The sequence below is a fragment of the Brassica napus genome, chromosome C6 (assembly GCF_020379485.1).
Source record: "Brassica napus cultivar Da-Ae chromosome C6, Da-Ae, whole genome shotgun sequence".
Lineage (NCBI taxonomy): Eukaryota > Viridiplantae > Streptophyta > Magnoliopsida > Brassicales > Brassicaceae > Brassica > Brassica napus.
This window is the reverse complement of record NC_063449.1, coordinates 2,425,702-2,495,553: the sequence shown is the minus strand read 5'-3', so window position 1 is coordinate 2,495,553 and position 69,852 is coordinate 2,425,702. Positions and strand designations below refer to the sequence as shown.

At 34.7% G+C, this 69,852-nt stretch overlaps 8 protein-coding genes and 1 long non-coding RNA gene across 13 annotated transcripts; 2 read left to right on the top strand and 7 right to left on the bottom strand.

Moving 5' to 3' along the window:
• Positions 1-2,852: 2,852 nt before the first annotated feature.
• LOC106374320 (peroxidase 9) lies at positions 2,853-4,553 on the bottom strand. The gene is made up of 4 exons (XM_013814378.3): positions 4,257-4,553; positions 3,989-4,180; positions 3,737-3,902; positions 2,853-3,380 (listed from the first exon to the last, which is right to left on the bottom strand). Exons 1-4 carry the CDS (start codon positions 4,527-4,529, stop codon positions 2,968-2,970), a joined length of 1,044 nt encoding a protein of 347 aa, XP_013669832.1. The 5' UTR covers positions 4,530-4,553; the 3' UTR covers positions 2,853-2,967.
• A 494-nt stretch (positions 4,554-5,047) lies between these two features.
• Positions 5,048-6,472, bottom strand: LOC106375619 (TVP38/TMEM64 family membrane protein slr0305). The gene is made up of 2 exons (XM_013815574.3): positions 6,094-6,472; positions 5,048-5,776 (listed from the first exon to the last, which is right to left on the bottom strand). The coding sequence occupies exons 1-2, from the start codon at positions 6,387-6,389 to the stop codon at positions 5,317-5,319; spliced, it is 756 nt and encodes a 251-aa protein (XP_013671028.1). The 5' UTR covers positions 6,390-6,472; the 3' UTR covers positions 5,048-5,316.
• An 8,751-nt stretch (positions 6,473-15,223) lies between these two features.
• Positions 15,224-17,069, top strand: LOC106375620. Of its 2 annotated transcripts, XM_048760540.1 has the most exons (6): positions 15,224-15,587; positions 15,663-15,790; positions 15,853-15,965; positions 16,240-16,293; positions 16,456-16,641; positions 16,816-17,069. In XM_048760540.1, the coding sequence occupies exons 1-6, from the start codon at positions 15,292-15,294 to the stop codon at positions 16,843-16,845; spliced, it is 807 nt and encodes a 268-aa protein (XP_048616497.1). In that variant the 5' UTR covers positions 15,224-15,291; the 3' UTR covers positions 16,846-17,069. The 2 variants fall into 2 exon arrangements, with proteins under 2 accessions (XP_048616497.1, XP_013671029.1); XM_013815575.3 differs by lacking the exon at positions 16,240-16,293.
• Positions 17,070-20,101: 3,032 nt separating this feature from the next.
• On the bottom strand, positions 20,102-20,404 carry LOC125588277. The gene has a single exon (XM_048759545.1). The coding sequence runs from the start codon at positions 20,402-20,404 to the stop codon at positions 20,102-20,104; it is 303 nt and encodes a 100-aa protein (XP_048615502.1).
• A 10,447-nt stretch (positions 20,405-30,851) lies between these two features.
• On the bottom strand, positions 30,852-38,136 carry LOC106375621 (pre-mRNA-processing protein 40A). Of its 3 annotated transcripts, none has more exons than XM_013815582.3 (27): positions 37,959-38,136; positions 37,682-37,837; positions 37,452-37,604; positions 36,944-37,005; positions 36,699-36,768; positions 35,695-35,747; positions 35,554-35,611; positions 35,201-35,469; positions 35,046-35,115; positions 34,727-34,825; positions 34,545-34,613; positions 34,395-34,472; positions 34,137-34,223; positions 34,009-34,043; positions 33,816-33,921; positions 33,379-33,459; positions 33,201-33,293; positions 33,079-33,132; positions 32,879-32,995; positions 32,708-32,806; positions 32,557-32,604; positions 32,392-32,484; positions 31,945-32,052; positions 31,806-31,870; positions 31,608-31,710; positions 31,242-31,526; positions 30,852-31,153 (listed from the first exon to the last, which is right to left on the bottom strand). In XM_013815582.3, exons 1-27 carry the CDS (start codon positions 37,992-37,994, stop codon positions 31,013-31,015), a joined length of 2,688 nt encoding a protein of 895 aa, XP_013671036.2. In that variant the 5' UTR covers positions 37,995-38,136; the 3' UTR covers positions 30,852-31,012. The 3 variants fall into 3 exon arrangements, with proteins under 3 accessions (XP_013671036.2, XP_013671034.2, XP_048616498.1); XM_013815580.3 differs by having other exon boundaries at positions 37,682-37,840; positions 37,959-38,112; XM_048760541.1 differs by having other exon boundaries at positions 33,816-34,043.
• Positions 38,137-49,128: 10,992 nt separating this feature from the next.
• LOC111207133 lies at positions 49,129-51,026 on the top strand. Its single transcript, XR_002659385.2, has 3 exons — positions 49,129-49,355; positions 49,496-49,589; positions 49,711-51,026. It is a non-coding gene; the product is annotated as an uncharacterized LOC111207133 (long non-coding RNA).
• Positions 51,027-51,404: 378 nt separating this feature from the next.
• LOC125588276 lies at positions 51,405-53,544 on the bottom strand. The gene is made up of 5 exons (XM_048759544.1): positions 52,953-53,544; positions 52,899-52,903; positions 52,496-52,783; positions 52,210-52,429; positions 51,405-52,132 (listed from the first exon to the last, which is right to left on the bottom strand). Exons 1-5 carry the CDS (start codon positions 53,542-53,544, stop codon positions 51,405-51,407), a joined length of 1,833 nt encoding a protein of 610 aa, XP_048615501.1.
• Positions 52,082-62,006, bottom strand: LOC106374323. The gene is made up of 2 exons (XM_013814380.3): positions 59,811-62,006; positions 52,082-59,728 (listed from the first exon to the last, which is right to left on the bottom strand). Exon 1 carries the CDS (start codon positions 60,990-60,992, stop codon positions 59,910-59,912), a length of 1,083 nt encoding a protein of 360 aa, XP_013669834.2. The 5' UTR covers positions 60,993-62,006; the 3' UTR covers positions 52,082-59,728; positions 59,811-59,909.
• A 1,197-nt stretch (positions 62,007-63,203) lies between these two features.
• LOC106375624 (DNA replication licensing factor MCM2-like) lies at positions 63,204-69,137 on the bottom strand. 2 transcript variants are annotated; one of them, XR_001275317.3, is made up of 20 exons: positions 68,868-69,137; positions 68,597-68,778; positions 68,388-68,518; positions 68,134-68,317; positions 67,810-68,029; positions 67,514-67,721; positions 67,258-67,392; positions 66,995-67,186; positions 66,742-66,914; positions 66,466-66,654; positions 66,276-66,392; positions 66,117-66,201; positions 65,865-66,008; positions 65,661-65,786; positions 65,380-65,562; positions 65,137-65,298; positions 64,903-65,024; positions 64,071-64,504; positions 63,476-63,783; positions 63,204-63,387 (listed from the first exon to the last, which is right to left on the bottom strand). XR_001275317.3 is itself a non-coding variant. In XM_013815583.3 (17 exons), the coding sequence occupies exons 1-17, from the start codon at positions 69,077-69,079 to the stop codon at positions 64,899-64,901; spliced, it is 2,769 nt and encodes a 922-aa protein (XP_013671037.1). In that variant the 5' UTR covers positions 69,080-69,137; the 3' UTR covers positions 64,789-64,898. The 2 variants fall into 2 exon arrangements, 1 of the variants encoding a protein (XP_013671037.1); XM_013815583.3 differs by lacking the exons at positions 63,204-63,387; positions 63,476-63,783; positions 64,071-64,504 and having other exon boundaries at positions 64,789-65,024.
• Between the last annotated feature and the right edge of the window lie 715 nt (positions 69,138-69,852).

Here is a 69,852-nt window from a genome sequence, read left to right as displayed (position 1 = left end):
TAAGTTCTTCGGATTCATTCAGAAAATCGTTTGGAAACTTTCTCAATCTTTGGAATTCTAATAAAAGTTCTGTATTTTGGTATAGTGAGGATTTAGATCTTTCTTCATTATAGATCTATTACTCCTGAGCTGCGATTTGGTGTTTCAAGAACATTGGATCGATCATAAAGGAGTGATATCCTTTATCAGTTGTATCAGAGCCGTCGTATCCTCGGATTGATTGGAATCAATGGCGGAAATGAGATCTCAGGCGCTGTTGAAGGGTACGGGGAAAAGGAATTGGATGGGGTTATTGCGAACAGATTTTACGCGATTGAGAAGGAGATGAGGGACATGAACGAGTGGAGAGAAGAAGAGTCACGTCAGATAATGATGGCGTTAGCAAAACTAACGAGTCAGTCGAATCATCCATCGACGAGTTATGCGTTTGGAAAAGGAGAAACACAAGGGATCGTGGATAATCAAAACGAGCAGAATCGACCTTATCATCAGTTTCAGAAACCTAATTACTAAGGTATGACGAGATTGATGAAGATCGATTTTCCAAGATTTGATGGGAGTAAATTCATAGAATGGTTGAGTAAAGCTGAACAATTCTTTGCAATTAATAATACTCATGAAGAAAAGAAAGTTTGCATAGCTTCAATGCATTTTGATGATGAAGCATAAATGTTCAAGAAACGAAACCGTACAACAGGCTCTTCTGAAAGCGATATAAACATAGTGTATGCAAAAGGCAGCAAAGCTTCTTAGTTCCGCTAGACTAAATACATAATCCCAAAGTTCCTATGCAAGTCGGAGCTCGTGTGTAAACAATCAAAATTTATATATTCTAAGTTCTAAGTTGCATAGAGTTTATGTAGAGAATTTCTGTTTGTCTTCTTCCCTTTTCCCGGCCTTGTTTATACACTCCTCCAGAGTCGTCCGTCAAGCAAAAGAAAGTTTTCCAGATAATTCTTTTTGGAAAAAATTACTTAATGCCTTTCCAGGAAGAAATATACAAATTTTGTTCTATCGTATCGTTGTTTAATTTCGCATGGCATATGCAGAATTGTTCTCTTAACATTTCCAGCTCATTTTTGTGATTTTGCCATTGACATCGATATGACGGATTTTGCCCCAACAGATGGTGACTTGGATAACGCCTATGAGTTGTGGGCTGAAGATGGTTAGGTTGGTTACGTTGTTAAGCTGAGATTGAGTACATTGAAGTATCTTCTAAAGTTGGTAATTGTTTATGTGGCTTGCAACTGGAAATGGTAAGGTGATGTTCTAAAAGATATGTGAGTTCCCATTTTTCAAATCTTTTCCTTATACTTTAATTGATTTTTCATTTCAGCACGAACAAAAATCTAAGTCCCGAGGAGTAGATAAACGGTGTTTCTGCCAGTTTCTAAACATTTTTGAGTCATTTTTAGCTATAGTATGTGTTTTAGATCTTATGTTAACGCCCCTACTGTCCACAGATAATGGGCCTTCCACATCTGTTCACTTGGCATGTGGGCCCCATTCCGTGCGACGGGAGGTTCATTAATTTTTTGGAAGCTCGAAAATTTTGTTTACCAACCCTGCAATCACCATATGAAAGTGTTTTGTACTTTGGCTTCACTCACATAATATCTCGAATCACTTCCTGATATGTCAGACATCCTTCCACTACTCCAGTTCAAGCACGCTTAACTTTAGAATTCTTTTTGGATGGTTGACCGAAAAAGTAAGTGCACTTTGTTGACATATATAGCCAAATCAATTCTTTTAAGCCTTTCAACATATACCACTTTCGAGTTTTTTCAGGTTTTAGGTCGAATTGGAATAGAAGAAGTCAAATTGGATGCAAATGAGAAAATAAAAATGTGGAATTGTGTAGATGTGCAAAGTTTAGTAATGAATGGAAGACTTCCCTCTGATGTATTGAGCTCAACTTTGGAAACAAGGCAGAAAATTGAGTTATACCTGTTTGAGGTTGATCCACAGGTTGGAGTGAAAGATATGTGCATTTTAATAAGACTAGTATTTCTGCCTGTTAAATATGAGAAGAAAAAAACTTGGTTATCCTTATTTTGAGTTTGGTTTAGCTAAAACATGAATTAGACCTAGATATACCATTTTCAGCCATTGGCAGACTACACTTCTTTTTACTTTGATGTACATTGCTCTAAAGATTTGATCCATCGGGAAGATGATTACATACTCGTTTCTAGAGAAGATATCTGAACATCTTTATTGATTATTTTGGATATTAAGATTTACTCAATGATTTCTTGTGTTTTTTTTTCCATATCTCACTAATCAATTAGTTAGGCTTAGAAGCTATCTTGGACGTGTGAGACTGATTTGTTAGATTATGGAATTATCTAATTTGTTCTACGTCTAAGTTATTTTAATGCTGAAATTAAATTCATGACCTAATCTTCGATCTTGGGTTATTTAACGCACCAAAAGTATTTTACTAAATGCTTGACAAACATAAAATGAGCAGAGTTGATTGTTCAGAATTCTGTGAACTTATTAAACTCAATCGTAATGCATGTTTGGAACCTGAAATTCAGTGGAATTTACTCTCTAGGATTCTAATACGTAGAGTTTAGCATTGCAGCTAATCATAGTGGTTACTTAATGCATTTCCTGTTTAGAAGTTGTGTCATGATATGTGTTCCCTAAGGATAATATATTGCCTAACGCATTTGCTCTATCAGTTTACATCCTTTTTACTTCCTGCTATTTACTTTTTTGCAATTTGGTTACAAAATCAAACACTCTTTTGGTATACCTCTACCCTAAATACTACTATGTATTGATGTGCACTTGCAGTCTCTATTTGGTGGTTAAAACCGGATCACATCATCTACCACTTCACCTCTTCAAACAATAGTCCATATCCATTCAATTACATTACATGTTTAACATAATACGACTTATTCCTCATCTCCCATAATAAAGTATTACTATGCAGACACTGAAGTTTTTTTAGTTAATCACGTGACAGTTTTTCCTGATCTCACCACTGATTCCAGTAAGAGGCTGAATGTTCCCCATGTTTACCATCGACTTCGCAAATTGCTCGAAGAAAAGGCTCTCGTCTTCGGCATAAGCTTTCACCAATTCAACAATATTGCCTGCGTTTCCAGTGAGAAGCACTTGGTCTGATGTCAATAAGCCTTTGCCCCAGAGGATAAGCTTGAAGTATGTGTTGTCGAATCTTGCAGGAGAGGCTAAGTCTAGTGGGGAAATATTGTTATCGCCACCAGTAGGTGGACAGATCGATCTCAGACCATAGTAGTAAGACCTCTCTAGCGTCTCGTCTGGTTGGTTATTACCGTTTTGATTGTAGAGTCTTTGCTTGAACGTTGTACACCTAGCTACTCCAATTGTATGCCCTCCTACAAAAACACACAAACCCATAGTTTTGTTTTTGAACTTCAATAAATTGTGTCAGATTTCGGTTTTGTTTGAACAAAGAATTTTTGATTATTTTTAATTAATAGATGTTGGTTTTATAAGATTCACATTTATTAAGAATTTTTGAGTTCATATTTTTCCCTTACTTAAAAAAACTTATATATTTAGTTAGTCAAATAAACTACTTCAAATAATATGGCTTAAACTCTGCATTGAATATATAAAAGGATACTCTTTATGAAACAAATAAAATCTTACAACACTATCGTTCGGTTTCGATTAATTGGTTTCAAAGTGGAAACACATAAAATGGAAAAATAGATGTTATTAAGCTCACCTGACAGGGAAACAAGGTCTTCTTGGTTCAAACCTTTGCGTTGGAACATGGTTAAAAGATTCTGAATAGTCGAGTTAGGTGCAGGAATGTTCGTGTTTGCTCCATTGAGGCTCGCTGTCGTCGAGTCTCTCCTCCCTAGTGGAAGCTCCCATGATGGTCCACCACTCTGTATTCAACCACACACATTCAGAAAATCATAGCATTTTAGCTTGTAACATATACTATAGTTTTCCCTTGAAGGTCTTTATTTACCAGGATAGTTGAGCCACGAGCGGCAAGAGCTAGAATGTCAGCGCAAGAGACTATTTGAGGGCAAACTTGCTCTAGTTTGGCTTTGATCTCGTCTATTACTTCAAACCCCTTAATAGAGTTCTTGTTTGGTCCAGCATTCTTTTCACTTCTTATGGTAGCACTATCATCCAACAAGATTGATGCATCACAGCCCTGTTTACACAAGAGAAGCTTTATGAGACCTTAATAAAGGGAAAACAAAAACAGGTCAGACGTTTATATACAGAACCTGGACGAAGCAGTCGTGGAAGTGAAGCCTGAGTAAAGATGCTGCCATTCTTGGGTTTCTAGCTATGGCTTTTTCGAGCACTGTCATGACAATTTCATCAGCTTGTGGGCAAGAGAATTGGTAGAATTGTGGGAAAAGACCCGAGGAGAAAGTTCTTCCAATACTGGGGCCATTACTTCCCCATCCGAACCCAAAACCTGGATGAGCAACACCAACATCAAAAGAAAACAACGCAAAGAGCACAAGACAAGGAATAAGCTTAAACACAGCCATTTTTGTAACTTGAGAGTTCTGTAGAAAGTGGTGAAGGTGCTCTTGGGGTTTTATACTTGAAAGAGATTCATCAAAAGTCTAACTGCTCCATGTTTACCAAATCCTAATTTAGAATCTTTAGATAAAGAGAGAGATCTGGTCAACTTGTCCTTTAACCTCCTCTTTGTCTATTTTGAAGTCTTGTACCAACTCCAAGAACGAATCCATGTGCCTACACTCACCCATGATCTCATTGTACAACAGTATTAGGTAACGCGTTCAACCAAAGCTTCTGCACTAGGGAAGAAGCGTTTTCCAGTGTTTTGTATGAGAGTTGGAAGATTGAAAATGGTGAGTGAACTGCTACACTGATTAACCAAATAATTTGTTTTCTGCATATATTATTTACAAAGTAGTAGTGCAGAAACAAGTGTGGCCTTGATCAAGTTTATATCCACTCTGCATCTTTTTTGTCTTTTTTGTCACAAAACAATAAAGCAATGCAAATGTAATACACGCAGGCTTTTGTAGATGCAAAGTTACCAAATTTCAAGGGGTTTTACTTTTATGCCTTGTTAACTTTTAGAGTTGGAACTCAAGAAAGTGTAGAGTTTTGTTCAAAGCTTACAAACAAGAAGAACAAAAACTAACATCCTGTTCCTTTTTAAGATACTGCCTACTTGCCCAAATTAAGCCATGTGTTCAGAATCTGATTGCTGCCAGACAGAAGGGTGTATTGGAAGACAAAAAAAAAAAGAAACATCAAGTTATGTATCATCACCACTCGCTTTTTCTAGGACCCATGGGTTCAATAGGCGGGATTCACAGTTTCAGACGAAGCTAAAGTAGAGCTATTAGGAGACGGAGAGGTATCTGAAGACGCCTCTGTAATTCCAGCGGAGTACTTTTTGACCCTCATTGTAATGAGAACACTAGAGAGTAGCCCAAGTAGAGGGAAGACATATCCCCAGGCTTGAGTTTTTGGTTTACCGGCTACTGAAGCCACAGCCATACCAGCGAGGCTACCCACAGATGCATTCTGCAAGATCATCGGGAGGCAACCAATAAGCGTGGGGAAGAGAAAATCAGCAAGGAACCGGACTTGCGTTGCTGCTAAGGCGTAGTTGATCACGTAAGAAGGGATGGGCGAGAACCTTGCAAGTAGAACAAACTTCCAACCATCTCGCTCCACCCCTCTTGAGAGAATGTTGAAGTACTTGTTATTATGTGCCCACGCTGTTGCTTTGCTTGAACTCTTGAAAACAAACCTGATAAAATAAAAATAAAAAACAACCAAATCACTATCAGCTGGATGGAATGTGTACGAAAGGTGCATTACAGGACACAATCTAAAGCTAACAACCAACAAGAAAGAGATTATTATTCTCTGTCTCCTATCAAAAGCTTAAAACTTGACAATATACAAAGGGGGAGAGTGGTCTTATAGCAATGAATCAGAGACAAAAAATCTGAATCGAGATCAATTACGTAACAAAAAAAAAAAAAAAAAAAAAAAGTCAATTTCGCAAAATTATCAACACATAGCAGAGAGAAATGAATAAAAGCAAAGTTGTGAGATTCAGACCTGCCGATCCAGAAGGAGAAGGAAGCGGCGAGGACTTTAGCGGAGAAGACGCAGAGAAGAGCAGGGAGGAAGCCGAAGAGAATAGAAGCGCCAGCTTCAAAGAAGACCGCGTGAGGGAGGCATAGCGCTAGGGTTACGGTGTGAACCGCTACATACGTCGGAATCGCCCAAATCCCGAGCCGATCCGACCATTCTTTCAAAGCTTCTAACGCTGCTTCCTTGCTCCATCCCGTGCCTTGCCTCGCGATTACGGCGATTATCGCCACCGTCGCAGCGATCAAAATCCATTTCTTCATTCCCGAGCCTAACAACAGAAGAGCGATCTCGGGAGAGAGTTTCTAATAGTCGTTTATGTAAATGCCCCATTTCGAAAGAAAATAAAAACAATTACTTTATTTTTTATTTTTGGGAAATTTTTCTAACAGATGGTTGATTATTAAGCTACCCTTAATGAAAATAAAATATTACATTTAATTACCATTATTAAAGATTATTTTCCTTTCTAGTATAATTCTTATATAACATAAAATATATTTTCAAAGTAATAAACAGAGATACCTTTAGTTAATTAAAAATGTTTTATAATTAGTATTATTGAGATGCTTTATTCATTTTTGTTTAATCTTTAGTTGAATAAAAATATTATATAGTTACAAAAATAAAAATGTTTCTATAAAAATATTTCACTTATATAAATCTTTATTTTAATAAATATTCAATTTTCTTTTTAATTTAATTTTTTATAATCCAGTAAGTTAATAAAATACCTAAGAAAATCTGACTTTGAAGATGATTTAAAATAATTTTAAGTTTAACATTTATAAATCTAAAGTGTAAAATTACTTAGAATTTACAAATATTTTAATTATTGTAAATATTGATATGCATTTATGAACTTTAAAAATTTTGCCGGCTATTTTTATTAATTCAACTTCAAACAAATCATTGCTTTTTCCCTGATATTTTGGAGGAAATCAACATATATCAAATAATTAATAATATTACCTAGGGGTGTTCAATCCGGATATCGGTTCGGTTTAGGTTTGGTTTTTTCGGTTTTCGGTATTTCGGTTAGTAAAATATAACTACCATTCTAAATCCATATTTACTTCGGTTCGGTTCGGTTTATATACCGTCGGTTTTCGGTTTATTCGGTTTTATACCAAAAAACATAATTATTTAGTTTGGATCATATTGTCAACACAGTCATTTATTAAAAATATATTACATGTTCAAATAAATGAACAAAAAAGTAAAAAAACGCTTCTACCATCAAATAAAATAATCAAATCTATAATTAAAATCAGAGCCTGAAATTTTGAAAATAAAAATATGAAACAAAACAGAAACATGAAAGAAAATTTTTTTCACTCTTCCATATTTAGTGTTCATTAAAGTCATGCTTTTTCGATTGAACGTGAAACTCTGTTTGTTTATAGATAAGAAAAAAGTTATGAAAATTTTCCATTAATTATTTTCTATCAAATTTATAATCTTCGTATTAATTTAGTGAATACTAAAATAAAACACAAAGATAAAAAAAACTTAAAAATAAGATGTCTGAATTGCGATGCATTGTTATTTAATTATAGTTCAATTGTTTTACAAATTGTTCTTTATTACTATAACATTACGGTAATAGTTATTAACACAAATTTAACTTATATAACAAATAGATATTCATGTATTGTTATAAAATAGATACGTATTTACATGTTTCTACTTTTAGTCGGTTTTGTTTGGTTTATTCGGTTTAATCGGTTATATACCAAACCATATCCAAATCCTACGGTTTTTATAAAATTATATTCATTCGGTTTATATGGTATATACCAAAACCAAACCATATTGTCTATTTCGGTTCGGTTCGGTTCGGTACGGTTCGGTTTTACCATATTGAACAGCCACCAAAAGACACTTTCACATTTAAGATGAAAAACTGAACTAAAACGACATACAAAACCAATCCAATTTTGGCTTAAAAATAATCAAACATAGCTAAACTTCAATTTGATGGAGTATATGTAACTTTAATATACTCACAAAATGAGTAAATAAACTAATCCAATTTCTTATGTCCAAAAGTAAAGGTTTAATTAAAATAAAACTCTTTTATCTTTATAGTAATAGCTTATTTATTTTGTACATATAAATTACGGGATACCTCAAAACATAATAATAAATAAAAATAAAATAATAACTAATTTTCATGGTTTAGTTCCTTTTTACAATATATATGTGCATAATATTTCAAAATATTATATTTATATTCATTTATGTAATTTTGAATTGATCGACACTTTATCTTATTTTTTATATTTGATTCTAAAAACAAATATTATATACAAAATCACATATCTAACTGAAAATAATATGATATTATTTAAAATTATATTTACACATATAAATTTCAAAAATAATTTAAAATGTAAATAAGATATTAGTTAATTTTATATATTTACTTTATAATATGGAATCAAAATTTGATAGGAAACCCCCACAAATTTCTATTTGTATATATATATATTATGTTATACATAATCTTACTAAAAATTATTTATTTATCTATGAGAACAACCAACCTAAATAAAAATAGCGAAATTAATCAAAATTTAAATCTATTTAGAAAAATAATATTGTAGTTAAATTAGGGGGAACATATGCAATGTAATATACTCAAATGATAACTAAACTGGCTAGATATTATATATCTAAAATCATATGTCTTTTTTTACAACAGCTGCTAAACTGAGTAACTACGCCAGCCGGTTCGGAGAGCCAAACCGGTGGTGTTGAATCGACATAAAACATAGATGTAGGAGAACTTCTCGCACCACATGTAAGTCTGTCTGCCAAAAACAAAAACAATGACATTAATGAATAATATATGAATATGGTCTATATAAAATATGCTTGATTATATTTTTCTACAAAAATCAGCCATATAGTTATGTTATCTATCTTCTATAATAATAAAGGAGAGTATGATATCTCCACAATCATCCATCTCAGCATATAGCATGGGGCAATTAGTGACACGTGTCACCTTAAATAAATCTTAAATGAAACAAATTATTTCGTTCTAAAAAACCATTACGAGCTTTCTCACTGTTTATGACTTTTGTTCGGGCTTATATCAAATTGTCTTGGCCCATTTAATTAAATACATCTTTACTTTTTGCTGTGTCGCCTCGATGTCGTCGGAGACATCCTCAACGTTTTGTTTTCATTTTCCAAACGATAATGCCGTAGATGTTAATGATGGGAAGCAATCAAAGCATCCCAGTACTTGGTCCATTCAGCTTCCTGTCCATCCGTTGCAATGTATTGCACCCTTACGAAACCCTCAAACAATCTAATCGTTCGACAATCTTCGGAACATGTACATGCCACCCATTGTCTATATGTGTACTCGACTCACTCTATTTAGTTCTCCTTTTTTCAAATTGTCTATGCACAGAGAGGAACCATCGCGCCGGAGCTGTGAAAACTAAGGCTTATCATGGTGCGACCAGAGAAGCCCCTAAGACCAACAGTGGGATTGATGTTGTTGGGATGGTTGAATGAACTGCAGCTGCCACTCCACCTTTACCTGCTCACATGGAATTAATGCTGACATGATTCCTCTTCCTGAAGAGGTGTGCGCTGGGAATTCCATTGACTAACAATCCATTATGCAGGCCGGTTATTTCTCACCGTAACATCTGGATCACATATCTACTTTCACTATAATACAGATGTTGGAAAAGAATACTATGAAAAGTAAGTCACTCTGAAACTAATATTACATATCCACCACATCATGTGCATCAAATATATTGGTCTATGAATTGCTCTTACATTTTCTGTCCTGTCACTTTTATCTTCCTGCAGGTTGGTTGGGGGTACCACAAACTAGACTGTCTCTTCATCTAAGCTTCTTCATGCACAGAAAATAGAACCTCTCATCGTTCTGAGCTCAACCTTATCACATCTGAACCTCAGGTCAACGTATAAAAATCTACCTAAAGATACTCTTTAAGTTGTCCATTCTAATTGTTGTTGTTCTATAATTGATTGCAGATAATTGAGTTCCTCTGTACGCTAAAGTTACTGGAATTCAGACAGAGAAATGATGGCGTTATATTGGTTGCTCAAAATGTTCGAAGAAGCTCCAGCGAGAAGGCAGAGATATTCTGTAAGCTGAGGACAAGCAAGTAACAGCTTAGCTCTGCCCGGAATTAACTTTCATGGAAAATAACAAAATTATACCATCCTGACTATCTTTCCATACTTCACAGGCCAGAAATCTAAAACAGATACGCACATAGCTACGAAATGTTGTCTCTGAGACCCCGCAAATGTTTGAGACAAACGACTGTTATTAGTTTATTTCACTATGTATCTCTACAGACTCAGGTTTGTATTGACAAGCTTTTTCATGAGAAGAACAATATGCATTTACAAAACATCTTCCTTATTGTTTTCATATCGTTAGAAACATTGAATACGTTCCTGCAATTTTTCTGTGATTTTTTCTTCATGGGTTTACATTCCCCTGTCCCTAGAAACATTCAAAAGTACACATAAAGATATTGGTTTAATGTTTGTGCGTTTGTGTGTTTTTGACTACGTCCCGCATATATTATATAAGTTAATTGTATGAGAAATCTATAGCATAAAATTTTACAGGAAAATATAACAAACCTACAAACACAATGTAATTTACCTATAAGTGGCTCGCTCACCCATGGGTCTTCTTCGTTAGGGCTGCCACAAGCCCTCATAAGCGTATTCCAAAAAACGGTCACAATAAATAGACAATAACACAAACTCTCAATTATGAGCTACTCGGCTGTTACCTCACCCACCCCTCTACAAACAACCAAGTGGGGGTTATTAAGTCTACAATAATATGTCATCCAAACAAGATCACTAAGAGATACGACCACTGCTATTATTTTATAAGAGAACTAGATTTTGAGCCGCTCTTTAAAAGCGCCGATAATTTTTTACTATTCTGATAAAATTCGATTGAGTTTATAACTTTTATTTTAAAATAATAATTTTAAAGTTGTTCTAATTGAATTTTAAAAAAAAATTTCTATTATACTATTTGATTTTCTTATCCGACAGACCCGTGAATCGATAGATCCAGTGACCTGTGTATAATCCGGTTCAAATTTAGTAAAACGAATTTTAACTAAAAATTCTAGAAAACCAGTAAAAATCTAAAAATATGTACGATCCGATATCATTATTATGTAAAAAAAATATAATAAATAAAAAAATTCAAAAAAAATTATTTATATATTCATATTCGATCGTTAAATAATACTATGCACTAAAAAGTATATTTAAATTTAATGGAGTGTATAGTTTGCATAAAAATTAGAATTATTATAATTCACAAAATATGGAAAGTATTAATTACCATAAATATAGGGAATATTCATATTATTAATTTAAATAAGTAATATTTATATTAAAATTAAATGTCAATGACAGGACATTGTAAATAATTTCGAAATCAAAGGCATAATCCTAATAGGAATTATGCTTTAATAGTATAAATGACTAAGTTCATCGACTTTATTTGAATACTAGGGGGTTGTCCGCGCTTCGCGCGGAATATTATTTTGTTATGGTTAAATATGATGTTTTTGGATGATGTAATTATGTGGTCAATATTTATCTGTGAAGAGCATGATTTAATATTTTATTGTGTTATGTACGTAGTATTAGGTTATAGATTAATATATTATGTGTTCGTCTTTTCAATAATGTGTTGTTGTGTGTATAGTAGTATTTGTTAGTGGTGAATTGAGCTTCTAATGTAAAGCATATTGAATTTCAATCACTTTGAATTTAAGCATTTGTTGATTCTAACATTAACGGTTTCGGCGTTAAAATTGTATTTCATATTTTTACATTTTTGAACATTATTCTTTTTTAACAACATTGAACATTATTCTCGCATATTTTGACTTGAGCCGTCACCATCTATGTATTTATTTACATTTCCGGTATGCAGTGTTTCTTACCGCCACCGGAAAAGGCTCACCTTTGTTGCTCTTGTTTTTCCTCTTCTTCTTCTCTTGTGAGATTATCTGATATTTGTTGTAGATCAGGTTTATGAGTTCCAAGTTGTGCAAATGTTTCTCATGATGTTGTACGCTGTTCTGATCAATATTTTTCCTCTTTTTCCTTAGATTTGGCTAATGTTAGGAACTACATCTCTTTGGGTTGGGTCAGAGTTTAGTTGTCTTCCTCGTAGTTGGCTTGCCGTTGATAGTCCCTGCTAGTCTTGGTTTTCAAGATCTGGTTTTTGGTGATCTGACTTTTATGTTCTCTTCATAGCTCGGGGATGACTCCACAGTTTGTTGATTTGTATAGTCTCTTTTTCTTTCTTTGTTCTCTCATCTCGTTGCACTTTTCATCGCTGGTTGTGTCTCTGGTGGCTCTCCATTTCACATATATGTCACTCAAGGTTTGGATAGTGTTTTCCTTCGTATATGTTTTGTGGGCTTGGAAGATTATTTTTTGTCTCAAACTTGAGCTCTGATTTCTCTATAGTTGGCTTCCATTCTCCTTCCCTTATGTTGCTTTTCTTCTTCTCCTGCTTCCTTTGGTATAGGTGTATGGAGTTAGTCTTTTGGTGCTTTGGTCTCTTCTATTCAGAGCTTTGTGGTTCTTCGTTGGCATAGGCTCCTTGTATGTGGTTGTTTTGTTTGTGAGGTGATTCATACCTTTTAGCTGGTGGTTGTGCATTATGCATGTGTTTTCCTGTTTCGTGGTGACTTTGGTCCGGTGATTATTCTTTCTCAATCCTTTTTTTGGTGTTTTGGATTGGTGCTTGATCGCGTTCATTTGTGCTTCAGGCTTTTATTGAGTAAGTGTTACTATAGTATTCTATTTTTTATTTGTGATTGTGGAGATTTAAGTTTAGATTATGTGTCTTACTCTAGTTTTTTTTAGTTTAGTTATTTTCTGATTTTTAATAGTAAAATAAATTATAATTTGTAAATAAAATAATAGAAAATTAATAAAAAATAATAAAATAGTAAAAATTTATGTTTTTTTAGTTGTGAATAAATAAAATATTTAAAATCTATTTTTATTTTTTTTTATTTTTTCTTTATTCATCTCCAATTTTATTGACTAATAAAATATATTATAAAACTTCACATAATAATAGTTAGTGTAAGAAAAATAATAGTGCACAATTAGAAAGTACAAAGCCAAATTGCAATAGTGTAAAAGAAGAAGGACCTAAAATGTAAAAATAAAAATACATGTGGACACATGTCACCAAACCCCCTTGCCACTTGTCATAAGGAGAGAAAAAGCTAACTTTATATATATAGATAGATAATTCAAAATCAAGCAACTACTATGAACTAGGTACATATAACTTAATGTGAGATTTATATCTCCTACTAATACAATTAATGTGAGATTATACATTAAAAATATAATTCAACATCAACCAACTACTATGAACTAGGTACATAAAACTTAATGTGAGATTTATATCTCCTACTAATAAAAAAATTACATCGCTCTTTTACGATAAAAATAATACTAAATTATCTATGTCATTTTTTCCAAGATTTTAATTTCATTATGTTATACATGTGAACTTTCCCATAAACAAAAACAAACACATGCATTTACATGTTTTTTTTTTGGAACATCAATTTTACTCTATGTTTTAAGTTCAACTATATTTATTTTGGTGCAGTTATCAACTATTTATTCTATTTTTATTGAATCGATCAATGAAACCACTTATACTATTCATCTTTGACATAAATAACTTCAAAATAAAGTAATACACTACTATCTCTAACCACTATCAAATGAAACCACTTATACTATTCATTAGAAAATTATTAGAGAATAAAACATATGAATCCGGCGCGTAGCGCCGGAATACCATTAGTTAAAATATAAAATTAGATCGACCACTATATTTAATAACAAAAACTTAATGCACTTTTAAAATAGCATACCGATCATTCATATTGATAGCCTATTTTCAACAGTGTGGTACAAAAATCTAAATTAACAAATTTTAACTGTTAGAGATCAAAAGTTTAATTCAAAATATTTTGTTAAATTAATATTACAAATTTAATACAAGTTTATTTTAGTAAAAATTGAAATATACATTTACATTTTAAATAATTACAAATTAATTAAATATTTATTAGGTTTGTTTAAGTGAAAAACAAAATATATATTTATATTTTAAATAAATAAAAAAGTAATCAAATTATTTAAAATGTTTTCTTTAATAAAAAATGAAATACATATTTATATTGTAAATAAAAAGATATGAAAAGATTTTATTCAGATGTAATTCAGAAAATATGGAATATCTATCACACATGAAATAAGTCATGACTTCTATTTTAATAGAATATATATAAAATAAGCTTGATTATATTTTTCTAAAAAAAACTATCATATACTTATATTATTAAAATATAAAATTAAACCGACCACTATATTTAATAACATAAACTTAATGCCTTTAATAACATTTGTTGACAGATTATTCATATTGATAGCTTATTTTCAATAGTGTGGTACAAAAATCTAACTTAACAAATCTTAAATATTAGAGATCAAAAATTCAATTGAAAATATTTTGTTAAATTAATATCACAAATTTAATACAAGTTTATTTTAGTAAAAATTGAAATATACATTTATATTTTAAATAATTACGAAATTAATTAAATATGTATTAATTTTGCTTAAGTGAAAAACAAAATATACATTTATATTTGAAATAAATATTAAAGTAATTAAATACTTTAAAATGTTTTCTTTAATGAAAAAATGAAATATAAATTTATATTTTAAATAGAAAAGTATGAAAAGATTTTAGTGAGATGTAATTCAGAAAAATATGGAATATCTATTTGATTTTTTTTTAGATTAATTAAAACAATTCAAATATGGATACAAAAATTCATTCAAATAATTTTTTAAGAGATGGTCCAAAATGAAATATCACACATGAAAAAAAAGTTATGACTTCTATTTTAATGGTGTAGATTTTTTTAAAATATTAATATACCTTTAATTTAAAATATATTGTAGTAGGTGAGAAATAATGATTTTTAGTCTTATTTAATTTAAAAATCTTAGAGATGAGAAATAATGATAAGTGGCGGACAAAGGAGGTTTTAGGCAAAGAGAAGGAGAATGCTGGTTCTTCGCGCTCCCACGGGACCTGTCTCCGCCGCCAGATTCATCACCAAACCCAACCCTCGTATTCCTTCTCCGGATCCATGGCTCGGACTGGTTCCCTCCGCTAACACTCGCCGTCGGCGACGCGTCGTCCTCACTCTCTCTAACTCTGACTCAAATGGAAGCGTAAAATCCGCCACACCTCCATCTACAGGGGACGACACAGTCTTCGTCGGGCAAGAGAATGTTCCGCTCGAAGGCGTTATTCAATTCGATAAACCAAAGGCAGATGCTTCAATCAAGAAATGGGGGTAAAGGTTTCTGCTTTATTGCTTTATTGTTTGTATTGTTTTCTTTAATTCCAATTGTGTTGTTGTTTTCTTCAGCCGTGTGGCTTTACTTGCTGGTGGGGATGTTTTGGCTTTGCTTATCTTCTCTGCAATTGGGAGATTCAGCCATGGATTCCCTGTGTTTAGCTCCGACACTCTTCACACAGCTGACCCTTTCATTGCTGGTAACGTTCTTCCCACACAGTAAGCTTTTGGTTGAAATGGAATGACAAAATTGCGTTGGCAGGATGGTTTCTGAGTGCTTATTTCTTGGGAGGATATGCGGAGGAAGGGAGAGGAATGAAGGGTCAGTCAAAAGCTGTGGTAGCAGCCGCTAAATCTTGGGCTCTCGGTGTTCCGGTAAAACTACATTTACCAAAAGTGAAAACTAGCAATGTTTGGCCTATATGTGTCTGTCTATGTTTGGTTGAGAATAAACCTTTTTAACTTTTGTTATGTATAATTCTTGTGGAGTTGATTTGTTTTATGTCAATTGATTTAGCTTTGGGATGTTATCTCTTAACTACCATTTCATGTGTCCACTAAACTGTTTTAGATTTAACCATTGTCAATAGTTTTTCTATATTTGGTTCAAACATGAGGTTTGCTATTTCTATCTATGTTTGGTTTTTAGAAACGATGCTCCGAGTTTTGGTTGATGATTTATCTTATCTCTAATCAGATTCAGGTAAATAAGTTTATCTTTTCTTTAATCAGTCCATTGTTGTGTAGATTTTTTTTTTTTTTTTTTTTATGTCAACTGGCATGTAGTTTTAGGATGTTAGTGTCTCTGTTAACTTTATGTTTATGTGTTCCGCTAAACTGTTTAAGCTTCTTCATCTCCTTACAGCTTGGGGTGATCATAAGGTCAACCTCGTCAGGCCACATCCCATCTTATAGCTTTATCTTGGTGACAATGGGAAGTACTGCTGTTTTACTTATTGGGTGGAGAGCACTATTATTCAGTGTGCTTCCTTCAGAGTCAAAGAAGAAAGATGATACATATCGAAAAGGCAGCGCATTCGAACTATTTGAGGTATAAAAAATACACTCTAGTTCTGAAAAGTTAACATCATCCTGTAATTGCAGTTTGCATGTCCATTGTTTTTGTACCAGATTTCATTTTTAGTTTTCTTGCATATGGTCATTATTTATCCATCTTCACCATCTGTCCAAAGGTATTGATCTGACTTCATGTATGTTGTTGCAGTTGCTTACTTCATTAATAAGACGGTGGTAATGGAGCTTCGCATCCATGAACATACGGGCGGATGGGAAGTTCATATTCTATATGCATATATCTCATCCTGTCAGCAGAGGATATATTTGAAAAGTTCCAGGACCAACTGTAATATTTATATATAGTTGCAGTGAGCGATGTCATTACTTGTGCCAGGCAATTCTTACCTGTTGTCCCAAACAATTTCTATAATGTATGAATCCTCGAAAAGAGTCACTTAAGCACACCAAAATGTCAAACAATAGTGAGTTTCCAAGTGATGGAATCAATTGGCAAGTAAACAATTATTAAGATAACGTGAGAAAAATGAAACACTGTAAATGTAAAATTTACAACTCAAAATTACTACCAGCAAAATTTCTTTGAAAGACGAATGGTTGTGGATATGAACCGAAACTAATTCCTGATGATGATGATGATAATGATAATGATGATGATGATAATATCTTCCTTGGAGCCTCAGTATTGCAGCTTCTACACTGTCAGAACTCAAATCTTAAAGCTCCTTGTTCAACTCCATCATCTCTTCCTCAAATAGTCAAATCTACTTCTTTTTCTATTATTTGCTTCTCAGATAACTGAGTGCAGGATCTTCAATCTTATCAGCTCAAATATTTCGATAGAACTATACGGTAGTTCATTGGACCAAACTCGCATGTTCTAGCTATATTATAATTTATAACACTAGATCTTCATCCGCGCTTCGAAAGAATGAATTTTTCTTTGGATTGTAAACAAAATTTGTGAATTAGTATTTTGGAATTGGTGTACATTATTATGTTACAAAGTCATTATATCGAAGAATGGTATTTGTTTAACATTATATAATTTATGGAATAGTTTATATAATATTTTGTATGTACAGTCTTATATAATTCTATTTTAGGCCTGGACATTTTACCGGATCCAAAAAACCAAACCAAAATCAACCCGGAAGTATAGTTGTGGTTTGGGCCCGAATCCAAGGCGAAGTACATATTTGATTTTTTTTCTTCGAACTGCGGTATCTGTTCAATTATGGATCCTACCCGAGACACAACCAGTATCCCGAGACCGAACCGGTATCTAAATTACCTGAAATTTTTTGTGCATATTTTGGTATTTCGGATATGTATTCGGTATTTTAAATGTGTTTTCGGTATTTTGAATACTTTTTAAGTTTCGGATCCAGGTTTCCAATTATAGTTTCGGGTAAAATTTCAAAAAATTTAAAAAGTATTTTGGGTATTAGGAAATGTTTTTCGGGTATTTTTGTGTTTCAGTATTTTTAAGTTTTCGGGTACTTCAAGTCTTTTTCGAGTCTTAAAAATTCCAAACCAATTCGGATCCGTTACGTACCCAAAATTTATAAGTATTTTATAGGTATATGATTTTTGGACCTGGACCCCAAAGGAATCGACCCAAATCTAACCAGAAAATTTTAAATAGTACATAGTTATGTCCAAATGTTTAGGATCCGAAAAACCTAGAATTGAAAGGAACCAATCCGCACCCAGCCAGACGACCCGATGCCCAGACCTATTCTCAAACATTATATTTTATGTGCAGTTTATAAGAGTTATATTTGTTGAGTTCGTGAGACTTAAGATTTTCTTGGTAAATTTTGGCTAATTTAATAGTATAACTTTGTAAAGTGTTTTAATAGTATACTAGGTGTTTTCCTGTACCATGTGCAGTGATAAAATTTTAAATTATATTTAAAAATAAAAATTTGTTAATATTTTAGATTTTATTATTTTAAAATAATATTTTAATAAAAATATTAAATACTAATTTAGTTAAACATAGAATTAAAATAAATAATTTGATTTATTTTAAATTGTATTCAAGATCTATTTAAAACTATAATTTACATAGATTTTCATTTATTTATTTTGGTTAAGATAAATTAAATTACTTTAAAACAGTAAAATTGATATAATTTTTTTATAAATATCAAAATTGAAAATTAAAATTAATTCCTAAAATTTGTAGATATCAAAAATAAACAAATGATATTACGATTAAAAATTTAATTTTTTTTAAAAAAGATTGTATAACATTTTGAAAATATTTTTTAATAATAAAATTTTAATGATTATAAAAATATATTTAAATACTATTTCGAAATTTTAAAATCTTTTATATTTCCCTTGTCATAATATTTAATGACATATTTGAATAGATTTACTTTATCAAAAGTTACCAAAAATTAAAATTAACATTAAATGTAGTTGTCCATGTCACTTTTAACTATAAGCCATGTCATCAATTTTAGTATGGCATGTCACATTTTTTTGGTGAGAGTGATTATGGAGATGACATGTATGAAATCACTTCACAAATAATGTCTAGGGGATAGCTTATATTAAATAAAAAAGTCTTTTAAACCGTTTAATAAAAAAATAATTTAATGTAAAATATATAATTTTGATTTTTTACATATGGTTTGCTAAAGTGTTTGTATTAAATTTGATTTTGTAAATATTTGGAGCTATATAATGTAAGATGACACAGTATTATATGATGTACGATATATGCTAACTTTTAAATGAGTTTTGAAATCTATTAAGGTTAATAAACTTATTGGATTTAAATAGTATATCTACAGTATATTGTTTTTTTTTGGTTAAAACATTTTGTAACAATATATGATATATATTGGGTTTTTAAAATAAGGTGAAAATATAAAAATATACAATTTTCCTTTTTCTTTTTTTGGAACACATTCAATTTTCAATTTGTTATAAATTTAGTTGCCTTTAAAAATTAGTTGACTCAAACGAATGATACAGGTTTGGTATAATGTTTCCGTGAACAAAATTATTTTGTATGTTAGAACTGTAAGTTTCTGTTATTCATTAATCATAAAGTGTGTTCATTTATATAAGGATTACAAGATGTATAAAAATGAAAGTATCCAAAACCTAAACCAACTAGTATTTGGAAAACTACTAATACATAATATGAAAAAATTACAAGGAAAAGAAATCCTAATCATACAAGGAAAAGGAAAACATGTATGTGGCCGCCTCTCTCTCTCCTATCTCTCTCTCCTATCTCTCTCTCATGCGGATGGGCCGGTTTATGGACCGGACGGGTTATGGACATCCATCAATTGATTTATAACACCCCCCCCCCCTTGGATGCCATAACCATACAGGGATTGTAATACGCTTAATGTTGCCTCATTAAAACCTTATCAGGAAAACCCAGTGGGACAAAACCATGATAAGGAAAAAGAGTACAACACGTACTACTTCCCCTGATGTGAACCTCAGTGGAGGTCTTTCAGCCTACACATCCCAATCTGATGCGTGAGCTTCCTGAACGTGCATGTAGGAAGTGCTTTAGTAAACAAGTCAGCCGAATTTTCACTGGACCGTACTTGGACCACTTTGACCTCTCCGGTCTTTTGCAAATCGTGGGTAAAGAAGAACTTAGGCAAAATATGCTTTGTCATGTCCCCTTTGATATAACCATCTTTGAGCTGAGCAATGCAAGCCGTATTGTCCTCGAAGATAACGGTCGGCTCTTTGCACTGGACCATCCCACAATCTGATCGGATATGTTGGGTCATCGACCTCAACCAAACGACCTCGCGGCTGGCCTCATGAATGGCCAATATTTCCGAGTGATTGGATGATGTGGCCGCGATGGTCTGTTTCATGGAACGCCATGATATGGCCGTACCTCCATGTGTAAAGACATATCATGTCTGCGATCGTGCTTGATGTGGATCTGACAGATACCAGCATCAGCAAAGCCAACTAAACCATCTTTGTTATGGTTAGTATAATATAGACCCAAGTCTTTCGTTCCTTGCATGTAACGAAGAACATGTTTAATCCCATTCCAGTGCCTCTGGGTCGGACATGAGCTAAACCTAGATAGTAGGTTCACGGCAAAGGCTATATCAGGCCGTGTGTGAGTTGCCAAGTACATTAAAGCTCCTATGGCACTGAGATAAGGCATTTCGGGACCAAGGACATCCTCATCGTCCATCTTGGGACTGAAGGGATCAGTGTCCAGGCCGAGTGATCTCACGACCATGGGACTGGTCAGTGGATGGCAATCGACCATATTAAACCTCTTGAGTACCTTTTCTGTATAAGTCATTTGATGCACAAGGATACCATCATTTATGTACTCAAGTTGTAATCCCAAACAGAATTTCGTTTTCCCGAGATCTTTCATCTCAAATTCTTTCTTAAGGTATTCAACCGTTTGGAAAATCTCTCCAGAGGTTCCAAGGATGTTCAGATCATCAACATATACTGCTATGATCACGAACCCTTGATTTTAGAATTTCTTAATGAAAATACATGGACTGATAGGGTCATTTTTATATCCCTCTTTCACTAGGTACTCACTGAGTCTATTGTACCACATTCGTCTGGATTGTTTCAGTCCATAAAGAGATTTACTCAACTTAATACAATGTTGTTCTCGAGAACTCTCTTTGTTTTTCAATTCAATACCCTCTGGGACTTTCATATAGATTTCATTATCCAGTGGACCATATAGGTATGCGGTTACAACATCCATTAACCGTAAATTCAGACCCTCTCTCACGGCCAGATTTATTAGAAATCTGAAGGTCGTAGCATCCACCACAGGGGAGTATGTCTCCTCATAATCTATTCCTGGTCTCTGTGAGAATCCTTGTGCAACAAGTCGGGCTTTATACCTCACGACTTCACCATTCTCATTTCTTTTCCTCACAAAGACCCATTTGTATCCCACTGGTTTAATATCATGAGGTGTTCGGATTATTGGACCTAACACACCTCTTTTTCTCAGTGATTCTAACTCCACGTTTATGGCTTCTTTCCATTTAAGCCAATCTGATCTTTGCATGCATGCATATATAGACGTGGGTTCTTGATCCTCATTTTCCATAAGTTCAAGTGCTACTTCATAAGAAAATAAATCATACATGTCGACATGTTTTCTGTTCCACTGTTTCCCAGACAAGACATAGTTTATTGAGATCTCATTATTATCTATCCCATCAGTACCATGAAGCAAGGCGTCCAAGCAACATTATTTGGCACATCAGGGCCGGCCACATCAGTGGCATCAGGTCCGGCCATGTCTAAAGCCGGGTCGGACGCGGCCACATCACGGGCTTGATCGGCTGCGGCCGTGTCTGGTGTCTTATGAACCTCGGTTGCACCTTTTTTTTATTTTTCGAGGGTTCTTATCTTTGGAACCTATTGGTCTACCACGTTTCACACGTTGGTTAGACTCTGTAGCAACTTGATTGTGTCGCTCTTGAACATCAATTCTTATTGGTGCATTAGCAGCTGGTATATATGACTTTGTCACTCTTTTCGGGTCAGCAAAGGAATCTGGCAATTGATTAGCTAGCTTTTGTAAATGAATGATCTTTTGAACTTCTAGATCACATTCTTGAGTTCCAGGATCTTTCCAAGAAATGGATGTTTGATTCCATGAAATTTCTTTTACCATTTTACTGCTATCTCCCCTTAATGTTGGATGTTTGGATTCATTAAAATGACAATCCGTGTATCTGGCCTTAAACAAATCACCCATAGTTGGCTCAAGATACTTCAAAATCGTGGGGGAATCAAATCCAACATATATCCCCATCCTCCTTTGAGGTCTCATCTTTGTTCTCTGTGGTGGAGCTATTGGTACATAAACGGCACAGCCGAATGTCCTAAGATGGGATACGTCTGGCTCATGACCCGTAAGTAATTGTAATGGGGAATACTTATGTTCACTTGATGGCCTGATGCGTATGAGTTCGGCCACGTGAAGGACCGCATGTCCCCATGCTGAGACCGGAAGTCTCGACCTCATGAGTAATGGTCGAGCTATGAGCTGTATGCGTTTTATAAATGATTCGGCCAAGCCGTTCTGTGTATGTACATGTGCCACGGAGTGTTCCACACTTACCCCCATGGATATACAATAATCATTAAACGCTTGGGAAGTGAACTCACCAGCATTATCAAGACGTATAATCTTTAAAGGAAAATCTGGAAAATGAGCTCGTAATCGAATTATCTGAGCAAGCAACCTGGCAAATGCCAAGTTTCTGGTCGACAGGAGACAAACATGCGACCATCTAGTGGACGCATCAATGAGGACCATGAAATATCGAAATGTTCCACAAGGTGGGTGAATTTTGTCCACAAATGTCTCCTTGAATTCTTTCCAGAAAGTTTATAGTCTCTTTAGTGACTTTAACTAGTGATGGCCTAGAAATGAGTTTCCCTTGGGAACAAGCAACACACAATGGGTGCTTAGGGATAATTCGTTTCTCTTTAAGAGAATGGCCGTTTGAGTTCAGGATTAGTTTACGCATCATGGTCGAACCGGGATGGCCAAGCCGGTCGTGCCATAGAGTGAAATTGTCGATTGCCTCTTTATTCAAAGTGGCATTAGCTTCGATCATACTGACTTTAGTATGGTAAAGACCAGTAGATAGTGCGGGTATGGATTCTAAGACTTTCTTATTGCCATGGACAATTTCAAATATTTGAAGAGATTCTTTGTTTCCTTTGCCCTTGGTTTCAATATGAAATCCATTCGTACGAATGTCTTTAAAGCTTAGTAAACTTCTCTTAGAATTGGGTGAATACAAGGAATCTGATATCTCAAGATGTGTACCCATAGGCAACAGGATATTGGCATGGCTGTGCCCCTCTATGAGACTAGCAATACCTGCAATGGTGGAGATGGTGGCGTTTTTAAGAGTTAGGTTAATGAAGTATCTCTTATCTTCTAAGATCGTGTGGCTTGATCCACTGTCCACAACGAGTACATCCTTGTTCTCGTTCATTTCTAAAACAAGATTCAAAAGGATGCTACTTAGAGACTTCATATTTAAAACTTTTTCATTTCTTATTAAGCTTTCAAGTTCAAAGAAATGACAACATGGAAACACAAAAAAATAGAATTTTTAGATTACAAATGTCGAAATCACACTTCAGGCTTTGAGACAATCTGAAGTTTCATAATCCATAAGATCGTCTTTGTCATGATCGAAGTCCTTTTCATTGTCTTGATAAACCATATGGGCTTCATGATTCTTCCCTTTCAAACTCTCTTGATAGAGATCAACAAGATGCTTGGGAGTCCTACAAGTCTTATCCCAATGATTGCCCATACCACATCTATGGCACACTGATTTACTTGAGTTGGTCGAGTGTTGAGGTTTGAACGAAGATCCACGGCTGCGACCATGGCCTCTTCCAAATGAGCCACGATCACGTCCCTGATCTCGTCCATTTTGATTCCCTCGTCCGCGGCCAAAGGAACTTCGGCCACGGCCACGTCCATATCTACTTCCTCGACCACGGCCATGATAGCCGTTTCCTTGGACATGATGGGACTCTTTATTGTCCTCAGTAGTGTGTGCTTCGGGTGGTGCTGCTGAGCCAACAGGTCTCATCTCACTGTTTCTCATTAGTAATTGATTATTCTGCTCAGCAAGCAATAGACAAGAGATAAGATCAGCATAGGTCTTAAAACCTTCTCACGGTACTGTTGTTGTAACAGCACATTACTTGTGTGGAAAGTGGAAAATGTTTTCTCAAGCATATACTCATCCGTAATACTTTCACCACACAGTTTCAACTTTGAAACGATCTTAAACATGGTCGAGTTGTACTCGTCCACGGACTTATAGTCTTGGATTCTTAGATCTCTCCAATCAGACCGAGCCTCGTTCTCTAGTGATCATATCTCGATTTCAATTCGTTCCAAAGATCTAGTTGATTCTCAATGGTTAGATATTGATCCTTAAGACTCTCAACTATATGATGACGAATGATCATGATGGCTCTGTAACGATCCTTCTCATTAGGATTACTGTTCTCAGTGATACATTCACCGAGACCCTTGGATTTCAAGATGATCTTAGCATCAAGTGCCCACTGAAGGTAATTGTCTCCAGAGAGATTCAGGGCAGCAAAGTCCAAGTTATTGATTTTCGACATCTGAAATTATAGATTTAATTATATTAGGTCTTTTAGGAGTATTATTAGTGTTTGAATAATTAATATGTCTTACGGCCAAGACTAAACCACACGGCCACAATAGGAAACAAGCCGCACGGCTGATGAATGCATTCAGTTCGGTTTGTTCTAATGCATATGGTTTATTGTGTAATTTCAATCCTAGCATAGATGTTTCTATATGATCACACGGCCAAGTAAAGAACAAACATCATGGTTACTTGATTTTAATTCAATACCATCCTAACATGAGATTCTAAGTGCAATTGCAATCAATAAATATGATTAGGTTTAGGTATGAATGCAACAAGGCCACACGGCCACGAGTATGATCAGATCTTGAACAATTAACCTAGAATGCAACAAGGCTACACGGCCACAATTCAGATTTGATTTCAAAATAATCTCGACTAGGTTATTTAGGGTTTCAGTTTAAACAAGATAAATTCATATTCAAGTTTAAACAATCCTAATCAATAGTTCTAGGTGATCAATCAATGTTCAAATTCCAAACAATACAAATCGATTTTTTTTCAGATTAGGGTTTTGGGAATTTGATTTGATCTTAGATCAAATGAGTTTAATTTTGAGATTCAAAAACCTTCAAGGTTTTGATTTTAATTGATCAATGGATCAATCTCGTCTTTAGGGTTTGGGGATCGAACTTATAGAGCTTCGATTTACTCATCGAACTTTTAGAGCTTCGATTTACTCATCTAGGGTTTTGATCTATTGTCCTATGGCTTTATCTTAGAGATTAGGTTTTTAGGGTTTTAATTTTTACAAAACAGCCAAATTCGATTTCATGTTTTCAGAATTCGAATTACCTTTAGGTTTTGAAGATTGTAGAACCGGACCACCAAGAGAACCTCGAGCTGGACGGTTGGACGCGATCTGGAACGAGCTGGAACGCGAGCTGGAACGAGCTGGAATGGTCGCGTGCTGGGCTGATACTGAGAACGCGAGCCAACTGCTACCGGGGACGTTCGTCGGCTTCTATCGGGAACGCGCGTCTACGAGCTGGAGCGGAGATCGTCGGGATCGTGAGCGGAGGCTGAGACGGACGCAAGACGCGATCGAGTTTAGGGTTCGACAGGTTCGTCGGATTAGGGTTAGGGTTTTTGGGGTTTTGTTGATTTGGTTTTAGGCTCAGGGTGTTTAAGAGTTTTGTGCTGATAACGTGTTGTGAAACTTAGGATTTAGAACTGTAAGTTTCTGTTATTCATTAATCATAAAGTGTGTTCCTTTATATAAAGATTACAAGATATATAAAAAAGGAAAGTATCCAAAACTTAAACCAACTAGAATTAGGAAAACTACTAATATATTATATGGAAAGATTACAAGGAAAGGAAATCCTAATCATACAAGGAAAAGGAAAACATGTATGTGGCCGCGTCTCTCTCTCCTCAATAGGCCAACTCTCTATTCTCTCTCTCTCTCCTGCGGATGGGCCGGTTTATGGACCGGGCCGGTTATGTACATACATCAATTCATTTATAACATTGTACAATAAATAAGAGTATTGTCTAAAGTATTGTTAGAGAATTATAAGGTAAATTATATGGTATAATATTTTTGTTTACCGATAAATAAGAGGATTGACTGAACCACAAATTTTAATATGTATGTCACGTTATCTTTTATTGTTAGAGAAATATAGAAATATAAGGCAAGACAAAAAAAAAATAGTTAAGTCTAATGAAACGGTTAATAACCTTGTTTAATTAGATTTTTCAGAATGATCATTTTTTTGTCATCAACTTATACAGACTCATACTGACTTTGTGAACCACATCGGGAGATCTGCATCCATGTGAACAACGAAAGACGGTTGCTTCCTTACACTGCATGCTAGGCTATCCGCCTTAGTATTTTGCGTTCTTGGTACATAGATGATCTCTGATCGGAGAAAAATTTCTTTCAGGATTTTTAAATTTTCCAAATAACTTGTAAAAACTAGCCATTCTTCTGGTTCCGAAACCATCTTCACCAATTGAGAACAATCCGTTGCAAACGTGACATGAAACTGCCGTAAATTATTCATACATTCTGTTGCCCAGAGTAGCGCTTTCATCTCTGCATGGAGAGGAGAGAGACTAGCTCTAACATTTCTCGCTCCCATCAGCCCATCGAATCCTTCTAAAGTACTAAACGAACCTTCCCGGAGAAAGTATCATTCTCTTTCCAAGAACCATCTGTGAAACACCATCTTCCTAGAATTGACGGTAGTGTCATAACCTCGACGTTTTGTGTTGTCCTCTATTCATTCAATATATGTACCTCAGCCCAGAGTGTTGATTATTGTTTATGCCAACTTAAAAGTGTCCCTAGAATTAATATTCAGGTTACTAAAGACTTTATTATTCCTTCCTTTCCAAATGTACCATAGTATCCATGAAAACTGATGATCATCCATCCGAGGAAAGACTCTCCAAAAAAGATGATCCATGTTTGCGAAGAGATAAGATGTTGGGAAAATATCTGGATTTGATGGTATTTTCGAGAGAGCTCAAACCTGAAGTGCTGGAGGACATTCGAAAAACACATGGTTTATCGATTACTCATAGGCTCCACATCTTGCACAACATATGTCCCCTTGTATCCCTCTTGCATGCAGATTCTTCTTGACTGCTATAGATCCAGTCACCAATTGCCATAGAAAATGTTTTAACTTTGGTGGGCATCTTATTTTCCAACAGAATGCCTTTAGTACACCGACTGTAGGACCAAACAGTAGTGGTGGTCTTTCCTTGTCTGGGTAAACTCGTTCTGCCTGATATCCTGATTTAACCGTATATTCTCCATTTTTTTGTGAAATGCCATTCATCCCTGTCTATCATCTGAGTCCTGCTCAGCGGTATACTTTCTATAATTTTCACATCATGTGGGTCCACCAAATCCCTAATTGCCTGCAAGTTCCAAGTTCGCGAAGTGGAATTAATGAGAGAATCCACTGTAAGGTCTAGGTAGAAATTGTTGTTGGTTTTTATTGGCTGGTCTCGGGTGAGTGGTTGGGTGCCATGGATCATTCCATACAGATATAGATGATCTTGATCCACCCTTTTGATTAGTCCTTTGCTTACCAGACATCTAGCAGATACTATGCATGATATTATACAGCTCAACACTTAGTAATAAACCATTAGGCTTTCGCTTTCTAGGTTTGTCTATTGACCAGTGTCGATCGATTATTCTATAGGAATATCAATCGATACACTTGTTGAAACGTCGCCGATTATTTGATTGGAATATCGGTCGACGCTCTTGGTCAAGCGTTAATGCGCGGATTGAATATGCTCACTAAGCTTCCTATATGAGCTCTTGCCTACTCTAGCAATCTTAGCTCAGTTAGGATGGATTCAGGGTGAGATGCAAGCTATCACTTATGTCTACAACTCGTAGGGCAAGTTCTAGGTAGCTAATCTAGAAACAGACATTAATGACAATCCTAATGATCAATATCACAACTTAGCAATTTATAGTTGGGGCTAATCCATCATAACCTATTTAAACCCTAAATCTAACAAGAGAACTACTCAAACATGGTCAAACAATTCATAACAGCAATAAGGTATAAAAACTGCATAGATAAATAGATAGATATCAATGGAGTTCCAATTAAAAATCTCTTTGGATCTTCTCTCCAATCTACTAAAAATCCTAGAAAACTTTTGCTGTAAAATCAGTAAAATAAGAAAAGCACATTTTTCCTCTAACATGTTGGCAAAGCTTATATAATTAGGTTAAAACTCGTCAGGGGTAATCTTGTAAATAGGTGAAGACTTGGGCTTTAAGTCTGCTGAGACCAAACAAGCTTTCTGCGCGCTTCGCTCGATCGATGTCACGATGTGAACATCGATCGATTATTCCTCAATGTCGACTGATGGTCGTGCTCGATGGTCATCTCGGGTGCTTACTCCAAATATCTCCAAAATGCTCCAAAATCATCACTTTCCTCCAAATCACTCATGATGCTAAATAGACTCTATAATATAATAATTAGTAGTTAAAACACTTATAAACCATGGGTAAAAGTGGGTCAAATCAATGGTCTATCACTATGCCATCTCTATTTTAAGCTACCTACGGACCTATGTAACAAATTTATACTAACTCTATTGTTGAGTTTTGGTGGAGCAATGGATCCAATCATAACAAAATTTCTTATGTAGTGTGAAAAATACTCTGCAAAAGGAAAGATGAATGCGGACTGGATTGAACCAGTCCTTGTTGGCTAAACAAGCATGGCGTATTCCAGATAACCCCAACTCTTTAGTCGCCAGGATATTGAACAATAAGTACTAAAAGAATGGATCCTTTATGGATTGTTTCTTAGGCGCAAGACATTCATTCACTTGGAGAAGCATGCTCCATGGAAGAGATCTGTTGAACAAAACGATGGTTATAAGGTTTAGACAAATAACTGGAGCATAGACCCCATTCCTAGGCAACCGATGTACCACCCAGACGCTTACGTGGATTTTACATTGTGTCTTGACGCTTCTAGTTCCTAATATGGGTCTATGGAATCTGCCGAGAGCAAGTCAACCTTTGTATAGGAAGATGTATTCTTTTAAACCTGAAAACATAACGTCACAAAAAATATTCATGGGGTGTCCCTAGGGACATAGTTGACTTACATTTTCCGTCACACATCCGTTTAGAACTCCAGAGTTAAGTGTGCTTGAGCTGGAGTAGTAGAAGGATATGTGACTATCGGAAAGTGATTCGCGATACCGTGCGAGTGAGGCCAAAACACGAAAAAAGGTCGGGTGGTGATTGTATGGCTAGTAAACAATGATTTCGAACCTTGAAAAAATTAACGCACCGTCCGTCGGATGGGATGGAGCCCACCGACCGAGTGAGTGGGCGTGGATGGTCCATTAGCCGTAGGCGGCCGTTACAAATAGTTTCTCTTTCTGAAAGAAAGTTGTCGAGTAGTATTTAATTACTACAGACTTTCCTAAAAATTTGACACTTTGTGTGGAGTGTTGGCGGTCTCAAACAAGTTGTATCAAGAGGCATCCAAGTGAATCCGACATGCAAGTTGTGTGGAGTTGGCTGAGAAACTATGTCATACATTGTTTTTATGTCAATTGGCACCTACGATTTGGATGGCTGACAAACGACCACTACCATCCTTGGGACTTTCCACAAACTGTATTTTTCTTACATACAATTTCCCGAGGATCCTATGATACATCTGGAAGGCTAGAAACTCATTGATTCTTTAGAAGATCAAATTAGCCCATGCTGCAATTCTCAGAGGAGGATGCAACGATCTGGTTTAATATCAACTTCCCTCATCAGGCTAATCTCAATGTTGCAAATGAAGTGCTAGCACACGAAAGATGATGGCATGCACCACCAACTAGTTAGCTCATCGTGGATCAATTGGTTATGTGAATTGTGAAGCATCATGGATTTTACGTGATTGCAAAGAGAAGACCCTTATGCATATTTCTCTGGGAAGAGCCCAGAAGAGTTTAAACTGTGGGCCACCTTTTCAGTGGTTGACGTGTTCAATCATTGAGACTCCACAACATCATCTTCGGATTATCGTTCCTTCTTGCTCGAGAATGCTTATCTTTCAATCATTGTTCCTTCTTGCTCGAGAATGCTTGCAGCGTCTGGTTCGTTCTCCGATTTGTCGCATCTTTCAAATGACATTGTTACAAAGCTGTAAAAATTGCAAGTTTGGAGCCTAGACTACGTGGTACCAGTATTAATGTGAAGATTTGCATAGTGTAACCACTGATCATAGATACCACTCCTGCATTGCACGGAATGGACCCAGATGGCTCCATCATCCGATTGCAGAAGAGGCATAGGGACCCTCACGCTGCTGTTTTTTTGGCACCACATCACCTGAGGTCCTCAACTCATCATGTGTTCCGATATTCATGTCACTTGGCTTTTTTCTTGTTATCTCCATTGCCTACCTACTGGTATGGGTTTGAATGTTGTTTTCAACTTTGAGTCTTATTTGCCGTGATAGCTAAATATTAAACTCAGTGTTTAAAAAACAAAAAATAAAGTAAATAGATTATATCCGATTATTAAGGAAACGCAAACGAAAAATATCACTAGAGTAGTAGAGTGTGTAAAGATGAACCATTAGGAATAAAAGTCTCTAAAAGAAGTAGAAAAGGTTTCAGATGAAGAAAGAAATGTTATTAACCACTTCTCAGCGATTAAAGTCTGATTTCACCATCTTCCCCAACCTCTCCATCCTCTAACTCGTCATTACCACCACCTCGACGACTACTCTCACGCTGCTCTTTCTTCTGTCTTTTATGCCGATTTTCACTGTCTGATTCTGGCGTGTTTGCGTGCTGCCAGGAAAATCATCTCTCTTAAATTTTGAACATCTTGTCAAATTTGAAGCTTAGCTGAGTCAGAACTGAGGTTGAGAGGAAGTACCTTTCTTGATTTTTTGCGATCATGTTTACGGGATGATGACCACTTCTTCGACTCCTCTCTGTCATCCCTATCAGAACTGACATCATCATCAGAATTGTGATGGCGTCTCCTATGTTTTCTGTCTCGGTCTTTTCCTTTTCGTTTCTCCTCTTTCTGACCTTCACTCACATCTACATCACCCTCCGATTCCTCCCTTTTGCTACTCCTCTCTTTTTCGCGTTCTCTTTCCTTTTCCCTTCTCTCCTTCCGCTTCTCTTTCTCCTCCTTATCCTTCTCTTTCCTACTCTGCAACTTCCACAACAGTAAAAATCTTAGACACCTGTTTTCAACATAAAAACAAAAAAGATCATAAAGAGTTTCCATTACCTTTTCCTCATCACGCTTACGCTCCTTCTCCTTTGCTTTTTCCTGTAAACTCGTTATGTATTCCTCAAAAAGCCCTCTGCTAACATTACCATCTCCAATCGATCTGAAGAAATCCGAAATGGAGCCTTTTTATTCTCTTATTCAAGGTGTTTGTTAAGAGCTATGAAGATTCTTGTTCTAAAGCAAGAAACAATTTACCTGTACTCTTGACTTTCTTCAACTAGTTGTTTGACATCTTCCCAATTTGAAGCTGCGTTTATTTCCTAACAGAAATAAATTTATGTTTAAACGTCCTAGAGAATTCAGAGAAAAGTCAGTCACCATGGGTAAGATATACCTTGAAAGTGCGCAAAAGATTGGTAAACTCTTCAGCCAAACGCTGAAGCTTTCTGGCTTCTTTTTCTTCTTTTTCCTTCATCCTCTCAACCAACTCATTATATATAAGCTGATATACAATGGAAATAGACACATTAAAGCCTATTCAACTGAGCTTTCAAAGAATACCTTCACAAATCTTTGTTGTACTCGAGAAAATATTTTCAACGATTATTCATTCACAAATGTTTACATAAATCTCATCAGCGATTAGTTGCGAAATAACGCAACCAAGTTGTGATAGGTTTAAAGCATGCCATGAACAACAATTTAAACTCTCTGACTACAGAGAGAAGCACAAGTTTGAACCAGTAGCTCATATAATTTTCGAATTCACACAATTTAGAAAAGCGTTCATGTCGAAATGTTATCAGCTGAAAAATGTTACTTCTCACAACTGAGCCAGTACCTTTAAATTTATGTCTGATATTGGTTGAGAACTGAGATCTTCTGAAAGAGCAGATTTAAAATCTTCAAACACCCATGAGGAGACCATGGAAACCTATTAGAGAAATGGATTAGAGAAAAGTTTGGCATAGGAATAGGCAGAAATGCTAGCTAATTTTTTACTTACCTTCCTCGACTTCATCGCATCCTTTACGCGACTCTTGTCCTCGTGATACTGTTCATTAAAACAAAACCGGTTTAATTTCTCAACTATTAGATTCACGCAAAGCTATAATAGTACAGCCATTGACAAGTATACTATATCTACTCCAAATTACCTGCTTCTCTAATTCTTCCGTGATTTCTTCGAACAAGTCTTTAGGAGTTGAGCCAGACAAATTAGATGCAACAGCTTGGTATTGAGGCAAGTCTCTTACCTGTTCAAAAAAATAACTGAGCAAAAGAATCCAACATAATTTTTTCAACAAAGATGAAAATAGGTCGGGCACCTCAATGCAATATTCCAACCAGTACGTCTTGGCTGTAAGGATGCCAGCAGCGACATGTTCTTCCAGTAGTGTACGAAATGCATCACGGTTTTTTCTTTCAGCCCGCCTAACATGTTCCTAGCTCGACATGAAAATGAAAGAATTAGCTTTGGACTCCAGAAGAACAAATATGAGATTACAATTCTTAACATCGACCTTACCTTCTCTACCCTCTTCAGCTCCTCTTCCTCCTTCTCCAGGTCATTAATGTAATCCTGGGATAACAAACATTAGAAAAATATTCTAGTGGTGACAGCCTGAGTTTCTCGATGAAGTTACGTACCTCAAAACCAATCAAACGATCTATTTTTTCAAGACATGAGCATCTTTCATCATCCTCCAGTCTATCCTGAATTTTTCGCCATTGTGTACTTGCCTTCAAAACGTATTATATAAGACATTATGGAAAGGTCTATAACGCAAAATATATGTAGGAATTAGTTACACAAACAGTTGTATACTTTGATATAGTCACAGGTTTCAAGAAACTTCCGATACTCTGCCATCTTCTGCCTATGTTCTGCCACTGCCTTCTCTCTTTCCTGCAGATTAAAGGATCCATGATGTCTATCCAAAAAATGAATTTGCCCATTCTACAAAACAAAACAAATATATATATATATATATATATATATATATATTCTCTATAGAAGCTTCAAAAGCCATCATGCTGGCGCACCAGATCTTTGCTCAGCCCCAATCTAAGTGACCACCAAAAGCATTAGCTTGCTATAATTATGTCACGTCTCTTATGATTATCCAAGGTAGAAAAGGACATTTCAAATGGTAACAACCAGCAATAATTATCCCTCGTGTAGCTCGTTTCCATGGCATGGTTTGTTTATAAGAGCAAAGTATCTTATTAAACATCCAAACTGAAAAAAAGCAAGATAATTACCTTCCTCTCAAGTTCCACAATATAATTGTCAAAAAGATCTTCACGATCCCTTGGGCGATCAACAGCTTTAAAACGCTCATCATTTTCAAACAAACTCAAAGCTTTGCTGGTGAGGAAAAAGTTTATATTAGCACATACGTCACATACAATAAAGACAAGAACCAAAGATTCTTTCATTAGCTGAAAGCCAAACCTCCATTTCATGGATGATGATAATTCTTCACACTCCTGAGGTCAAGATATACCATTATAACACTTATATCAGCTCATGAACCACACTAAACAATGAAACACCGAACTTCTGAGTCCTTTGGTACATACCTCTAGCATCTTTACAAATTCTTCCCGCGCTTTCTTCTGTCTCCATCGCCTTTCCTCAGCTTCCACTTTTTTCCTTTGACCGAGATACTGGCACATTAGAATTGACAATCAGATGTAAGCATAAAGCTACTGAAAGTGGAGATCTACCAGTGAGAACTGAGAAGTTGATTGCATCACAAATAAAGACAGCAATACTTTACAGACAGGGATATTTAAATGCATTTGCACATCATTCCTAAGAACTAACAAAATATATACCTCGTTAAAAGCTTGTTTCCGCTCACCGAGTGTCCTCAAAGCACCATATCTTTTATCATGAACAATCACTTTCGTTGTCTACAAGGAGATGATATGTCGGTAATGGTCAGGAAGAGAAAGAATACATGCCATATCTATTATCCACAGTACCTGTTCCCATGTCCAGTCGGACTGAACATTTACAGATTCCAAAAGAGACTTGAAAGCAGCTTTGGCCTCCTAGAGAAAAATAAACAACAGTGCAAAAACACACGGATGGGTAACCGATTAGAATTTTACAAGAAACATAAAGATACAGATAACAGGAGGAGAAAATTAGGTTAAGAAAATACCTGCTTAGTAGCATACATCATGGGTTCCTCAACGTTTGCTTTGTCACCTGCAGGTGTCATATTGGATTTTCCATTCACCGAAATTTCCTTATAATCAACCTAACGAAAACATTCAATGTAATTAGAAAGCATATTCGTGAAACCGCCAAATCACCGCACGTACAGTAAACACTAAATATAATTTTTTCAAAACTTGTACAAGGTATCTATTGACCTCGATATACATGAAACTGAATTAGATAGCAGGGAAGCAGAACAAATAGGACTACACTATTAGATTCTAGACAAGTCATTATAAAAAGGCATAGCAAAGTCATGCCTCATTATTTGGTGCTGGCGCTCCATCATTTGATTCATATGCCCCCTGAGACGGTAAATTATCCAATTTCCTAGTAAGAAGAGCATACAAGCTAAATTCAGAGACGTGATAAGAGTGTATAATCATCAAACAAAACTTCCCAAATAAAATGGTACATTGCAGTAGCCTCCGTATCACTGGTTGCAGCAGACACTGGAGTAACAGAAGCAACAGGGGGAGGACGGATGACAGGTACAGCCAAACCCGCTGGAATAGGACTTGTAGAATGCGCAGGAATTGTTGAAGATGTACTGGGAACAACAGCGGTAACAGGAGTGCTTACAGCTAGATCAGATGAGGATGCAGCAATGTGGGATAGAGAGGTCGATTCATCTTCGGAATGGGACCTCTTTGCACTAGCTAATTCGGCTTGTTCCCGAGCTAACTGCACAAAACAACAATGCAGGTTTAATGTAGGGCGGCGCACCGCATTGGGAAATCTGCATATGGGATAAGTAAATTGGCAAACCTTTAAATCTTCCGGAATTGTCCACTTAGACTCCTTTGTAACCTTGTTATAATAATATCTGCATGAATTTAAACAATAAATCAGTTGCAACAAAAGAGCATAACCAAGAAATAAAAACCAATGAAATTTAAAGACGCCTACTTCCTTCCTTCAGCTGTTGTAAATTCCTTCCACACAGTGGACGCATCTGCCCTCTGTAAAATGAGATTAAAAGTTGCGACTTGCGAGAAACTATAAAATCATGCAAATGTAGGATAGATTTTGATGTATAAATCAATATTGTTTCCACAGACACCCAAAACGTCATTAAGGTAATCGGATCTAGCAGACGAGAAATTAAGATCTATGTGCTCCTATGTACGCATAGTAGCAATATGAACATGTCAACCACACGCCAAACTCAGGCTCCAAGACAGGAGTTTATCAGGTCTATCAATAAACTTGGTTTAATATACCCCAAACTAATCCATTCACGATAGCATTCAGATCTCATATTTCTTGCGTATGGTGCAATAAAATTGTCTTGTAAATCAAAAACTAGCAGAGAGAGAACAATACTCACAACACAAACAACAGGAAACCTCTGAAGAGATCAGGGCAAGGTACTTTTGAAGTTCTATTATACTAATAAAGAAAACGAGGGCAGAGAGTAAAAACTATTTAATTTTAAAAATAAATAAAATACGAAAAAGAAATAAATTAATCCAACGAGAATAATAAATCTGCAGTCTGACCCAACCTGTCTACAAAATTTTCGCCAACATATTTACACAAGAGAAGCATTGCTACCATTGGAGCCTAACTAAAAGTGAAAACTTATCAAATCTCACACTGAAAAGAAAGACAAATTAACATGGGTGCAAAAAATGGTCTGGCATCACCTAAGAGATCAATTAACTGAAAATACCAAAAGTATATTTGCATGTTTTAAAAAAAGTGAAAATGCCTGGCTTCAAATAAGCACTTAGCAGTCGTTATATCTCTCAGTCACCATGGAGTTTCCAAACCAGTGGAAGAGAATATAATAAAACAACATTTTCCAGACAACGCATGCAACAGTTTACATAACTAGTGAAGTGGAGCACTAACAAGCTTCCATGATAGGCAGGATGAAAATCATCTTAGAAGAATGACTAAAGTCTTACCTCCAGTGGTGTCATCAGTTCAAGAGGTTTTTCCCAACTTGATTGTTTAGTCTGCTTGTTATAATAATACCTAGAAAAGATAAGTATCCATCAGATAACTGGAAAAAGTTTTAGGTATCATAGAGATCCAAAACCATGTAAGAACATCGGCATGAAAAGTAATCAATTTGTAACGGGGACTGCATGAATATAGACAAAAAGGAAGATAATCGGCCTAAATCTTAATCATTAGTTCAGTAATATACTTTCTACCATCAGCAGATGTATGCTCCATCCAGTCAGATGCAGATTGTGGAGTCAGATTTCCCTGTTAATTGAACAAGCACATAAAGAAAAAAACACAACACACAACTGGTAAGTTAGGTAGAGACTAGAGAAGTTTGATAAGAGTTCATCAATAATTGCCAAATCAGCTAACTAGTGACTGAGTAAACATTTGATGATTTGAAAAGCTAGAGAGAAATTTTGGGATCTCTAGAACAAAACCGTAGGTCATTGAGAATTCCAGGTTCAGTGTCTGTTATTCATCCTTAAGAAACAGTTCATGTTTTCAACCTTATCATCAGAGCTTGAGCTAAGTAAAGGTTCAGAGAAAATAAACTAACATTTGGTATTAAGTTGGGGAACACCTAGAGATATAGTATCTCAAGAAAGTAGGGAGGAAAATGCCATAAATGATAAAGAGGGTAGCCTCAATACAACTCTAACATAATCTGATTGATTCCACAGGGTAAATAGGGGATCAAAACTTACTGGGTCTGTGGGAGTGGGAGTGGCTGGTGTCTGCTGAAGAGGGGAAACAAGTGTTGTAGTTTGAGTTACAGGAGGAGCAGGCCAAGAGTTGGCTGCTGGTGGGACACTACCAGATGCATGCATATGCGGAGCATAAGATGATGATGGTGTAAACTACAAGATCAAGAATCAATCATACACGTGTAAAAAAAGGGTCATCCAAAAAATACAGGGAAAGCAAGAAGCCTCACTGAATATGAAGAAGGAAACGGAGGCCCAGATGTACCAAAGCCTACAACTGGAGGTGTTGATGATGATGCAATATGTCCGTAGGGGTGATGAAACGGCTGTTGTGAAGCTGCACGAACAAAATGCTGACCCTGTTGCCCAGGAACCATCCCCCGAAACTGCTGAAAGATAGAAATTCAGATCTTCGTAGCTTTATTTAAATAAAGCTTATCTCAAATTGCTCAGAATCAAATATCAAACGGAGTAAAAAGAGAGCAAGTTTGGGCACACTTTGCGTACCTGGGCACCAGAGGACTGAGGAGGATTGTTCGACATGTTCCAACAAAATTAGCTGCTGCCTCTCTCCGATTCGAAGCGAAAGCACATACCAGGAACCCGAGAGTTACCAAGTCTCGCCAATTTCCTAACCCTAATCAAATAATTTCGATGACCACGCGATACATTGTGTGCTTTTACTGAATTTAAAACAGCAAGGAGTTTTACATGTACGCCTACACAACGGCATGTAGTTCAAGCCTTATCAGTTTTAAGTGACCCCTGTTTTGCTAGTTTTTAATTTTTGGTTTCTCGTTTTTTATTTTCCACTAGATTCTAGTTTTTTGAAGAGCATGAATGATTGTTTTGGTTTTTGGTTTTAAATTTGGTAAGATATTTAATAATTTTTTTTTTCTCTAGTATTAGTTCTTAGAAAAACATGAGAACTATCTTTTAGTTTATAACTATATTTTATTTATTATTTTTCTTGTAACTAAAATTGATTAAAATTAATAAAATATTACTTATTATAGAAATAATAGACCACATAAAACATTACCCCGTAAAATACATTTATTTATTTTCTAATTTTTTTAAAAAATTAATTATATATTTTTTTAAAATCTTTCCGAATTCAAATATTATAAACAGATATTAATATTTATATTTTTAAAGTACTATTTGATTCTAGACATATCAAATAGTACACAATTATTAGTTAGTTTATTATTTGAAAGACTAAGAAAAATTTAAATATATTTTTATATTTTTTTTAAATTATATTAAATTTATTTAATTCAAATATCATAAAATAATACATTAATATACCAATGTTTAGAATACAAAATTAAATTCTAGTTTAATAAATATATATTATTTATTATTTAAAATTAATTATTTTACTTTAAGATTTAAAATATGATTAAATTATTATGGAATTTATTTAAATAAACAAAACTATAATAGTTTGATATGTAGAGAAGATTATTTTCGTGAATTTGTGTTTGTTTTATAAAAATTGATGCTGTTTTATATATTAATATAATTAATAACTCGTTAAAAGAAAAAGAAAAGTAGCCGTGGGATGCATTAGAAACCCAGGTTTCCCTAAAAAATAGGAAATCTGTTTTACCAAAATCTTGATTGGAGAAAAAAATAGATTCTAGAGAAACAAAAACCAAAATCTAATCTAGAATCAACAAACAATCAACCTCTGACACTGCCTTTTCTTTAGTGTTCAATTTGGTAAAACCGAGATAACAAAAACTAAACCATAATATGAAATATGGTATGAATTTGGTTACAAAAAAAAAACAAACTGTATGAATATCTATAACAATAAAGTTGTTTTTTTTTCTCCATACGGAGAAAAATGTCATGTGGCACACCATTAAAGATGCTCTCAGAATTCTTTTTAATGGGTCGTTTTTGGACTTTTGAAATATTTTGTGTTCTTTTTTTGGTAAATCGTGTTTCATTTGTAGATTTTGTGGGCTTATCTGATGTGTGTTATGGCCCATGACATATTTTGGTTACTTATCATTTCAACAATTCTATTTGTTTATACATGCCCATTAGGTTACAAACTTCTCACATCAAATGTGTTTTTTGGGATTTGCGTGAAACCACCTTCTATGAGAAACGATTAACAACCCTTCATGCTCCACTTGCGATTCAGTAACGGATGATAATAATGACAATCAATCAAATTAACCCACTATTTTATCTTTAATTCATCTCATCTGCCTTCTTCATCAGCATCATTCAATGTATATACAGATCTAGAGAAACCTCCTTATATATTTTTGTTTCACACTTTTCATAGCTAACAGGCGCATAGGAATGTAGAATACACAGCTTTTTCTCACTATCAAAAGCAGATTGGAGCAGGCATACTGTGATGAGAAGGCTCTTGCATTTTTGGGAGGTAAGGAATGTGAAGAAAGGTGAGGAGCTTATTATGGGTGTCAATATGGTATTAGTTGATGATAATGTATTTGATATTTCAATTGAAGCTTGAAGTTTTATTGTGATCACATCTAGAGGTAGTTTATCTTCGTCACATCTGATTGTTTTTTATTTATTCAGGCTATCCTAATTCATAGTTATTAGCGTACATAGTCTGAACACCTTCTGAGTAGGCGAGAACTCCTCAGAGAAGGAGAGCTTTATGAGCTTAGTGGCTTCGAAGTTACTAGGAGCAATCAAAACTTCACATTGTTGGAGGCACCAGTTTGTATTAGGTTCATCGAGCAAACAAGTTTTATTTAGATAGCAGCAATGGATTCCAATGCAAATGTTCCGGTTCCGTAATTATGACAGTTGATGCTACTGGCTAACACTAACACATAATAGGTGAGTCTCTTCAATTTTTGAGAACTAAAGTGTCATTTGATACTTTAGACGCCTCCATTTGAATGTTCTTCCCCTCTTGTTTTGATGCTTATGTCGTTGATAAGGTTAGGGGCATAAAGACAAATTTTAACACCTAAACACAAGCAACACAACGTGTAATGGTTCGTAGGTATTAATAATCTGACTCCATTCGATATGGTAGTGTTAGTTCTGAAAATTTACAACTCTGTTAATCTTCCCTACCCTGCAGGGAAACAACCGTATGTTTGTGTCTTTTGATCTTCTCTAAAGATTTACAGGTAAATTTTCTCATCTGGGTCATTTGATTTAAATGAATTGATGAAAGAATGAATCTTTAAAATTCTATAGTCTGGGAATATACAAAGATTATGTTATTGAACTCTCTTTGTGTATATTTATTTACAAATTCAGTTTTTTTTGTCTGATGTACACATTCATTGGATCGAGAATTACGAGTTTATTTTTTGGGTACTCATATTCCATGGGAAGATGTATTTTCGGCAGATCTCTCTATTGCAAAGAGCCTCCCGTCAATAGAACATTTATGATATTCTCGCAGGCGATCATTGAATCTTGTCACAACCTCCCTCTTGAGTAAGATCTCTATCTATCAGTTTTTTATAATCATATATATTTTTAATACATTTATCATTTGCTCATGATCCAATTTTATTGTTTGGCGTGATAAACTATGCATATTTGAGTTGTTCAATAGATTGTCGCTAATAGATTCGTCATTGAGTCTGAAACAGGTGCAGATTTGGACCTCACTAGAACCCTGCATCATAAAAAAGACGACCGCAAGCATGAAGTCCAACATCTAATCGTGCAACAACCATCAGATTCAACCATTGAAGAATCAGTTTCATCTACTACAAGAAACAGTCCTTAGGTGACTCGATCTCTTACCTTCTCTCATTGCTGCCATCATGTTTGCTTCTCTTGAAATGACTCATTCACCTAGACTAAAAGAATTCTCAACATCGGTGCCTTCATTGACTTAAAATATCTATGTCTTTGCCTGATGATCCGGTGCATAAGTGATGCTATGATCGCACCCGTTAGTACATGACTCGCGATTCCATATATCCTTTCGTTCCTACAATTCGAGTGGATGGCGTGGGACCCACAAGAATTGTTGGCATTTTTTTCTTGCATGAAAGTGCGTCGAGATTAATGTAGAACACAACAACAACAAACACGCGAAAACAACGCATCGCTACTCTTTTACGCTCCGTAAATTTCAGCAGCCCGTTTGAGGGTCAAACGACTGAATTTGGGGCCGAAAAATTGAGACGTCCCATAACCGCCCTTGACGGTTTCTAGGGCTTTCCGGAATGGTGTTGGGGGCGGCTTAGATCCTCACGGTTCAAAAGTTATGGGTTTTCTAAGGCTAGAATCGTTTTAGATTGAAAAAGAAAATTAAACAGGGGTGCAACACGAGGACTTCTCGGGAGGTGTTGCAGGCTGGGAAGCTGGGTCGATGAGATGGATGGATGATGGGTCGATCTTATCGGTAAGGATGAGACCGGATGGGAAGATGGTGAAGATGGCCGACTTGCTAGCCCTTTCTATCCAAACTAACCTGTAAACAAAGAGAAACAATGAGTTTACGAATAATTAAAAGAAGAACAGGAGCTAAACAGATAAAGGGATGGAATGGTTTATGGATAGATGATTGATGAATGATTGACTCTCTCAATCCGTGGGTTTGATTGACTCTCTCAATCTGGAATAACAATGGCTGTTGAATCACACAAACAACCTATGCTAGACGAATCAATAGAACACAAGAATCACTCAAGTATCCTAAAGACAGATTTCTATTCAAAGACTCTCTTTGATAAAAATAAACAAACTGAATATTATTTCTTAAGGATTGAAAGGTGGTTTTTACAATGCACGACCATGAGCTTATATAATGCTCAGAAACAATAAAACTATGCTAGAAATTAGAAAGAGAATCAAGAATGAAAGGAAGTAGCCGTTAGGCCTTAAATGGCTTGCTTGGCCAAAAATAAGGAAGGTGATAATTCTCTTGAGTCTTGAGAGTTTTGTGGGAAAACTCTGATGTCTTGGAACGTCTAGATTCATTCTGAATGTGTTCAGAAGGCAGTAGTCGAAGCAATAGAGCCGTTGGTCTTCAGAGCTTCTTTTTGGGAAAACATACCGATATGGTAAGTTGCCGTAAATGAAGATCCTGCTGGTCCTATGCTTGCTGGTGTAGGGAAATATAAGGGGAGGCTCTTCTGGACGGTTGGATGTGTATTCTGGAAGGCTTGGATCATGTAGAATATGTCCTGGTTGGTTGAACTCGGTTTGGAAACAATTGGACCAGTTGATTGTCCAATCTTTCCATAAGTTGCTCGGTTTGACCGGTTCTGGTAAAATGATTGTATCTTGAGATTTCCGTGGTCTTTTCTCCTCTTCTTGGGCTTGTTGGCTTGATAAGAGATCTACCTTGAAGTACACGTTTTGGTTTGGGTCGGAACGCTTCTTCTTTGGGCTAGAAACAACTTCTAAACTCGGATACTCGCAGATGGACGGGTTGGAGAACCTCCGGTTTGTAAAATTCATATCTTCCTGGTCCGAGTAGCTTTGAAGATGATTCAAATTGTTCCTGACTCCTTGTTGAGTGTAGAATGCATGAAAATTGGTTTCATGGCCAAATTCCTCCTTGTTGGTAAGACACACCGTTTTTACTGAACGCATATCCTGGCTGGTCCTTTGGTTAGCTGATTGGTGCAACTGCTTGGCCTCTGGTTCAGGTACTGATTTGATGACCGCATCAGGAGGTCACCCATCTTATTACTACTCTCGCCCAAGCACGCTTCACTGCGGAGTTCTGATGGGAGCCGGTGCATTAGTGCTGGTATGATCCCACCCGTTAGTACATGATTCGCGATTCCATATATCCTTTCGCTCCTACAATTCGAGTGGATGGTGTGGGACCCACAAGAATTGTTGGCATTTTTTTCTTGCGTTAAAGTGCGTCGAGATTAATGTAGAAAACAAGAACAACAAACACGCGAAAACAGCGCATCACGACTCTTTTACACTCCGTAAATTTCAGCAGCCCGTTTGAGGGTCAAAACAGTTGAATTTGGGCCCGAAAAATCGCGACGTCCCATAACCGCCATTTCAAGTGATGGAAATCTAGAATGATTGCTTAACTCTGTGTAGACATCTTATCTATTAAAATAGAAGTCATGACTTTTTTCATGTGTGATTTTTTAATTTGGACCATCACTTAGAAATTTTATTAAATATATTTTATTAAGACTAATAATACATAGAATCTTTAAAATACTTTAATCATAATATCTTTTGATATCTTTTCATTTTAAATATAAATATATTTATTTTAAAACTCTAACAAATTTGTTTTAAAAGATTTATACAAGATCTTCATTTTCAAAATTATATTTAAATATTGTCACTAATTTCGAAATTAGTTTGAAATATTATTATATATATTAATATATTCAGTTATTGTTTATAAAATGAAAAATAAAAAAAAACTATAATATTTTATCTATTATATAATCATAACCAATCATAGTAAAAGAAAATTATTATATTGAGTTAAATAAAATAAAATTGTATTAAATTTATAAATTTATATATTTTATTTTCGTAAGTATAAAATATTTATGTTCAAAAATAAAATCTAATATGTTGGTAAAATGGATTAAAATTAACAAACTATATAATACATGTATGAAAATTAACATGTATTTCTTTAAAACTAATAATATAAAATCTTTGTAACTACTTTAATCATAATATATTTTCATTTTAAATATAATACATATTTATATATTATATTTTAAAAATTCTAATAAATCTGTGTAAAAAATATATTAGCAATAACTTAATGTATTTTAAGTTATCGTTTATAAAATAAAAAAAATACAATTATTTTACGGAAATAAATATGATAAAAGTATATTCAATTGATAAATTTTTTTATTTTTATTTTCATAAAAATAAAATATTTATTTGAAAATATAATATGATGATAGAACGGTTTAAAGTTAACAAACTGTATAATACATGTCTAAAAATTAACATATCTTAGACTTTTGTATATACAATAATATATTATCTAAAATGAATAAGCATAAAAAATATTAGTAAAAAGAAATCCAACTTTGAAAGACGAGTCAGAATTTAGCATAAATTAAATACAAAAAAATTCAAATATATTTTGTCATAAATATATTAATTTGTTTAATAACTAAATGCAAATACAATAAGATAAATATATAATAAGAAGTGACAAATACATACGGTTTTAAACAATTGATTAATTATAATTATAAAATTATTGTATTGAAATAGTTATATAACCATTTAAGTATATGAATAACGTTTAAAATATATATCACTTATGTTCTAAAACAATAATTTATGTATAGAAAAGTGAAAACAAATATCCGCGCCGCGCGGTTGCGCGGATCAAAATTAGTTTAAGATTAAAATTAGGAGTAACAGTGTCAAACGTGTTATAAAATTGGATTTCATGGTCTAAAAGTATTTTAATCTAAGATTTAATTAAGAATATGTTTATATATCTATCTATTATATTAAAAGAGAAGTCATGACTTCTCATTCATGTGTGATTTTTTTTTTAAATGGACTATCTACTAGAGCTGGTCACATTACATTTTTCAGTCATTAATAATCTTGATATTAAATAAGAGACATTAATATAATCTGCTTTATTCCCTTAACGATCGAAACCAACTTATCTCACGGTTATGTTTTAAGAAAACTACTATTCCTTTTGGTTTAACGCTAATTTGAATGATTTACATATATTATGTTTATCATACCCATATCAATGATAAAATAAAATCATTCTACGAAAACATATGAAAAAATCAAGATTACATTTGTTTTTCAGTATGAATACTTTTGTTTTATCAGTCAAAGACATATAACTCTATAACTCGTATGCCAGTTTCTTATTTGTAATGAATATGAAATTTTATTGTGTTTTCGTGGTGTTGTTTTTCAGTATATATACTTTTGTTTTTTCAGTCAAAGACATATAACTCTATAACTCGTATTTGGACCGGGTTTATGATTGTAAGCTCTGACCTTCTCAAATGGTTTCCTGTATTTTTTGAAACAGAATCGACTATTAGCGAAGGAGGCATGAGGTTATGCGGTTGCGCGGGTCGAGATCTAATCTATTCTATCAAAATAGAAGTCACAACTTTATTTCATGTGTGATATTTTAAGTTGGACCATTATTTAGAAAGTTTATCAAATATACATAACTTCATTATAATATCTTATAATATCTTTATTTTATTTAAAATAAAATAAATACTTATTTAAGAAAATCAAACAAAATCTTTTTAAAATCCTTTTAGAATCATTTTTAAAAATTTATCTCCGAAAATTAATTAATTTAAATTTTAGTTTTCGTAAAATATAATCAGCAATTTAAATTTAATTTATTTTTGATTTATAAACGAAAATTAAAAATTATATAAAATATTTTAATGATAATATCAACTTAAAATTATACTTTTCAAAAATACATTTTATAAAGATTTTAAAAAGATTTTGTTGGAAAGAAATATCAATTTCTATTTAAATTTTAAAATAAAATTATCTTATTTATTAAGCACATAAATCGTGACTTATTACATGTGTGATTTTTTAATTTAAATTAGATCTCTTAGCGGTCAAAAGTTTAAATGCTTCAATCATGTAACATTACAATTTAGTCAATAAATTTTAACACAAATCCAATATTCTTATTAATGGTTAAATTTTGATTTACACCCCCTTCATAAATGAAACATTTAACCTTTTTACATATCGTATATATAAAGTTTTGCACAACTATTATTAGCGTTTATATATTCGGTTGAGTTAAGAAACCATTTCAATTTTAATATTTAAAACTAGACCAAGTTGGTTTATTAATCACTATATATAAAGTTTTACATCTCCTACTCCAACCATAAATGGACGAACAATATATATCTAAAATGAATATATACATGAACGAATACGTTAAACATGAAGACACTTTTATCATCTATATGCGTACTAATGACCTATATATGTTACAAAGATAAATATTTCAACACTATTATATACGAAGAGAACACACATTTATCAAACTGGTTTAATGTTATAGTATATAACATAATTCAAAAAAAAAAAAATTACTTCATATTTGATACTATTTATCAAATTTATCCTTAAATAATTACCATTTTCATAAATATCAAAAATTCATTATTAAAATACATAACTAACCCTCCCAAAACATTTATAAATATATAAGAATTATTTACATAATTATTTACAAAAATTTATAAACTCAGCTCCACCACCTAAATATTAAATCCTAAACAATAATCGTAAACCATAAACTCAAATGTTAGGATATCTTTACTTGAGTTTTTTTTTAAATCATATCCAAGTTGGTGTATTTCAAGCAATTTTTAAAATAGGATATTTACTACAATATTATTTTTCAAGTACAAAACATTATAGTTTCTTTAAAAAAAAATAAGTTTGTTGTTTTTAATAGTATCCCAAAACATTATAGTTTAATTTAATTTCCATATAAATTCCAAATTTCAGAAATGAAACATAAAATTACATAAAATAGTGTTGTTACATAATAATGTTTACGAAATATATTTTTTTAAATACAAAAATTATGTAAAATAGTATTGTTACGTAATAATGTTATACTATAAATTAGAATATTTTAGTGTAGAAAAAAATAAAACCCGCACATCGATCTAGTGATGTTTTATAATAGTTTCAAAAGAGATTGGTCCAAGATCTCTTTTATATATTGTTAGAAGCATTAAAATTTCATATTTTAAACTTAATACTAGATTCTGACCCGCCCTTAAAAAAGGCGGGTATATTTTTTGTTTTACATATTAATATAATTTTTAGTAATTATATTAAAAATCAAAGTCTCATACTCTATTAGATCTGACCCACATACTCGAGTGATTCTTAAAGTGTTATATCAGAAAACAAATATAAAACCCAACCCGCACTGAAAACCGAACAAATATTTTTGAAAATTATTTGAATTTTTTTTTTAAAATATATTCTGTTAAATATATATATATATAGGTTAATATGGTCTTCGGTAAATTACATAAAATTGAATAAATTTGTGATTCCGTAGAATTTGATGAAATTGTTATGATGTCATTCAAAAGAGAGAAAATGGTAATATATAAAAATAAAATTAATTGATATGAAATATTAATAACCTATTATAAGATTATATTTTTTATTTTAGATTTAAAACTTATATTTTTGATAATTTTAAGATATTATTGAACACTTGAAATAGTAATATATAGAGAAATTTATCAAGTACAAAATAGTATACTTTGGCAATAAACGTTTTTTTTTATGTAGAAGTATTTCATTTGAAAAATATCGTATATTTCAAAAGTGTTATAAAGATAACAATTATGGTTTTGTTGTCCAGTTTTTCAGGCCTCAACATTACACCAAATTGAGTGAGCATCTGAACACACACACATATATTAAATATATATATACATATATATATTTCAATCTTATGGTCATTTTCTTCCCCCCGCTCAAATATATTATGTAACCGTGAATTCTAAATCTTGTTTTAGAATACGGTAGACGTGACTTTAAAAATTTGGATAATCTATATAGGCTAATTGGAAAGTGATTTTGAGACAATTAACTATTTTTTAATTAGTTACAGAACCTGGAAATGATTTCAGATTCAACCGAGTGATACTTTAGTATGTTCATCAAATATACAAAACCTGGAATGTAACAGTGGATTTTAATTAGTTAGTATTGATAAGAGTGATGGTCCCGAGAATATAGGAATTAAAGGGAAAGTTAGTTTAATAACCATTTTTGTAATATGTAGATTACGTAGTTTTAATATTTAAACATGTAATATTGATTTTAAATGCAGTTATATTTTAAGTTGGATTCGACTATTATCAATAGGGCATGTTGCTAATTTACTAGTATTGACTAGATATTGCCTAATATAATTTTGTGCCTAATATAATTTATGTCTGTGTTTGTATAATTATATTTTTGTATGATATGAATTTAATAGAATAGATATAATTTTCTCTATATTAAATAAATAATTTATCAAGTTTCATAATTGTGTACTTGTGTCATATACATTTGGGAATTTATTTTTAATCTTTATTCACCAAATTTTTTTAATCTTTATTCACCAAATTTGCAATTTGTAATATTTTTTTGTACTTTCATATATGATAACATTTTTAATTTCCCACATTTTATTTCTAAACTTAAGTAGGTGTTTTAACAGAATAGCTATAACAGATGACCCTAAAAATTGTTTGATAATAATATAGATTAGAAATATCTAATTAAGGTCAATTAGGCAAAATAATTTTAAAACAATAGGAATTTTAAAAACCCATACAAATACACAATGCAAAAAAATGTATCAAATTTGAGGCCCAAGGCCCATATAAATAAATAAATCTCGACCACAAACTTATTATAGAGAAAAAAAATCTCTTTAGAAAGATCAGCTCTTTTGATCAAAAAAAAAAAAGATCAGCTTGAAAATAGAGTTTCTCTCTCCCTCTTTCTATTACAACCGACCGGATCTTGTCTCAGCTCAAACTTAATCGATCTGTAAAAAAAATTGCTCAGGTCAGCCCAGGTACATGTAATATCACTCGTTTTATTGTTAGATTAAATATATTTTGTTGCATGTAATCTTATTTTGAGGTGGAATCTGAGAATTTTATTTTGAATAAAATTTCAGATGTGACGGATCCTCTGTTTCTTCCGATGAGAGATCTGAGTGAAGCTGATCTTAATCGAGCTAATATATGTGTCTGAAGTGTACTGGAGGGAAGGAAAGGTCAACAAAACCAAAGCGTTGATCTTGTCTCCATTGAAAAAGAAGATGTCTGAAAAGAAACTCGTTTTTGTGTCTATAGCTTCACCAAACAATTTAACTCCTACATCTGAAAAGCCTCTACTCTACTATGGCCTGTAAGAAATGTTTTAAAGCTTTGATTTTGTATATCAGTATATGCTATGATTCTTAAAAGCTATATGATGTTGAATCTGAAGCATCCTTAAGTATTTCATAAATATTTGTTCAAAGTGAAAGACTGTCACTTTCTTCTCAGAAACGCGTGAAAGACTGTGGAAGCTGACATAAGTGGCTCTATTCGTTTGAAACCAGAGCAGTAAAAATATACATGGCTCCTATGAAGATCCCAGGTAATCTATTGACCAAATAATAAATCTATGTTACTTTTTAACAAAACTTTTTTATAAGCCATATATAAACTCTTTTGTTTTCTTTTGTTTTCTTATGGGGAATGAATGTTTTCTTTTGCAGGCGCTCATTATTATAAAAGAAGTAAGATGATGTTAGGAAACCAATCAAAGCCATATCAGACTGACGCGAGATTGCATGGTTTTCTTCCATCTTTTTAAGAAGTATTATTTAGCGCCTTGTCTGCAGTATGAAGTTATGAGTATAATAAATATGTACTGCTGTGTGAGTATATTACAATTATATTCTTATTTAGCTCTGTTTTATACTTCAGGAGATGCAGTTATAAAAAGTATAAGTTCAGCTTCCTCATTGACCAAACGAACGCAAAGTGCATTCAGAAACAACTTCTAGCATTGGAATAACATGTAAGTCACTTAACCGAACTTAGCTAGCACTTAGAAGTCAGGAATGGAATATAGATTAGAATTCGAGAAAGGAATATCGGTTAGAAGTCAGGAATGGAATCTGAATGTTGTTGCTAGTATGTCTGTTGCGTGCTTCCAAAGGATGTATGAATCCGAATGTTGTTTACTTGGTTGTCCATTGTGTGCTTATATGTAGGTTAACAAATACAATGTCGTTTGCTTGTAATGTCTGTTGTGTGCTTTTGTTTGCATGAATAAATTAGAGAGATAAATGAAAAACTTCCAACTTGCAAGTTAACTACACTGTTTGAAAAAATAGAAATAAGTTTAAATACGTTAAAACACACAGCAAACTAAACATTAAAATTAGAGATTCAGAAAGATCTCTTTGAAAACAACATTCTTTGTCTCACACTTAGGCTTTCCTTGATCATCAACAACCAAAATCTTCAATCCCTTTTTTGATGTAACTCTGGAAACAGCTACGTATAGTTGTCCATGAGAGAAGACATCTCTTGGAAGACATCTCTTGGTAGATACAAACCAACATGGGATAGCGATTGACCTTGACTCTTATTAATTGTAATAGCAAATGCAACTGCAATAAGCAGCTGCCTCCTCCTCATCTTGAAAGGCAATTTATTATCAGAAGGTGTAATAGAAAGTCTAGGAATGACCACAGTTTTTCCCACCTTTTCTCCTGTGATCACTTTAGCCTTTACCAATAAATCATCCATCTCTGTAATCTGGAGTCTTGTGCCATTCATCAAACTGTTTGTATGATCGATGTTTCTAAGCAGCATCACTGGACATCCGACTTTCAAGCGAAGACTGTGATTTGGCAGACCAGAAACCTTGATGGTGTTTAAGAAATCGGGAGTTAGAGCCTGGTCATTTCTCGAAAATCTATCAGAAGCATCAATTGAGTCAGAGCTTAAGTAAATCCTTTCTTCTCCTGCATGTTACAAACTCAAAAATTAAATAATAATCAAAAACGATTTCAGTAGCCAAAAATAAGTTGTCCATATAAATAGTATAACCTGGTAGTTTATCCAACATGTGCTGGTTAATCTTGTTGACATCTTCATTGGTGGGACAGAGAATTGCCCTTTCTTGGAAAAACTTTGGCTCTTTATTTTGTTGTAAGGAAACAACATCGCCATACACTGCTTTGCTAATTGATTCAATCGGATCATCTACATCAGTAATAAGAAACTCATCTGGAATATTGATTACAACTTCTCCATCATTATCTCTTCCAAGCTTTCCATCTCCAACATCTAAAATCCACTCTGAGAATTCCTTTAGTTCCTTAGCATCTTCAGCAGAAAGGTTTTCAGAAAGTAGCCTCATATTCTTGGTTAGCTTCATCAGTTTGACATGCTTCCATCAATATGAGGAATTAAGAGACTCCATTATAATTTCTGGTCGTCCAGCACCATGTATGACAGACAAAACTTGTCTAAAATCACCTCCAAATACAACAACTTTCCCAGCAAAAGGCATGATGTCTTTGTTCCCCATAATGTCTTTCATACTCCTATCCAAAGACTCAAAACAATGTCTACTCATCATTGGTGCTTCATCCCAAATGATTAGAGATGCTGCTTTCACCAAGTTAGCTTGATCACTTCCTGGAATAAGGGTGCAAGTAGAATACTCATCTGGGTTAATTGGTATTCCAAACCTAGAATGTGCTGTCCTTCCACCTTGCAGCAATAGAGAAGCTATCCCACTTGATGCAGTGTTCAAGCATATTTCTCCCTTGAATCTAATAGCTGCAGACAACAATCTCCACATGAAGGTTTTACCAGTTCCACCAAATCCATAAACAAAGAACACACCTCCTTTTTCATTTACAACTGCATCAACAATCTCATCATATATTTTCCTTTGTTCCTCTGTTAGTTTAACAATGTCTCTGTCATGCTCAGCTTTCAGCTTCTCCCTATCGTAACTCAGCTCATCTGAAATGAGAACATTTTCATTCCCACCAATATCTGGATCTGGCTTTGGCATATTTTCCCATTGATCTAAAGAAAATCCATTGCTCTTTAAAATCTTCTCGATCTCAAGAAGAACAAACTGTTTTTTTTCATGGGCACTTAAACAGAGATCTGCAAAAAAAAAAATATAACACTTTCAACTTCAATTTTTCAGAATATGATATCATAAAAAATAAATTATATTGTACCTGGCCTGTTTAGTAACTTTCTTCGTTTATACTCAATATCATCACATAGAACCTCCCATGTATTGTCCCAAACAACTTCTGGCTCAGACAAACTACCAGACATCAGCATCATAACAAAAGTATGACGCAAATGTGAAGCTGATTCTGTGAAACTCGTCCTCAAAATGTCATCAATATACTCTTGATCATCGTCTAGTAAGCCCCTTGCAAAACACGCTGCCTTATATGTAGGATAAACAACATTGTTAAATGTTCAAATCTCCTCATCACTTCTTGGACCTCTAACTATGTTTAGCAGAACACGCAAATAGAAAGCTTGTTCAATCTTCCTTGAGGCATAATTGATCCTACCAATACTGAATCCTCTCTGTCTGTCGTGGAACTTTTTCTCCTTCTTATTCCAAGTGAACATTGTTGGGATTTCTGCTAGAGTGAGTCTTCTGGCCACAGCACTAACCTTGTTCAGTTCAAACCATCCAGTGAACATGGTATCTTCTATCTGCTCACGATTGGTCACTTTCTCATAAGTGTCATCATCTTTGAAAATAATGATCTGCTTCCCTGGTAGGTGCCACTGCATTCGCTCAACAGGTACTGATCGATAGTGAAGAGGGAAACTGAAAGTCCTCCATGCCCCTTCACAGGCTGAAACATACCTAAAATAATAATAATCGAAATTAGTAATGTACCTGATCTGATTCAGAAGTAAAAAAATCTTTAATCAAACATCAAAAAAAATTTACCTGCAGTTGAAGAAGTTTTTGATCTCATTTTTTTATCAACTCCAGTAGTTTCATCGTTTGACTTCTTTCGCTTTGCTCCTCCTTTTTCGGGTGGCTCAACAGTAACAGTACAACGATCCGCGCCTTTATTAATATACTTAAATAAGTATTTAATAGAACCAGTCTGATTACACCATTCCACATTAATATGAGCTCGATAACGAACAGATAATTTCTTGTTATAGGGTATCACATATCTGTTATCGCATTTGAAGCCATTTTTCTCTACAAAGCAACCAGACTCTTCACGGCGTCTATAAACTGGAAAACCTTCTCGGTTCACTGAAGTTGTTTGCACAAAATCTTTTGGATAAAGCTTTGAACATTTACCATTTTCCATGCATGGCGAATTCCAGTTAAGTGCCCCACAAGGACCATGAATCATCATATCTTTTACCACATCAAACAACTCTGGTTCCTTTTCCTTGTCTGGTATTTCTGCTGAGATAATCTTGTCAATGTCTTCGGGTTTAGGAAATTTATAGTTAGGATGCATGAAGAGGAGAATATGAGCATGTGGGAGACCACGTTTCTGAAACTCAATTGTGTACATCGCTGCATAAAAAAGAGAAACACATTACTATTTTGAGTTAATACCATACTATATCAGACGAAAACAACCATTAAAAAAACTCACATGCGACTGTCTTTCCAAGTAGCTTTTTTCTGTTAAATCACTCATAATAGAATCCAGTTTACACTTAAAAATTCTGCATGGAATTTCTGGTCTGTCGTCAGGACTGAGTTTGCGTGGTTGAACATATCTTGTGATTTCAGGCCATTTAGGATTGCATGTGAAAGTTATAAACAGATCGGGAAACCCAAAATATTTGCATATCGCCATTGCATCCAAATACATATTTTTCATGTATCTTGGTCCTCCAACGAAAGTTGCTGGTAACAAATAGCGGCTTCCTTGCTCACTCATATCTGTCTTCCCATCGTTTTCAGACTGCTGAATAGAATCAAAGCTATCTGATCTAAGGCTTTTCTGGTTCATCCTCAAAATGCACAGCCGGTTAGATTCTATAGTTGTATAAGCATCAACCAAAACTGTTGGAATAGCCGCTTAGAGTGCAGAAGTGTATGACATTCCCCGTCTCTTTCCTGAATCCGATATGCATACCACTGTCTCATACTGATATTTTTCCTCTTCAGTTTAGATGTAGCCTCTGTTGATCTTTTTTCAATCCCAAGTCTGAACCCATCTTCGCCATATGTAAAGATAAGAGGATACTGTAGTGCAAGATAGGAAGGATGTATTTCACTTATCCGTTTAAGCCATCATGTTTGCTTGTTTGCTTCTCTTCAAGAACAATATCTCTTTTATCCATTTCCAAATTGAAATCCCCAGGTATCAGTGCAGCAACTTCAGATGCAGTAGGAGTATCATATGTCCGTCCATCTTTTTCTCGACTGCTAACAATCCTCATATGAAAAGTAGTCTCAGGGTTAGTATTGAACCTATCTCTGGCTGAACGGAATTGATGCACATATGGATTTACTTGGTCTAGCATCTCAACTATCATCTCAATGACTTTTTTTCTCAGACTCTCTTTTTTTGCCTTATCAGCCTTTTTCTTGTATTTCCTGCATGAAAAGTAAGATGTTTGACAATATAAGAATACCATTGCAATATGCGGGTCATAATCTATTATATTTTGGTTGTTAGTAATGAGTTAACTTTACACTATAATGGAAGCTCTTTTGTCAATTTCGTTTTCGATGTCAACAATGTAGAGTTGAGAAAACTTGGCTTCTTCTCCAGCTGGTGGCTTTAAACTACCCATTAGATGATAGTTTTCTCCTTGAAGTTGAAACATCTTTGGTCCACGTCCTTGAGGAAGACATCTATCCACTTTACCCCCAAGAGATGTAAAAGAAAAAACCATATTGAGCTGCCTGATATTTTCCCGAAAATATTTGCTGATCTCATCATCACCATGTAACAATTTTTTCAAGATCTCTGGTGATTCTTTTAGTAATGGTAACTGAACTTGACCTTGTCCACAACACAAAAAAAATTTTGGTTTCTTGGTCTTGGTTCTCTTTTCAATGCGTTCACCATACCACATTTTCGCCCCACAGTAGTCACACATGTAAGTAGGATCTCCCTCATCTAAGTACTCTGTAAGAAATTCATAAATTCTGATGGTTAAGGTAAGAAAATATAATAGATATTGAGTTACAAATATGAAAAAGTGTCAATTACCAGTCTTGTTTAGTTTAGGCAGAGGTGTAGTAGATGATGATTGACCTCCCTCAAACATGGTTTTAAATATATCGGCCATAGTCATAATCCTAGCCCTTTGTTCATCTGGTACAGGACTTATATCAGATATTTCTTCAGTGTTATCAGATACTGCTTCATATGAATCACTCTCTTCACTACTAACATCATCATAACTCTGATCACTATAATCTTCACCTTCATCTGTATATAAAAAACAGTGTTATAAAATTTAAGGCTGCGAATAAAATAGAATAGATATAATTATGCCTACCAGTAAAATTGTGGTCAAGAGATGATTCCAAGTCATCTTCTTTTTTTGACTCGTTCACTTGAGATGTTGACCACATTTTCTCATTGTGTTGCTTGACACTGTCTGAATTGGAGAAGGCAGGTAAAAGATTCCTAGGCTGAATTTTGAGACATGTACTTCTTCTTGATATGATGTTTGATAACTGAACTCTGTCATTGTTATTATCTCCTCGCAATCACAAAATAACCAAAAAAACAATGTTAGTTATTAAACATAGAACTGGTCAAAATCTGTAATATGTTTCTAATTGATCCACTTACCATTTGCTCGAATCCTCTTAGAACACTGAGGCTGCTTTCCTTTAGCTTTGTCTGTAGGTGCATCAACAACATAATAGACGCATGAATTGCATATATTGATTCACTGAGTAGAAAACAGAAAAACAGTAACAGATAACAATGTCATGGGTAAAGAAAAAGCACCATAGTATGGATTTCCTGAACCGAAGTAGGTTGATGGTTGAGTAAAATGCTGAGAACCCCCGGAACTTTGTAAATTCGGCTTTAAATTAGAAACATCTCCCAACACTTGTCTAAAGGCAGAGTCGGATTTGGTTCCATCAGTCAATTTAGAATCTGCTGGACTTTGACATGTAGGTTGATGATTTGTTCTTCTCTTCCTTGTATTGTCTTCTTTGTTCTTCATGTTTGTTGTAATGGTAACTGCATTTCGAGAAGTTAGTTTTCCATTGGTGTTTTATCGTAATCTATGGTGTTCTGTAATGATGGGTGTTAAGGTTATGTTTAGACACAACGTGGGTTAGCTAATGAACTCCCTTATTATTGGATAACTAAATTATTTTAATACTTTTTAGTTTCCTTTATATAAGGAGATATAAACATTTAACATGAAACCACTTATTTAAATTCATATATAATATGGCAGAGTACTATAACATGTAGCTGATTGGTCAATATATCATTCCTATTGTTTTAATTCAAAGAAATTTCTATAAATTTAAAAATCTCTATTTTAAAACATTAGTTAGAGTAGATAAAAACAAAGTATGATGTATGTAATGTGAGCAGATTCCTTGAATCAGTATATCAAAAATAGTAATCAAGTATTTTCTTATAATAAAATGTAAGTCTCAATTGTAAGTACTGCAAATTGAAAAATAATCTAGCAAAGGAACGCAAATATTGGAAATCTTTATTACAAATTAAACTTTAAATAACTGAAACAAATCTGCAAATAAGCACTTATTGTGAAAACATAAACAGAAAACAAACAAAGAACCACTTTGGTTTCTTCATTAGCCACTTTTTTGGAGCTTGAGTCCTCTTTAGTGGTCTTTTCTTTCTTCACAAAAACTCTAGCGCATTGCTTCTTTGTTGTAGAACTTATGTCAGGTTCACCTTCATTGGATTGTTGTTTGCGTTTAGATGATGGGGTTACCACAGTGTCTTCGTTTGCCTGACTTTCGATAACTAAAAGTGAACCCTGTACAAACAATTTACATATGAATCTGGTGCAGTCGTATACATTCAGTTAAAATTCTAAAAATCTAAAAATACAAATCCATACCTGTGAACCACTTAAATTAGTAGTTCCCACATCAGACTGAGTCCATGACTCAGTGGTGCTACCACCAGTCAGTAGCATACTTAGATCTTTCCATACTTTACCAACTTTATACATCCCACCTTTGCTAGCAACATTGTTACTCTCAATGTAAATACCAAACATGAAAGTCTTTCCAACCAAATCAGTAATGGCCTCAGGAAAAGATTCAATATCTTGTAGCTGTAATATTCAGTATATGTTAGAAGTTATATATTCTGAAAGTGTATAATGAAGTTGTGAAATACAGGTTATAACCTCCTCAAATGAACCGTTGAGCAAGGCAGCAGCAGTTTCAGGAATAACTCCAACTGCAATCCAGTCAAGTAACATTAGGTAAGCTTCTCCAGTACCATCTTTCACCCATATATGAATCCTGAACCTGCATCACATATTTTAAATTAGCAACTTATGAAATTAAAATATAGACAACAAAACTCGCTTAACAAATGTATTACTTTGGCAAGACTTTAGTGACTTTATCATCACACTTTTCACACCACCACAAATGAGTTGTTATCTCATTCCCCTTGACGATTTGAACTTTTGTTGAAATCTTGTTGACCTTTTTGTTGCAAGCTTTGCATCCAAAATAGTACCATCCCCAATCCTTGTCAATTGCATAAATTGTGGCAATGATTTTGCATTGCTCAATCTACATTTATAAAAGTAAAGGTAGTCCTTTAAGCATTGATACTGTTAGAATATAATTTGCATCAAAACTATTACCTGAGTTGAAGATAGTAGCTCTGCAATGTCTCTGATTGGGTATTGCATCCATTTATCGCTTCTAATCTCTCTTTCAAGTTTGTCTTGTTCGGATTCAATCAACGTCAAAGCATTGGATGCAACATCCCTATTAAAGTCAGCCCCAATAAATTTATTTTAATAAACATAGGTATAGCTTTTCATTTTATAAACAATTTAAATACCTTTTCAAAAAGACCTCAGTATCCATTATTGGCGGGTTGAAAAAGATTTGAGAAGCATCATATGAATTTGAAATTTGAACCTCATCTGACATAAATAAACAAACAATTTTGTGAGTTCCATGCTTAAAGGTACTATGATATGATAAGTGATAAGTGATAATAGAGGATTACCTCTATAGGTGCCGACTTTCACAAAACGTAAGAGACAGATAACAGTATCTTCACCAACTGCTTTGCAATTAGCTTGAATGCTTTCAGCAAATTTTCCCCATAGACAGCAAGCAATCCTACGGCCTCTGTCAAAATAAAAATGTCAAACTATTAGTTTTAGTAATATGATATAAGGAAAAAACAAATGGGATGACTTACTGAAGGTCTGTCAAACTGAACTCAATTTTCTTTCTTTCTTTACCAGAACACAGAACTGTGTCAAGAGGTCCCAAATCCGTCACTTCTCCAATAACATCTGAAATAGATCAAAATTAATTAACAAAATGTATTTATCAAACTTAAAATATCAATAGTTACCAATTAAGATGTTTTCATCTTCTACTCCCTATTGAATAGTCTGGAAATCAACCAAACTGAGAAACATGCTGTCGTTTTGCAGGGTTGACGGAGTGATATCAGTTCCATAGATGAAATTGATCTTGTATTGATGATTGGTAGGCCTGTAGGAAACATCGGGGCCATTGATGGAGAAATTTTCAATGTTTCTCCACGTTCCAACAGGTACTTTTTTGCAAACTTCTCAAAGTATGTCTTCTTACAGGAAGCAAGAATTTTTGTTCCCTTAAAAATAACAAATTGCAGCGATTTAGAAAGTAGAATTGGATATATCTATTAGTTAAAAATGAAGAGGAAAAAATAGACAAAAGGTAAACTAAGTTATGAGACTTACATGAGCATCAGACATAATGATTTCCAATGTTTCTCCTGAAAGTTTTGTGTAATGCTTCCAGGTATGGAGCACCTTAACTTGAATACGCCATTCTGATTTGAATGGTTTGATGTCAGCCAAAGCCGTGAGTTCCATGCCTAAAGTACTTTCTGAATTAGATTTGGATTGTCAATTAAGCTTTAAAGAAGTGTGTTAAGCGTAGATGGTAGGAACGATGTTTATAAAGAGAGGATGGCGATGAAAACGGTATTTGTTAAGATGAGGGCATATTTTACGGGATTACGGAATTAGTTATCAAATTTCGAAATTGAATTTAGAATAATTGATTTGATTCTTGGAATGTTTTTGTTTGTTGGATATATAGTGAGAAAAAATAGATATGCTCCATATTATTAGGAAACAGTCGACATAAGTAGTGGGTCAAACAAGTGTTTTGAGTGGTGGTTATTTTCGAAAAAGAAAATGACGTGGTGGCTAGTTTTGAAAATTAAAAAAGCATAGTAATTATCACATTAAAAAGGTATGTATCGTTAAAAATAGTTGTTGGATCCAACTTTTATCAATTGGCCAAACAGGTGTTTTAATAGAATAGATGATCACTCTATTTAAATTGTGGTTGTTCGACATTACGTGTGTTTGGGCTAGGTCAATACAATCAAGGGTAGAGGTTTAAACGTTTCTAGACAGTTTTCACATGATTTTCATGTGCGGGTCATGCTTTCCGGATCGTTGGTGTAGTAAGAAAATGGCAGAAGCTGGAACTTGGAGTAGACTTCCACAAACATGGTGTTGCTTTTCCTAAATAAAGAAACAACATAAAGAATTCCATGAAAGGTAACAAAAAACAGGACTATTCAACATGTAAATATGATCGTCTTACTTCTCTTTGGTTTCTTGAAAATCCTGTGTTTCAAGAGAACAGTTTGCACTTGTTGCTGCCATCGTTTCTTGCAAAGCCTCTCTAGCAGCAGAAACATTCTTATGACTCCCCAAACCAATATTTCACTGATTCTTGTCCACTATTTGCAGCTTTTGCGCTACCAGAAGATGGTGACGCTCTTGTAAAAGAAGAAGCACCACTTGTGCTTTTGCATGTTGGTCGAAAATGTGGAGTCAATTTGATGACAGGACTCCCATTGACTACCTCTGGAATGATCTCATTCGCAACGAAATCTTCACGACAGTTTGGACAAGGCAAGATCTTGTTAACATAACTAGACCTGGCAAATCTACAATACGTCTTGCATCTATTGCACACTGTCCAAAACGTAAAGTTACGAACTTTCTCCTCTCTTGGCACAGAATCAGACTCAAGCTTAGGCTCAAACCATCTTTTCAATCTCTTGTGTGTTTGACTCGTGGACTTTTTTCTGCTATCATATGCCCAAGTTGAAGAAAACGTTTCCTGAGAGGGACTCAATCTGATGACAGGCCTACCATTAATGATCTCTGGAATAGCCTCGACTGCAATGAATCTCCGGCAGCAATTTGGACAAGACAATGTTTTGTTAAGGTAATCAGCCCTCAAGAATTCACAATACGTCTTGCATCTACTGCACACTGTCCAAAAAGTAGGTTCAAACTTAGGCGTTAGTTCAGGCTCATGCCTAGGCTTTGGCTTTGGCTTTGGCTTTGGCTTTGGCTTGTTAGATGGAGCTGGCTCGTGTGGCTTTGGTGGTTTCTGCATTCCACTCTTTTTATGTTTTCCTTGATGATCAGACCAAGCTTCTAAAACCAGTTTAAACGCGCCTTCTGCACCGCTGAACTTGTTCTTGTCCGGGTGAAGCAAAAGAGCCAACTTCTTGTACTGTTTCTTGACGGTTTCGTCATCTGCTAAGCGATCTACACCGAGAATCTCATACCAATCAGCTTCTCTTCCTCTCCTGGTAGATGCAGAGATATAAACATCGATCATAATCAGGGCTTGTTGTAAACCATCAAGATTTGGATTCAAACTCCTTGCCTGGTTAATGAATGTTTTGGCTCCGTGGTAATCATTCTCTAAGAGTCTCTTCTCAGCAATACCCATTGCTCTTCTAGCTTCTTCCTCGTTGCATTCCATTGTTTGTTTTGAGAGAGAGTTTCTTTCGGCTACAAAGCAAAGGATTAGACAGAAGTTTGGAGAATCTGTCCACGAACTACACAAGTTGTTCTGTCCAAAGCCACAAAAATCAGAAATTTTTTTTGCAGCAATTAGACGAATACAAGAAAACCCATCAAAAAGAAACTTTCCTGCCAAGTGAAAAATCTCTCATTTTGACGAAGACCCACTCAAAAAACCCGAGAGAGAAAAATAATACAACCCAAAGAGCGAGGCGGTTGGTATATAAATAGAGAAATTGCATCCTATACATACAACTTTGTTCTTAATTAGGTAAATACCCAAAATCCCACATAATTGTGCTTTGATTGCTAGATACTAAAATTTAATGTGATAGGTAGATTGCTAATATTCATATTCTTTTTTTTGTATAATGAGCCAATTGACTCATATAAATATATATAAGTAATTTTCTAAGACGGTTGGTTTTCCTTTTACATAAAGGAAATTGTTTTTTTTTTTCCTTTTTTTAACGTCATAAAGGGACCGTTAATTTGGTATTGAAAATTTTAAGCATCTATATTATTAAAAGAGAAGTAGCCATTAAAAAAAACCCTTAAGTTTTCTAACTTATTTACACTTCCATGTCACTGAAAATTAAATTAAACTACATATTTTAATGTTTGTCTTTTCCAGTTAAATTAATGAGTTTTCCTTAATCAAATTTAAAATTAATGTTATTAAATGAACCTACCTATTTTAATGATTGTTTTTTCCACTTAAATTAATGAGTTTTACTTAATGAAAATTAAACTTAATGTCATTAAATGAACCTAAAAATACATCATATTTAACGTAGCTTATTACGGACGAGTACGACCCAATAATGAATTTGAATTTTATTTTTACGAAAACGTGAATCACTTGAGTTATGTAATATTTAAAATATATTAACTACAATATAACAAATGCATATAACCTACCTATACTTTAGTTTGAAATGATCATGCTCAAGTTTTATATGGTCAACTTACATCATGCATCGATCGATGTACAATAGTCAAACCACTTATAGTTTTCGTTTTCTTTAAAGGATGTATCAACCAACCAATCATCCCACTGATTTTCTAAGCTTTATAAAAAAACAAATCAATAAATACAAACTCAAAATCCAATATCTTCTATTAATCAAAACATAATATCTTCAAAGTCGTATCTTTAATGTACCTATTAAATATAGAAACTGTAACCATAATTACACTAATTATAAGAATAGATTTGATTCCAACCAATTGATCTATTACTTCGGTAATTGATTTGCTTGCAGAAGAAGAAACAATAAATTTAAAACTTATAAGAATATAAAGATATAGAGATTCCAACCAATTGTCTATATTTGCGTATGATTTTCGCATAATAAGCTTCAAATTGAACATTGAAAAAGATAGAGATTTTTTTAATCTGTTACCGACACAGAACTTAAACAAAACGAAGAGTTAAATGTAATTTTTTTTTGTTACACTTCCCGAAAAAAAACGGTTATAATATGGGCTTTCATAATATGACATTTTAACATATTAATGTTATGGACATTTAATAATTATCTTGATGAAAAACAAAGACTATAAATAATTTATTATTAACAAAAGTATGAAATTATTTACAATTTGATGACTAATTCATCACCCTTTTTATATGTTAAATTTTTCATAGAAGTTTAAAAATCATTTTATTTTCTTTAAACATGTATAACTAATTTATAATCTTTTATGCCATACTAAGTCATGATATAATATTTCTTCATATTTTACATTAATAACCATTGTTTTTATATATCGTCTACAATTCTCTAATTACGTTTATTTTTTCAATTTTGTATATGATATCGAATATTCATCATAAATAGATGGTTTAAGATGCCAAAAAAATTATTTACTTGGTGAATATAATACATCAAATATTACAAATACATCATTTAGTTAAATAAATAACCATAAACCGAAAATTCATATCCGCGCTGGCGCGCGGGTCAGGGTATAGTTGACCATTGTTTGCTAAAAACATTGTAAAATTGTTGGCCATTTTCTCGAATATATAAGAGCATCTTTATCTTAAAGCCCCTATTTGGGTCTCTAAAGAATTTTTTAGTACTTTTAATTAGTTAAAGTGAAGTTAGAGACCTAAAACCCGTACAATTAGTCTCTCCATTGCATATCTCTTATTTAGGGGTTCTTTTTTTTTTAAATAGATTTTATTTATGAAATGTTTATCTTCTTCACAACTGATGATGATGACTATAGCTTGACCTGAAACTTAATCTACATCTCGATATTGTCCCAGTCAAACGAGTTTCCTTCCAAATTGTAACCTGGTTGTTGCATTCTGTTCCTCGCCAATCTGCTCATCACCGCAAGCCCTGAGAGCAAGAGTTCAAGATAAGAGCAAGATTTGACTTTGATGTGGTGATGAAGATTTGTTGAGAGATGTATCTATTTAACTTCTACCATTCTATACAGTGATGACAACCAACCGTCTCTAGATATATTATGTTCCTCAAGCGACTCTGCAATCTCCTTGTCATGTTTCCCCTCCAGAACATTCCGCAAAGTCACAACCGCATCTTTCGTTCTCTTCAGAATACTCCCATCATTTTCAATCTCAAGGATCTGAAGATCGTTGTGCGATGATGTAAGACTCACACCTAGTGCAAACTGAGCAGCTGCAGCCCAACGACTAGAAGCTAGCCATTTCCTTTGTCCTTGCAAAGGTTGTTGCGAGGCATCACCGTCTCTGTCACGCTTGTTCTCAAGTACTAAACTACGCAAATAATATCAAGGTTAACTAGACTTCCACTGATTTTTATATCAAGGATGACAGTAAAAAAAAAGAGTAAGCGGTAGCTAGTAACTTACAATAAACAAACCCCTGAGTTTAATCCCTAAAAACTAGCATCATCACATACTGTATGTGTATTTTTAACTCTGCTTTCGTTAAACTTGGGTTACTTGGACGCTAAACTAGTGGTATAATTTTCATTTCACATTTGCCAAGTCAATTCCAAATAAAAAGGATTAATCTTGGTATAATGAAATAAGGAACCTGGATCATGTGCCACACGCATCGCCAGGCGTCTCTTGAAAATACAGGAGCCATGATGATACAGAGAAAGCTGCTGATACAGTCTCTTCTCGGAAAGCTGCTGATTTGTGCCAATTCTAACTGTAATCTTTATGCTTTGTGCCAATTCCAATGTTGATCTGATCGTATCACTGCCTCCTCCTCCTCCAATGTTGATCTGCGAGAGAGAAAAATGGAATCAGGATGTGTGGCGAACGCTTGGTGGGAGGCGATCGGAATCTCCCGGATGCGGAGCCAGGAAGGAGAGGAAGGTGAAGAGGATGAGGAGAGATAAAGACACGGCGAACACGAGGGGGAGGAGGAGGCGGAGGCGGTTGTAGTAAGGATTGCTGCAAGCGTAGAAGAACTCAGCGTTTCGGGAACCAAACATCACGATCTGATCTGCCTCCATATCTCTGTAAAAATCACACAAACACCCATTGGTAGAGAGATCCACAAAGTGGAAAGCTTTGAACTTTTGATGATGAAGAGCATTCCGTCGAGAGAAAGAGATGATAGCCCTTTGGCCAACACTTGTCTTAAAAGACCGCCTCTTCTAGTGCTTATTTAATAAAGATGCTCTAAGGGATTTCATATCTTAAATTTTTAGTAGTACCAAAATTGATAAGATTTAATTGACCAACTCAAAGCCGGATGGATGACTAGTTCGTCACACTGGTGTCACGGTTTCAAGGCTAAATTTTAACACAAAAGGAAACCAACTTCTAATAATCCATCGAATGTTTTGGTGAAAAACTCAATAATAATATGATAAAACATTGGTTTTTAAGTAGCTGTAAGCTTCTTTCTTTACCAAGTGACTAGCCTTCTAGGACATTTGATCACTCCTAGAACCTGATCCAATTCGAAATGTGCTTTCGCAAAATCTGTGCTTGAAAAGAACGGCCTTAGATCTGCAATGTCGTATTCGTTGGCCTGCAAATGTAACACGTAAATAGTTATAAGAAGCATACCTCTAATTCTATAATAACCCCCATCCATATGGACTTTAAGAACAACAGCAACAGCATAACCATATGAGCATTACCTTCGTCTGCAGCTCCTCTATCTTAACCTCGATAGAAGGTAGTCCCGAGTTTGATCCCGTAATAATTTCTTCAAACTTCATAGCATTCTTCACTAGCTCTTTCAGAAGAACCAGCAGCAATGAGTTGTAGTCCTTTTTGTATGTTATGTATCTTTTGAAACTCTGCACCCAGTTTTCATCAATTCAAATCTCAGAATCCATATAAGCTCCACTGAAATGTTTGTGCACAACTTAGCTACATACCTCTCTTAGAGTTCTCTGGACTCCAAATTTCTGGGTTGATATGAAAGAGTCGAGCAGGACTCTAATGGCCATGTTAACATCTTCCTCTGTCACATACTGTCTAAGGTGCATCCTTGCATGTGCTTCAGACATTCGGATCATGGACTCCAGGTGCCTTGTCGCAATAGAGACTCCTTGTCCGTTCTGAACCAAAAGAATTAGCAGGTCAAGAGATTATACCGGGATGCTATTTGAGAAAGACGGTAACTCATCAGTAACAATTAAAATCAAGAAGAACTTACCATTGACTCTCTTCTTAGATTAGCATAAACCGTTTCTAACTTCTTTGCATCTATTTCACTCAGTTTTGGAAATACATACAACTTCGAGTATGTTAAGTATTTCCTCAGCAAGTCCTGGGGAAGAACCTGTATATACATACATATGATGAAATAGCATTACTACCGAGACATAAAGACATAGAAACTTCAAAGCCAATCACAAACCTCGGGATCAGAAGAACCGCTAGATCCCTGAACGACATCCTGGGGCTCACTATCATCCATTTTACCACCTTTAGGTTGTGATTTGAAGTGACTATTGACAACAAATTCAGCAAGCATTTCATCTGTCACTGGGTCAACCACATCCTGCAGCCATACAATTGGTTTAAGTCATGTCAATAACCAAAAAAAAAGGTTAACGCAGTCAGTGATATGATCACAAAGAATGAAAAGCATAGGTCTAGAAAAATGTACCTTGACAACACAAAGGATATCAAAACGAGAAAGGATCGGATCTGTCAACTCGACATTTTGTGCAAATGATTTGGATGAATCGTACCTGAAATTGCAACGCCACAAACTTATTACCGAGATCCAGACTACAAATTGTAGCTCAGTTGACTATTTCCGTACCTTCCACCAACTGGATTAGCTGCGGCAATAACAGAGCAACGAGCTTGAAGAGAAGTAACAATTCCTGCCTTTGATATACTAATACTCTGCTGTTCCATGGCTTCATGGATACTCACCCTGGTAACAAAAAACACATATCAGCGCCACTTTCTCCAGAAAGATGAATTATCACTTGTTGCATTTTTGTCACCTGTCCTGGTCATTCATCTTGTCAAACTCATCGATAAGACAGATTCCTCGGTCCGCAAGTACAAGTGCCCCTCCTTCAAGCGTCCACTCCCTTGTCACTGGATCCTTGTGTACTGCTGCAGTCAGACCAACAGCAGAAGCTCCCTTTCCAGTCGTGTAGACGGCTCTCTGACCAGTTTTCTCGACGTATCTAGAGAGAGAGAGAGAGAGAGAAAAAGGGTTGCTGTTAGTGGAATATTCACTACATGAAGTCAATTTGCCAGAAATGTACACTTACTTCAGAAATTGTGATTTTGCTGTTCCTGGATCTCCTAGTAGAAGTACATTAATGTCTCCACGCAATCTGTGTTTCCCTTTAATGTTTTTCTCCTGGCCTCCAAACATAGCAAGAGCAATAGCTGTTTTGATATCTTCGTGTCCATATATTGACGGAGCAATTGACTTAATGATCTGAGAGAGAAATTGAAATAACTTTTAAGTGGGATGAACTTAACTTTGAAGGAATTCCAAAGAATTTATATCTGACTTACACGTTCAACTATACGTGGATCCTTGGATAACTCTTCAATTTGCGTCTTGTCTTCCTGGGTTAGCTTGTATGCAGAGAAGAGGTCTTGCTTCTTTGTAACATAATTTGCTTCCACCACAGTGGCGAAGACAGGAAAACCATTCTTTGTGTTCAAAGAGAGGTCAAAATTGTTGGTATATATCCCAGTAACCTCCTGGAATACATATCATGCAAGATAATATCAATCATCTAAGTATTCTAGAAGAGTAAGGTATATGAACGTACAATTTCTTCTCCAGGACGAGCGCAATCAATAAGGTCATTCAGCAAGATAACTTCCTTGTGTCTTGGAAGTCGTCCAGCAGGCACTGTTCCTGGACTCTCTTGAATGGTAAGCTTCTGATAGTTCCTGTATATTGTCTGAAGCAAGGAGAGTAATTAACAGAAGCATGTTAAACATCACATTTCTAAATTTAAAGCTTACAGTGAAGCTCATTTATTCAAAGGGAAATGATAGAGAGAGAGACAATAGAATCCTTACCTGTTCGACATTAACAGTAAACGGTCCTTTTGATTGGCATTCAGAGCAAGAACCGACCTTGACTTCTGAATAAGAGTTTTGGAAGAAAGGTCCCAAAACCGCTCCACACTTGTTGCAGTCATATTTCACCTGCTGCAGCTGAGGAAAGACCCCAGAGCGCCTCGTGACAACTCCACCAATGCGGATCATAGTGTTAAGATGAATCTGCCTGAAAAAGTCACCGACAGAAAAGGGTTAAGCTGAAGAATTATAAATTCACCACTGTCGATATGTTCAGCTCAATCAATATTAATTACCTTATGTTCCGAATCTGGTCATTTACTGGTAGATTGGTAACACGAACATAAATCTTCTGGTGAATATTCTTGTAGTTTGGGTGCAGATCAAAGATGACCTTTTCTGAAACTTCCTCCATGACTTCAAGAACAGGTTGTGGAGCATCGGCTAGCCAGATGGCAATATTCGGGTGGACATGTATGAACTCTTTGTAGTCAATTTCTAGACTGCACTTATTAGCTGCAGATAAGAGAGATGACATATACATACCAGTATCAGAAAGCTGCTATCTCATTCTTATAGCTCTACAAAGTGCAGTAGCAAACAAAAAAAAAAAAAAGTACCTGAGACCATTTCATTAATCAGACGAACATATTCTCCATTCTCATTGTTTGGTTTGACAAAAGTGAGCAAGAAGTCTCTGAACTTCTTGGCAATGAAACGACGCACTTCGTCTCTCATAACCCATTCCCTCAGACTTCCTTGGATCCGATACATCTCAAACTCTGCTTCATCGTCGTTGTCATCCTAAATTTACGAGAACACGATTAGCACTGCTAATAGAACTGAAAGACACATAATAATCAATCATATATACCTCATCTTGATAGTCATCTGTTTGATCAGTCATAGAAACATCAGGCTGGGAACTTGGGTCTCCATCAGGATCTCTTGGCGGAACCGCAGCTCGAGCCCTCTTGGAAGGTCTATAGTTCCAATCATCTGAATCTGAACCGTGTATCCTTAATTAGGGTTTCAGATTTCATTCAAAATTCAGTTAGTGAACAGGAGGAGATTAGAGGTTACCATTATTGTCGTGAAGAAGATGAGGAAGCTTGCGGTTAGCGAAGCGACTTTCACGAGCATCGAGGACAGCATCGGCGGCGCGACGGTCAAGCGCAATCTGACCTAAATCCCTATCATCGTCTACCGAATCGTCCAATCCAACAGACTCATACTGATCTTGCTCATCTCTTCTTCCATAGTCTCTGTCAATTTTAATTTAATTTTAAAAAAAAACAATTTAGCAAATTATAAAACTAAGACGAAATATTTTGTAAGTGAAAGGCGTGCTTACTGGAGGAAGTTATCGTTGAAGAGATCTTCTCCATCTTCTTCTTCTTCCTCCTCCGGCTCATCTCTTATGATTTGCGGATCTACCTCTGCTTCTTCATCGGAAATATTCTCGGAGTTCTGGCTCGTACTGAAAGGTAACTGGTCGGTGTTGAACCCAGCCGAGGAAGGTGAAGCTGGCGACGACGGCTGGTTGTCTGAATCTTCTCCCGCCATTTTTACCCTCTCTCTCTCTCTCTCTCTCGATAATGGAAACTAGGGCACAATGAATGACACCTACTCAGTCATCAGACTGTATCTTCGATTTAGGCGGGAGATTTTCGCGCCAAATTGGCAAATGGGCCTGTCTGTGTAATTGGGCCTGTCGATACTCATTACTCGTCTCCTGTGAATTCCCGCACATTCTTTTTTTTTTTTTTTGAACTAAATTCCCGCACATTCAGATTGATAATAATGGTGAATAAAAGGTTGAACTTGTTAGATATTCATATTGGACATGAAAATATGAGCAACCATGTAACAATATCAAAGATGTGATAATTTATTACAAAACAGTGATAATATAATAAAACCGAAATAGTACAATATAGAAATAACAATCTTTATCTCTCATCTATGCCCTATCTATGGACTATGGTCATGATTGTTTACTTAAATTTTGGTTGAGAAGAAGAAAAATAGTTCACTTAACTCTCTTTTCCTCTAACCTCTCTCTACCTTATCAACAACTCATCAGAAAAGCAAGCCTTAAATCTGTTCTGATTTGGGTGGCCGGCGACTTCTCTCTTCTGTCTCCGGTCGCCTTCCCTCCGTTCTTCTTCCTTCTCTCGCCTCTCCCCTCCCTTCTTCTCCTCGTTTCTTTTCACGGCGCTCTAAGCTTTTGACACCACCGCGGTTTCAGATCTGGTGTTAGTTGGTCTTGGATCTCCGGAGAAGCGTGGTGGTGGAGTGGATGTGCGGTTTTTTGGGTAGAGCGTGGTTGCGGTGGT

What these genes read in the sequence shown, in the direction of transcription:
- LOC106374320 (XM_013814378.3), bottom strand. Translation starts at nt 4,529, where the DNA reads ATGGCTGTGTTTAAGCTTATTCCTTGTCTTGTGCTCTTTGCGTTGTTT. An exon ending in TCCACGACTGCTTCGTCCAG is followed by an intron (nt 4,181 to 4,256) that starts GTTCTGTATATA and finishes TTGTGTAAACAG; the next exon opens with GGCTGTGATGCATCAATCTT. An exon ending in AGACCTTGTTTCCCTGTCAG is followed by an intron (nt 3,381 to 3,736) that starts GTGAGCTTAATA and finishes GTGTTTTTGTAG; the next exon opens with GAGGGCATACAATTGGAGTA.
- LOC106375619 (XM_013815574.3), bottom strand. Translation starts at nt 6,389, where the DNA reads ATGAAGAAATGGATTTTGATCGCTGCGACGGTGGCGATAATCGCCGTA. An exon ending in TTCTCCTTCTGGATCGGCAG is followed by an intron (nt 5,777 to 6,093) that starts GTCTGAATCTCA and finishes TTATTTTATCAG; the next exon opens with GTTTGTTTTCAAGAGTTCAA.
- LOC106375620 (XM_048760540.1), top strand. Translation starts at nt 15,292, where the DNA reads ATGCTGGTTCTTCGCGCTCCCACGGGACCTGTCTCCGCCGCCAGATTC. An exon ending in GCTTCAATCAAGAAATGGGG is followed by an intron (nt 15,588 to 15,662) that starts GTAAAGGTTTCT and finishes TGTTTTCTTCAG; the next exon opens with CCGTGTGGCTTTACTTGCTG. An exon ending in TTATCTCTAATCAGATTCAG is followed by an intron (nt 16,294 to 16,455) that starts GTAAATAAGTTT and finishes ATCTCCTTACAG; the next exon opens with CTTGGGGTGATCATAAGGTC.
- LOC125588277 (XM_048759545.1), bottom strand. Translation starts at nt 20,404, where the DNA reads ATGACCCAACATATCCGATCAGATTGTGGGATGGTCCAGTGCAAAGAG.
- LOC106375621 (XM_048760541.1), bottom strand. Translation starts at nt 37,994, where the DNA reads ATGTCGAACAATCCTCCTCAGTCCTCTGGTGCCCAG. An exon ending in CTCCCACTCCCACAGACCCA is followed by an intron (nt 37,006 to 37,451) that starts GTAAGTTTTGAT and finishes TTCAATTAACAG; the next exon opens with GGAAATCTGACTCCACAATC. An exon ending in AAACCTGTGACTATATCAAA is followed by an intron (nt 33,294 to 33,378) that starts GTATACAACTGT and finishes TACGTTTTGAAG; the next exon opens with GCAAGTACACAATGGCGAAA.
- LOC125588276 (XM_048759544.1), bottom strand. Translation starts at nt 53,544, where the DNA reads ATGTACACAATTGAGTTTCAGAAACGTGGTCTCCCACATGCTCATATT. An exon ending in TGCGTGTTCTGCTAAACATA is followed by an intron (nt 52,430 to 52,495) that starts GTTAGAGGTCCA and finishes CCTACATATAAG; the next exon opens with GCAGCGTGTTTTGCAAGGGG. An exon ending in AAAGTTACTAAACAGGCCAG is followed by an intron (nt 52,133 to 52,209) that starts GTACAATATAAT and finishes TTTTTTTTGCAG; the next exon opens with ATCTCTGTTTAAGTGCCCAT.
- LOC106374323 (XM_013814380.3), bottom strand. Translation starts at nt 60,992, where the DNA reads ATGGAATGCAACGAGGAAGAAGCTAGAAGAGCAATGGGTATTGCTGAG.
- LOC106375624 (XM_013815583.3), bottom strand. Translation starts at nt 69,079, where the DNA reads ATGGCGGGAGAAGATTCAGACAACCAGCCGTCGTCGCCAGCTTCACCT. An exon ending in TTACTGTTAATGTCGAACAG is followed by an intron (nt 67,393 to 67,513) that starts GTAAGGATTCTA and finishes TCCTTGCTTCAG; the next exon opens with ACAATATACAGGAACTATCA. An exon ending in ATCTAAGAAGAGAGTCAATG is followed by an intron (nt 65,563 to 65,660) that starts GTAAGTTCTTCT and finishes CTTTTGGTTCAG; the next exon opens with AACGGACAAGGAGTCTCTAT.